The sequence below is a fragment of the Cetorhinus maximus genome, chromosome 17, assembly GCF_964194155.1.
Source record: "Cetorhinus maximus chromosome 17, sCetMax3.hap1.1, whole genome shotgun sequence".
In the NCBI taxonomy this organism is placed as follows: Eukaryota; Metazoa; Chordata; class Chondrichthyes; order Lamniformes; family Cetorhinidae; genus Cetorhinus; species Cetorhinus maximus.
This window is the reverse complement of record NC_135895.1, coordinates 77994025-78066113: the sequence shown is the minus strand read 5'-3', so window position 1 is coordinate 78066113 and position 72089 is coordinate 77994025. Positions and strand designations below refer to the sequence as shown.

The 72089-nt window shown below is 43.2% G+C and overlaps 1 protein-coding gene across 1 annotated transcript; it reads right to left on the bottom strand.

Moving 5' to 3' along the window:
* Window positions 1-23419: 23419 nt before the first annotated feature.
* On the bottom strand, window positions 23420-55210 carry LOC144692768 (gamma-interferon-inducible protein 16-like). The gene is made up of 6 exons (XM_078561846.1): window positions 55078-55210; window positions 43379-43626; window positions 32836-32927; window positions 29060-29476; window positions 26201-26404; window positions 23420-24317 (listed from the first exon to the last, which is right to left on the bottom strand). Exons 2-6 carry the CDS (start codon window positions 43623-43625, stop codon window positions 24309-24311), a joined length of 969 nt encoding a protein of 322 aa, XP_078417972.1. The 5' UTR covers window position 43626; window positions 55078-55210; the 3' UTR covers window positions 23420-24308.
* Window positions 55211-72089: the final 16879 nt, after the last annotated feature.

The window sequence follows — 72089 nt, the reverse complement described above, 5'->3', positions numbered from 1 at the left end:
GCATGTTCAGTGTGCAGACTGACAGGCAGCACAACACTGAACATCTTTTGCATTTGTCCAATATAAATCTCTCATACAGTGCACAGCACAATATTGGAGGATTTAATATAGAGTCATAGAGATTAACAGCACAGAAAGAGGCCCTTTGGCCCATCGTGTCCGTGCTGGTCATCAAGCCCCTATCTACTCCCATTTTCCATATGCCTTGCAGTAACTTCTACTTTCAATCTGAAGCAGCCATGGCCTACTTCAATTGCACCAGTCATTACACATCAGATTATTATTTTAGGTTTATCAGATTTTTAGCAAACCTCTACCAGAAAACAGCACTTCAATTTTAAACTTCTCAACATATCTCTCCATGGCCTCACCCTTACTTATATCTGTAATCTCCTCATGTTTTACAGCTCTCTGAGACATATGGTCTTTAGCACATCCTCCATTTCCCTGGTTGGGCCATTGGTGGCTGGGCCTTCAACTATCTTGGCCGGAAGTTCTGGAAATCCTCTCTAAACCTCACCATTTTTAAGATGATCCTTAAAGCCCACCTCTTTGACCAAGCTTTTGGTCACCTGTCCTAATATCTCCTTCTCTGGATCAACGTCAAATTTTGTCTGAAACCACTACTGTGAAGCACCTTGGAACATGTTATTATATTAAAGATGCTCTGTGAGTACAAGTCAAGTTTCTAGAATACTGCCTGATAATCTGTATAAACATGCATGCTTGAGAAAAAAATGAAGTTTCCCTCATGTCATGTAAATCATTCTTAGTGCATACTTTTATTTTAACTCTGTGCTGTTTACGGCGCTTGGAGAGTACTCACTGTTATTTTGTTGTTTTGAGTCTACATTAAACTCAATTAAGTTAGGCTCTATTGCTGTACTGTCAGTATCTGTAAGCCTCTGTATGCAGCATGTTATCACCGAGGGAAGACCTAAGATTAACCTGTCCCAATCTTGGTCTCTGGTGTCAGGAGGATATGGCTGGTGGAATCTAGGCATCTTCCTATTGGGATTAGAGGGTTGGATATTTGAGATCGAGTCCCTTGCAATTCCTAGCAAACAGCTTGAATGTTCCTGGGAAACGGCCATGGAAGTTGGAAAGAAGAATGAACTTGCATTTCTATAGAACCTTCCAGATCCTCAAGGCATGCTAAAGCTTCACAGCCAGTGCAGTCACTGTTGTGTATGAAGTGTGACAGCCAAATTGTGCACAGCAAGATCCCACAAACAGCATTGTGATAACGGCCAAATAATCCGTTGGTTGCGGGGTAAATGTTGACTGGGACACTGGAGAGAACTCTCCTGCTTTTTGTGGCCCATGCGCTTTAATGGTTGGCGGACGGGCCAATCGGCCAGGCAGCCTTTATATTTTTGCTCAAACCTTGATCTAGGGCGGGATGAAATCTCCGTGAGGAAATAAAATAAAGAGAGATCTCTGGGGACTGGTTTTTTTTATGAGGTTTGCTTTCAGGTGCTTGATTGTGCTGCACGGACATATTTTGCAGCATTTTTGTTGTTTTGTTTATTCTGTGGAGGTCTGTAGCTCCCCGATGCAGCTGTCTGCCTTCAGGGAGCTCAGTGGAAAGCGCTCAGCAGCACCCGCAGTGATGTCAGCGCCTGGCCCTCTTCACGCCCCCACCGGCAGTGCTGAGCCTCTCTCAGCACGTGGTTCACACTGACCGGCCATTAATTGGCCAGCAAGCATGAAATTGCGGTCAGGGGGCCGATCGCTGTTGGGGGTCCATTTCCCGTCCGTTCCCGGGCCCACCGATTGCGTACGCCCAACGAGCAAAAAAAATTAGTCTCTGGTTTTAACGTCTCCTTGGAAAGAGCCTTTTACTCACACCCAGCAGCCTCATGTGCTCCTGCCACTGGTGGGATATGAGATAGACTCACAAGATTAGGCGGCTGAACACATTAGTCCCTCAGTGTGACTAAGGGAAAGCACAATGGATCGAAACCCTCGATATGTTCTGCATGAGGTGAAGACACTGTAGACAAAGCCATGTTTATGAAGAGCTTTGAAGATGTAGGACAGTTGGTGCAATGGATTGAAGGGGTAAACAGGAGAAGAACAATAAGAACCTGCTGTAGGACACTAGCATCTGCTGCCACTGGTTTTGTAGCTGCACTTTTGGCCTACTCTGTTGTGCCAACATCCTCTCACGGCTGCAATTCACTGCTTTCCTCTCCTGGGTGCCCCCTGGTAATAATATCGGCCGCAGCTCAATGGTGTCATTGCTGCCTTTTCGTCAGCACATTGTCCGTTCCACTCCGGAGTACATGATCCAGATTGGCACTCCAGCGAGGGAGCTCTCTACAGTCAAAATCTGCCCTGTCAACTGAGCTTCCAATGTAAACATTGAATAAAACCTATCACATTTCAGGCAAGAACCTGAACAACTATTCCAGCCATCACACAGCAGCCAGAACACAATAGGGGCTGAAGTAGCCTCATTGTGAGAAAGCCGGGTTATTTGCAGAGGTAATAGAATCCTGGTTTTCCGATTCTTTGAGCCCCTGAAATGGATGTCGTCTGATAGATGGAATTTAAATTCAGTTAGAATAAAATCAGGAATTGAAAGCCAATCTCAGTAATGGTGACCATGAAACTATCAACGATTGTTGTAAAAACCCATCTGATTCACTAATGCCCTTTAGGGAAGAAAATCTGCTGTCCTTACCTGATCTGGTCTACGTGTGAACCCAGACCCACAGCAAATGTGGTTGCCTCTTACCTGCCCTCTGAAATGGCCTAGCAAGCCACTCAGTTCAAGGGCAATTAGGGATGGGCGACAAATGCTGGCCTTGCCACATCCCATGAAAGAATAAATTATTTTCCCGTGAAGTTCCTATCTCTTTCTGTTGTGAGTTTCCTGCACCAAATATTCAGCCCATTGGAAAAGCAGGTCATGGACAAGGAACAAGCACAAGTGATCTCTGCTATTATTTCATTCTATCAGTCAACACCTATTTCAGGGGCTCAGAGAATCCAGAAACCTATTATTTATACAAATAACCCAGCTTTCTCACAACGAGGCTACTTCAGACCCCATTGTGTTCTGGCTGCTGTGTGATGACTGGAATAGTCGTTCAGGTATTGCTTAAGTGAGCTTCACAATTGTAAATGATTGACTAACATGCCCTTATGGTTCAGGAGGCAAGATTTGCCATCATCAGAAAGCTTTTATCCAGCGATTTATTGCAAAGTACATCTAACAAAACTGTTCACAAATCATGCGAAACAAGCCTGTCAGAAAATCTTAATGTGCATAGCATTCAAAATTGGACAAATTTCACCCTGGCTTCAGCTTGCTTGGGAGCGTCAGAATCATTTGAAGCAATACGTTTTAGATCAAGAAATCTCTCAATAGCCCAATCTGCTTTGTTACAATTTATAGCGGATGCTGCAAGTTTGGAATAAAAACAGAAAATCTGGGAAATATGCAGCAACTCTAAGGGTTATCTATTTAAAACTCTTTCTCTCTCTATAGATGCTGTCTGATCTATTGAGTATTTCCCCTAATTTTGGTTTTAATCATTAAATTATCTGATACCTGTACCTCCCTCACAACGTAAATCTCTACCCTTTTTAGCTATAAATGCAATTTGCATAAGTGATTTTCTACCAACTTTTAGACAACGGTTGAAATTTGTGATCATATTTTGTTCACTGGCCAGTCCAATTTGGTCCCAAAAGCTGGTTTTCTTTGACCATAAGCGTTGGCAATGAGTTATCTAGAAATAACCATAATCGCGCTATGCTTTGAACGTACTCAGAATGGTACATTTTGAAAAATTAAAGAATTGCATCAATTCTGCAAATGGCATTTAGTTCACAGGGTGGGAAGTCATTTCAATTGCATTTGAGGTATTGGTGCATAAACATTGCCTACTTAACTACCAAATAGTTATCTGCATCTACAAAGTTCCTTTGGAGTACAATCTGTGCCCACATTACAACAGTGATGACACTTCAAAAGTGGTCATTTGGTAGTACAGAACTTGAGAATTGCTCAAAAAAGACACATTGTCAAAGCTTTTCGCCTTGTACTCATCAGGTCAATTCACAAGAATACCAAATGTAAAGAGAACAACAATTTATACTTCATGAGAAGAGAGTGCTGATTGGTTAGTAAGTGAACTCTGATTGGTAGAGGCATTGCCATGGAAAATGCACCAGTTAACTGATGACTGACAGCTAGTGGCCAAACTTTGTTTAAATTCAAACCAGGAAGGCTGACTGATTGGTCAAGGTATTGCCCTGGGTAATGAACCAGAGAATGGCTGTAGCCTATTTTATTTAGCTGAAACAGGCGCAATGTACAGAATCTGTACATGTGGGGACAGATAGAACATGTACATGCATTTAACTAAAAAAGTTAAAAGACAGTATCAAACTTAAAGAAAAAACATATAATTGCGCAAAGATGGGTGGCAGGTCAGAAAGTTGGACAGAATATTTTAGAAAAGCAAAAAATGACTAAGAGATTGATAAGGAGGGAAAAGACAGAGTACAAGACAAAGCTAGCTAAAAATATAAAAACTGATAATAAGAGTTTCTATAGATATCTAAAAATGAAAGTGAGTCTGGGGAATTAATAATGGAAAATAAGGGGATGGCAATGAATTGAACAAGTATTTTGCATCGGTTTTCACTATACACAATGCAAGTAACATTCCAGAAATAGCTGTAAATCAGGAAATGGAAGGGAAGGAGGAACTCGAGAAAATTACAGTCACCAGGCAAGGGGTACTTAGCAAATCATTTGAGCCGTGGGCTGAAAAGTCCCCGGGTCCTGATGGAGTCCATCCTAGGATCTCAAAAGCAGTGGCTGATGAGATAGTTGATGCGTTGGTTTTAATTTTCCAAAATTCCTTAGATTCAGGTAAGGTCCAACTGGATTGGAAAATAGCAAATGTAACTCCTTTATTCTAAAAGGGAGGGGGATAGAAAGCAGGAAACTACAGGCTAGTTAGCTTGACATCTGTCATAAGGAAAATGTTAGAAGCTCTTATTAAAGATGTTATAGCAGGGTACTTGGGTAAGCTCAAGATCATCAGGCAGAGTCAACATGGTTTTAAGGGAAGTCATATTTAACCAATTTATTGGAGTTCTTTGAAAAAGTAACATGTGCTGTGGATAAAGGGGAACCGGTGGATTTACTGTACTTAGATTTCCAGAAGGCATTTGATAAGGTGCCACATCAAAGGTTATTGCATAAAATAAAAGCTCATAGTATAGGAGGGTAACATATTGACATGGATAGAAGATTGGCTAGCTAACAGGAAGCAGGGAGTAAGCATAAGTGGGTCTTTTTCAGATTGGCAAGATGTAACGAGCAGTGTGCCACAGGTCAGTGCTGAGGTCTCAACTTTTTACAATTTATATAAATGACTTGGATGAAGAGACCAAGGTATTGTTGCTAAATTTGCTGATGACACAAAGATAGGTAGGAAAGTAAGTTGTGAAGAGGACATAAGGAGGCTACAAAGTGACATAGATAGGTTAGGTGAGTGGGCGAAGATCGGGAAATGGAGTATAATGTGGGAAAATGTGAAATTGTCAATTTTGGCAGGAAGAAGCTTACTATCTAAATGGTGAGAGATTGCAGAGCTCTGAGATATAGAGGGATTTGGGTGTCCTAGTGCATGAATTGCACTAGTATGCAGGTAGAGCAAGTGATTAGGAAAGCTGAAGAATGTTCTCATTTATTGCGAGGGAAATTTAATACAAAAGCAGGGAGGCTTCAGTTGTACAGGGCATTGGTGAGACCACATCTGGAGTACTGTGTACAGTATTGGTTTCCTTAATTAAGGAACGATGTAAATGCATTAGAAGTGGTTCAGAGAAGGTTTACCAGACTAATACCTGGAATGGGCAGATTGTCTTATGAGGAAAGGTTGGACAGGTTAGGCTTGTATCCACTGAAATTTAAAAGAGTAAGAGGTGACTTGATTGAAACCTTTAAGATCCTGAAGGTTCTTGACAGGGTGGATGTGGAGAGGATGTTTTCTCTTGTGGGAGAATCTAGAACTAGGAGTCACTGTTTAAAAATAAGGCAGAGATGAGGAGAAATTTTTTGCTCTCAGAGGGTCATGAGTCTTTGGAACTCTCTTCGTCAAAAGGCAGCTGAAGCAAAGTGTTTCAATGTTTTTAAGGCAGAGCTAGATAGATTCTTGATAAGTAAGGGGGTGAAAGGTTATCAGGGATAGGTGGGAATGTGGAGTTGAGGTTACAATCAGATCAACCATGACTTTATTAAATGGTGGAGCAGGCTCGAGAGGCCGAATGACCTACTTCTGCTCCTAATTCATATGTTCATATGTTCCATTGTGCAGAGTCAATTTAAGCTGTGTTTTTGTCAGTGGTTCTGTCATTATGAGTGTGGTGTCAAAAGTGTTTATTAATTATGTTAACCTTATCTTAGGGAACGATCTAGCTAAAAGTGATGTACTGCCTCCAGGCATTCCAAAAAATCCATTGAAGTTGGTTCATCAGCTAGATCAATGGGCTTGGTAAAACATAAACCAGCTTATATTTCACCCCTCTCCTAACTATACTTCAGTTCTGTTGAAGGGTCATGTGGACTCGAAACGTCGACTCTTTTCTTCTCCACCGATGCTGCCAGACCTGCTGAGTTTTTCCAGGTAATTCTGTTTTTGTTTTGGTAAAACATATGCCTGTCTCTGAATCTGCTATAAAGAACAATGGTTTGTCTCAAGAGGTGTCCAAAGAGTCAAAAGCTCAGACTTCTGGGTTTAAAAAGGCATTGAAACCTCAGACAGGCAATAAAGAGTTAAAAAGGATTGGAAATGAAATGAAGCTGTGTGATTTTAGCTTGCTGGCAGAACCTCAACTAGAGGTTTCAAAGCAGAATGCAACAATGGCACACCAGGCTGATGAGAAAGAAAGCAAGGCAGTGCTTTAAACAAATGACTTGTCTGTAACTAATGCTGATACTGTGGAACTGCGAGGAAGAATTAGAGTTCTAGGATGCAAATTAAAACTTCAGAATGATGAAGCCGTTTCTCTTGTGAGGGAAGATTTGCACAAAGTTCACGTGTAGTGGGGAAAAGAATTTAAAATAAGTTGTGAATGGAATAGAAAAGAGCATCAGGATTTTTTGACCAATCATCAACTTAGGTTATCCTTAAAGCAGCAAATGAAACCATAATCCTGCATTTAAACAGGAGGAGGATAATTAAGTTGTTTTCTCTAGCAGAGACTTTTTTCAACAACCTGGACAATGAAAAACCTACAGCCGTGAAAGAGAATGGAGATCCAGGGTTAAAACTGAACACACTGTCTTTATAAGTTAACACCCTGTTGATAAGGCAATGCCTGATTCTAAATAAGAATAAAAGGACATACTGACGCCACATGAGAAGAGAATTGGCATAGAGGATTTCATCTCAATTTACAGTTTGCGCCTCATGAAGTTAAAAACTCACAGGGATTGTTAGCAAGTAACAGTGTTGTTCTTGACAAAGTTCCAAAATTGAATGAATTGTGCATTCTTTTAATCAATGCCAGAATACCAGAAAACGTAGACACTGTACAAAGTAAGAAGGGTGATATTCTGTGACACATAACAGAAGGTTAAGTCACTGGCAGTAAAACAAATCCTTATTTATATGAGAGAAAGATCTTTAAAATCTCATAAGTTGAACTTTAAATCCTGACTGTTACATGCAATTGGTGATGACTTAATCCATGTAAGAGTGTTGATGTGGATTGTGTACTGGTGAAATGGGACAAAGGGGAAGAGATTGATAAATAAATATGTCATAAATTAATCATTAAAATGTGTAGAATGTTGTAATTTATTGTATCTTGAAAACTCACCACTTTGGTGATGACCTTTCATTTTTTAGAGGGGAGGTGTTACAGATATGAAGTTTGTAAGATGGTTATGTTTTGGGACTGTCTCTTTAATTTAGGGTAAAATGGAGGAATGGAGGGGGACATGTGACCTATTCTGAATTCTGCCGACAACAAGGCCCAATTTGTATTATTGGGAAGAAGGTCTAAGATATTCACAATTGTGGACAATGGTAAGAGCATCTGTGATGACTGTATGTAGTCTGCTAGCCTTCTAGTCTCACCAGTAGTGGTAGAAATGTCAGGCCATATAAGTGGTTATACTTTAAAATGTTGATTTAATTCCAAGATAGAATGGAATTGGGGGTCTAGAGCAGATCTGATTAGCATTTCTACCTGGATACCAGTCCCATGTGATTCAATTTGCTATTGAGATGGGCTTTGAGAGGGTAAGAATCCAGGGGAATCCATTGTAGGATCGGGTTGCAGGTTTTTCCTAAGATATCACTGAACCTGACAGTCTGCAAGAATCTGAGAGAAAGAGGGAGAGAGCGAAAGGGAGGGAGAGAGAGAGAGAAAGAGAGAGCAAACGAGAGACAGCAGTCTCTGTTGTTTAGCATGCAGAATGCTGGTGGGAGCTCATGCTTGGATTGAAGAAACTAAGTTTATGAGGATCTTTACGAGGCTGGAAGATTTGCCAAGCGTTGGCTAGAGGGCAGAATCCTTTAGCTTTGGCTAGAGGGAGGTAACCCTCACTGTGACAGTCAATTTGAGGATTAAAAATTACCCATCTTAAAAAGGTAAAAAGGAAGACAGCCCTCAGGAGCTAAGAATCACTTTGGACTGGTTTTTTAAAGATACAGTCTAAAGTATAAACGTAACATGGGATTTTTGGTTGTTTTAAAGGTTAAATGGGGGAAGTTCTTTTCTGTAGTTTAAATTACATGTTGCCAACAATGTTGCTTTTAATTAATTTGTTACAGTAAAAGTCTCATGACTTGAAATCTTGTCATGTGATAATTTCAGTCAGTCACTGGAAGTTCAAGTGTCTTTTTAGAAGTTATTGGTCTCTACTGGGATCATAACAATATACCAGATGGCACTTGTCTCCTGATTGCACTGAGGTCATCATCATCATCAATCCCTTGAGCTGAGGATGTCATCTGCCAGGCTTCATGATTTGTGTGTCCTCAGGTGACTCAGCAGGCTAATCCTGGAGCCACTGGTCTTTGGCAGAGGACAAGAGGTGCCCCAAGGTATGGGTTTCTTGGAGGAGAGTCATACGGGCTCGAAACATTAACTCTGTCTTTCTCTCCCCACATACTGTCAGACCTGCTGAGTTTTCCAGCACTTCTTGTGTTTTTGTTGTGGGTTTCTTGAGCCAGGGTTTTGATCTCTCTGCTTCCACTTTTGTTGCTTTCCCACAAGGTACAACAGTAGGCATTAATGGTGCGAGTAAAGAGAAGTGAAAGATGAGGTCAATGCTCTTACCCGGCCAATGACCCAGCACAGAAACTGCTTAGACCACAGGTGCACAACCATATCATTCTCAGAAATCACTCACTTTGAAGGTGAAAGCCACCTTAGACCTCAGGTGCAACTAAATTCTCAAAGCTCACTCATGCATTGGCGAGGTCACTTTAACCCAGGAAAACCTTACAGCCCGAGCCATTCATGGCATGCAGCAAATTAAGGCATCCCTCTACATTCTCCAAGGTTACGTCTGGCAGTAAGATAATGTAGGCACCAGAATAAAGAAAAACAGAGAGGGACATTTCACAGTAGATCAGTAAACTGTAACATTTGTTTGGTCACTTACCAGAAACACAGCTCTTGAACACCTCCTGATGGATGAAGAGCCAACACTTTGTCAACGGTTTAACAGAAGTTCAGGGAATCTCACATCCAGGGGAGAGTACGGTTCCTCCACTCTTATTACCCCCGCGTTGCTGGTCACATAAGGCTGCTTTGGGGTGGTGGAGGTGGGGTGCTTAGAATGACAATTAAACACCTAATAACTAGAGGCTTTCAACACCCTATCTGTTAATTTACACTCATTAATGGATCATGCAGCTCAGTATCTCTGCTACATAAAGTTAGTGTTTCTGCCGACTGTTTCTCGACTTCCACCTGACAATGTCCTCTCCTTGCTCCTTTCTATCAGCGAGTCCCAGAATACCTGGTTAGATCTTCTGTAAGCTTAATATTTTTGATTGCTTTACTAATCCCTTAAAATGTTGTAGGGGATTTGTGTGTTTTTTTTTTATTCCCAGCGTGCTGTTGCCTGAATTACTTTAATCTGCACTATCAGTGAGAGCCTGTCATTTCTCAAATACAATTTTAGTCATGAAAACTGATTTTCAAAAATGGTTTACAACTTCCAGATAAAGGCAGCCGTTCACTATCTGGAATTGTCCTCAAAGCGAGTGACTGAAATTGCCCAGATTAATTAATTAAGGAATGAATTTCCTGTCCTCTCTTGTTTTTATCTCCCTTCTCCTTTCAATCTTGGCGTCACATATCACGATATTGTTCTATGATGAAAAATCAATTTAAAAAATTGCAACAGGATATTGTTGATTTGTTTTCACTTATAGAAATTTTTAGTTCATGCCTGTGGCAGGAGGAAGATTAAATCTTTAGCCCTGCCTGCCATATATTAAAACAACAGACCATTCTGTCAGTGTTGAATTGGATAACAAGCAACAGACATTAAACAAAATGAATAAAGGGCTAAATCCATTTTACTTTCTACTGGCCTCATTTCTTTTTTCATCAAAGCTGTGCTATTTTTAGTGAGGGCACTGTTGACTATTAACCATCTCCAGTAAGAAAGAAACTCAGTTAGTGAGAATCCTATATCTAAATGGGTACATAAATGGGCCAAATCCTCTTGGAAAACCAACTGGAAGTTCATGATATACGTTGTGATTAATGTGCAAATTAGCCAACAAGTTCAGGGGTTTAAGAGGTACAATGCGAGCTGTAACTCTCCAGAACTTGCTGGTCAATTTACATCGCTCTGTTGTTTGCCTGAAAAAAATAGGGCATCTGGCTCTCAGTTGCCCCATTATTTTTAAGAGCTTGCTGAATTAATTCAGCATTAATTGCCTATTAAACTCACCAGAGAAAGTCAGGGCTTATACTTAACAGTGCAAGTATCTCTTTAATGATGTGATCATTGTTAATACAATGTATCATTCTGTCCTGCTAGGAATGGGAACAATTTAAACCATTAGACCTCATTCCAGCAGATAGAAAATTCTTCTTAAATATTTTTTTAAAAAGTAAAATTTTATATTTAAACATTTTTCCTTAGTTTTCCTTTTTTCCCTCGATCCTTTTTTCTCTCTATCTCTCGTTTATACTTGAATTCGCCCTCCTTTTCTGTTCTTCCTGTTGCTTACTTGATCCCGAAATCTCATTGGTTCAGGGGATACACTGTTGGCCCCATTGTTCACTGAGGTCCCCGATACCCCTGTTTCCCTCACCAGCATAAGCTTGCACTTCCAATAAGTTACAATGCAAATTGTATTTGAGCTAAAGGGTGCAGGAAATAGCTAATCAAACAGCACATGCACATGAAACATCCCACTCCATTTGACCCAATTATGGTTTGCGTGTGTGTGTTCCGCTGCCTTCCGTGTACATATCTCATTGCCTCTCTCAGTGTGCTGCACATTGCTCTCTCTCCGCCTGTCTGATTACATTGCATGATTTCCCCACGTGTGTCACACTCAACGTTTTCCAATCGATTATATCTGTCAATGTTTATTCTATCTTAGGGCCACTCTTTCTGTCCTGTCAAAATGAGGAGCAAATTCCTTCTCTCACCCCACAAACACATTAAAAATAAAGCCAAAGCAATGGGAAGACAGTGGCAAAGCGGTGTTGTTACTGAAGCTGTAATCCAGAGGCTCAGGCTAATGCTCTGGGGACATGGGTTCAAATCGGGCCATGGCAGCTGGTGGAATTTAAATTCGGTTAATAAATCTGTAATATAAAGCCAGTCTTATGACAACTCAATTGTTGTAAAACCCCAGCTGGTTCACTCAAATGCCCCTTTAGGGAAGGGGAAGGAAATCTGTTGTCCTTACCGACATGTAACTCCAGATTCACAATAATGTGGTTGACTTAACTGCCCTCTGAAATGGCCTAGAAAGCCACACAGTTCAAGGGTAATTAGGGATGGGCAACAAATACTGGCCTTGCAGGGGTGATGCCCACATCTCATGAAAGAATAAAGAAAATAAACTTGCTGCTGGTCATATCCTCTCCATCCACACCCTGGAAAATCATGAAACAGCCAGTCAACAGCCAGGCTGGGTTTCCATCACTTTCCTTGGAGTTTTACAGCCTCATCTTGGCGAGGGCAGGGCCCGGAAAATGTGGTGAGCCGTTCAAATGCTTATTGACTTCGGCGGGACCTGAAAATCCTGCCAGCAGGAGAGGCCATAAAATTCCGTCCCTGGTTGTATCCCAAACTCAAAGAAAATCACTTTGATTTGTGCATAGCCGCAGGTGACAGAAACTCTTGAGAAGAGCAGTGTCTGCTGAGCACATCTATCTCAAATACCTGGATGTCAATGAGTAACAATATCCTGTTGCAGTCCCTTTATAGCCTCTTCCCTCTCTATCCTGGCTCAGTGGTATGTTTTTCGCCTTAGAGCCAGAAGTTCACGGGTTCAAGCCCCACTCTAGAGGCTAGGCCACAAAATCTAGGCTGAAACCCCTGTGCAAAACTGAGAGAGTGAAGCACTGGCCAGAATTTTTCCATCGGCGAGCTGGGGTCGGGGCCCACTCGCCGACGTGAAAATGATGCGGGAACCCCCGGCATCACCCGCCCCATTTAAATATTCAGGAAGGCGGGGGGGGACAGCGCGATCAGCTGCCCACCCGCCGACCTGTCAATGGCCAATTGAGGCCATTGACAGGGTAGTTAACCCAATTAAAGGCCCTGCCCGTCCAGCCTTAAGGCTGGCGGGCAGGCCAGGAGCCCCAGCGGGCTTCTGAAAAAACATGAAACCTCATCCACTGGCGGGATGAGTTTTCATGTCTGTTTTAAAAAAGTTTAATAAAGTTTTAGTGATATTTATTAACATGTCCCATCTTGTGTGACATTGTCACATGAGGGGGACATGTTAATAATTCTTTTATTATTCTATTTTTGAAGTTTGAAACACTATCAGTGATTTCCCTGAGGCAGCACTTAGTCTCAGGGAGATGTGCGCTCTTCCGTGCTCATGCGTGAAGGAGAGCACTCAGACAGTTGGGAAATTCCACCCCACCCCCGCACAGGAAGCGCATAGCGCTTCCCATCGGGTAGCCCGCTGGGTGGGCCTTAATTGGCCTGCCCATTCAAAATGGTGGCGGAGCCCGGTTCGGCGGCTGCGATCGACTGCCCGCCCGCTGCTGAGCCGGTGGGGCCAGACCACCCATCAAGGGCAAAATTCCATTGTTGGAGATGCCATTTATCTGAAGAGATGTTAAACTGTAGCCTTGTCTAAGGTCTCATGGCTCGCTTATTTTTGTAGACTAGATCAGCAGTGAAGGCAGAAACCATGACAAGTTTTCAAAATGAGGGTGACATCGACAATGGCCTCCTCTTCCCAGAAACATTACTCAGATTTAATTTTTATTTAGTGGTGTTATGGGAATCATAAATAATGGCTATTTCCCACAGCAGTGTTATCATCTAAAGCACAAACAGGGCAGCAATTGAAGTGATTGCTAAAGGATTTATGAGTTTAGATCAAAGCCGTAGATCTCCTTCCATCATTCAAAAAGCCTGAAATCTTTAATAAATAGATCAATGTTTTCAAAGCATCAAAGGATAACCCATGAGAGAGAGACAGAGAGACAGGCAGCGAGACAGAGATAAAGAGGGAGAGGCAGAGACAGAAAGAGAAAGGCAGACAGGAGAGCAGTAACCAGAGGTCCCAGCTTTTATATAATAAAAGAAGCTGGAGAATCAGTTGGAGGAAGTACTTTTTGTGATCTTGAATGCAATGCTGGAAAGGGTGGTGGAAGTAGATGCAATAGTAATTTATAAAAGGGAATTGGATAAATTATTTAAAGAGGGAAAACTAAGAGGGCTATGGGGAAAGGGTAGGACATGTGATGGGTTTGTGAGTGTGTGAATTGAGATTGATGAGAAGAGTGACTTACCCTGGCGGAACGATGAGACCATTCACCCTCTTGCAACATAGAAGTGCTGAAAGAAAGGTTATACATTTATATAGTGCCTTTCACAACTTCCGGAGGTCCCAAAGTGTTTTACAGTCAATGAAGTACTTTTGACACAATGGTTGCAATGTAGGAAACATAGCAGCCGCTTTGCACACAGCAAGATCCCACAACGTGGTGATGACCAGATAATCTGTTTTAGTTACTTTGGTTGGGAATGTATATTGGCCAAGGTGCCAGCGAGATCTCCCTTGCTGTTTTTTGAAATGGTGGGCAAAATCATTCCAGATTTATACTAAATGCAGTAGCGGGCAGGCAAAAGAACGTCTTTCCCTCCGGCCACGATGGTGGCTTCTCACTCCGCACTGTCCCAAACCGCATTAATTATGCATTCCCGGGAAACACGCTGTTTCCAAGGCAGGCGGGTTCTGATTTGCCCGCCACACCATCGCCTCACTGCTTCCTCACACCAGCACCATGTTTAAAGTGGAGCCACGAGCACATCTCTCAGTGCTTCCAGCCCAGGGATGCTGCAAAGAAGCCCCGAAAGGCAAGACGGCTGCAGTCCCCAGTTTAATGACGCGACCTTCAAGCACCTTTTGGTCACCGTGGAGGCCCACCCTGAAGTCCACTAACCCTGCTCTGGGCGAAGGCCAGCAAGCAAGGTGCACCATGGGAGGCTGTGGCAGCACAGATCAGCGCCAACGCCCTGCAAAGGAGGACAGTCACACAGTGCAGAAAGAGGATGAATGATCTCCTCCGGTCCCCCAGGGTAAGTCACTCTTCTCATCACTCTCAACTCACACACTCACAAACCCATCACACATCCACAGGGATCTCACAGCTCAAGGGACAACACCACTAACTCTCACACACACCCTCACATCTCCATCAGACTCATACCCTCTCGAGCTCGTGTCCTCATCCCGTCCATGGCTCCACTCACCACACAAACATTCCACACAGTGCCATGTGTCCTGCTTACACTCTCTCCATCTGTTTTCATGCAGGAGAAGCTGGCTCACAACAGCAGGGAGAGGTCCCAGACCGGGGCTGGAGTGGCCCACATTAGGCTCCTCACTCACTTTGAGGAGTGCGCCATCGTGCTGACCAGTGAGGACATGGACCGTGCCTGCGGCAATGACGAGGTCAGCGGCGAATGCCCACATGAGGATCAGCACCACACCCTCCTTCTCTCAATGCAACTGTGAGTGCTCTCTCTCCTGCTTTTGACTCTGCTGCCATGCACTAATCACCTCTACTTTGGTTCACTGGGAGCTCTGCCAAGTGACCGATACCCTCAGCCAGCCAGTGTCTCAGCTCCATCCAGGTCCTCACCTCCAGCCAAATGACACCTCCTCTATTGAAGGAAATAAGCAGCCTGGAAGACCCGTCACAGCGCCTACCCACACCCTCCACCAGCGCAGAGCCACACACCTCATTGGGACCTAGATCTAGAGCCAGCTTGGGTTCACAATCTGGTGCACACCGCGCAGACACATGTCCGCAGCAGGAGGAGGCAGGTTCAGCTGAGCTCCCCAGCATTTGGAGGGCTGCTGGGGAGGAGGCATCTGTGAGGTGCGAGTCAGATGACAAGCCTCTGGATTTGGCCTTCCAATTCATCCTGGAGAGTCAGCAGAAGGCAGAGGAACATCATGCAGAGCGGTTGGAATCCCTCAACAGAGTGGCACGCGAGTTGGATGAGTGCGTCTGCCTGCTCTTTGATGAAGTGGTGCCCACATGTGTGAGTATGGAGGTCTTCATGTGGAGGATGGTGGACGCCATGGAGACCCTGGTTTAGCAGAACGCAAGGATGCATGCGACCTTGCACTCCAGTGTGATAGCCCTCCTGTAGAGTTCCTGTAGTGGCAACACGAGAGGGAAATGGGGCACCTCAACATCTCTCCAGGTAATCCTTCCCCTCAAGGAGTCAGTTTGAAGCCCTCGGGAACCCAAAAGGAGGAGGAGCAGCAACTGGACACCCCTGGGTCAACCACTCAGGAATCTCAGAGGCTGTCCTCTCCCTCCAAGTCCCCTTTGCCCGTGACCCGCTCAACCTCGTCCTCTGTCACCGCAGAGGGAGCAGCTGGCCCACAGGAGGACAGCCAAAGCAAGTCGAGACCCCTAAGGTCTCGGCTCTCCAGAGGACGCACACCAAAGGCATCATAGGTAACAGGGCTAACCTTTGCACAGGCTGTCTCCACCTCTGCTGTAGATGTCAGGGCAGCACCTAGAAGTCTAAGGCGTAGAAAAGTTAAGAAATTCTGATCACAGTTGGTTGCATGGGTGAACAGACTTTGTCATTTTACAACCTGAAAAAACATTCACTTTCACTGAATAATGTGTAATGGAGTGTTTCAGCTCCATTTACAGGCATCACGAGTCAGCCCCCTGCTTCTCTCCCTCCCCCACCACTAGCAGTCCAGCTGCACGCAGCCGGCCCACGGGTAATCCTGGAGAGGGGGATGTTGTGTGGCAGGGCCTTTTGGAGCCTCATGCAAGCACTCTCCCCTCCCACGCACACGGAGCCTTCATCTATCACACTCATCTCAATGTCCTGAGCATTTTCAATGTTGCCTGCTGGGTTTTGCTTTCAGTTGTCCATCTGAGCTGAGCTGCATCTCCGCCCACCAATTGATCACAATCCCATAAAGCACCTATTCCCACCCACCACGACTCTTGTTTCACTTTTGGATTTGCAAGCATGGTACATCTGACGTTTTTCTTGGTGAACGTGTATGTTCCCTACCTTCCCAAAAATCTACCCTCATCCACATTAGCCTCCCTGACCTCCTCCTTCCCACTCCCAGGGTCCTTGTCTGCCTCCAAGTCTCCAACAACAACCCTCGCCTACCCTTCTACCGATACATGCCCTCCATGTCCCCATGGCGCCAAATCCTGTAGCAAGTGGCAGATGCGACTGACTAGTTCCCTGGACATGCGCAGTCTTCGGCGACACTGGTTCTCAGTCATCTGCAGGAATGATAAGTGTCATCTGTAGACCCTGGGTCTAGCTCTTCAGCGGCGTGTGTGGGAGCCCCAGTCGCCCCTTCTTCCCGAGGGTGCACCTCCTCCCTCTGCCCAGCCAGGCACCTCCGTCACTCTCTTCTCCTTCGTCTCTGCTCTCTGTAAACCATAAGGCATACAGCTAGGTCACCAGGCTCCATGCTCCTGATGTACTCCTCCTGCAGGACGAAAGAGAGAGACACGTGGGCTAGCTTGGATGTTCCAAGAACCTCTCTTGGTTAAGTCTGAAGGCCCCTTAAAGCATCCTGGAGAGTGCTGGCCACCACTTGGATATCCAGAGTTTAGTGTGCTGTATGGCTGCCTGAAACCCCATCCACCTCTGCCCCACCCCACCTGACCGATTGGCAGCAGCTTTGCCCATTGGACTGCATGCTGTGCTCTCAGCTCAGGCACAGACATTCTCCCAACCCACACTGCAGGGCTGCTCTGTTAGCTTGGACCATGGGGGAGACTGGTCCAAACCAGGATGTTGACATTGCACAGGGGCTGTGAGCACCTCCAGCAGTGACTGCTCCATAGCCAACTTTAGCGAGGAGCTTGTACAATGTGCCCAGTCCTCAAACTGTTCCGCAAGCCACTAAAACACTCATTAGTTTGCAGTCTGTGCCCGAGCAGTGAAAAGCTCTGGAGCATTTGGTGGCATTTTCATGCCTCTGCATTGTTTGAGTGGGCAGATAAGCGAGAGGCCAGACTCCAAACATGTTAATGTGGCTGCGCCTGAACTGTCTCAGTTGCAGAGGAATGGTCACTTTATACAAGGGCCTGAATTTTACGCTCTGGGAACAGGAGCATTTCCCGCTTTGCGGAGCATAATATCGGGCGTGATGATGTTGGGCGGCATTCCCGACGTCATCATGCTCATTTTAGATAATACCATGTGCGGCGGGTCAAAAGGCCAGGAACTCGCCCGCCACTAGGGTCCGGTTGGTCCACCCTGTGAGGTTCCAGGAGCTGGGTAGGCGACCAAGCTCCCAGTTCCCCCGTCACCCCGGGCCTGAGCCCCTGAGCGCAGAGCCAGGGCGATGGTGTGCAGGTCAGAGCGCATCCTGACAATTGCATCTACAATGCGCTTGGTTTGCCTCTCCAGGACAGTTGCCAATCTGAAGAGTGGGTGATCGCAATGCACATGGCCTGGATGGACACCTCCACAGTCTGGGCCAGAGCATGCATCCCCTCTGGTATACCAGCCATATCTTCACAGACCTCGCACTGCACATCCAGCATCTGTTGCCTTATGGATGACTCCAGAGGCTCATCAACTGACTTGGATTCAGAATCTAGCTCACCCCAGGCACTCCAACGACTGCCCGAGGACTGCTCCACCCCACTCTTCGGGAGCCTGTGAAGTGCCCTCATCAGTGTATATAGTACCCCTGTCCAATGCGCTGATCCCTGCCGAAGTGCCAGTATCTGCGATGGTGCTGGATGCTGAGAGAGGGTGCGATGGTGCATCCTCTGAGGGTTGATCCTTAGAGGAGGGTGGAGGTTCTTCAATCTTATCCAGTGGATGCTGCACTGAAGAGGTTTCTGCTGTAAGGAACAGAATTAATTCAAGGGGGTGAAGAAGAAGTCATATGGACTCGAAACGTTAACTCAGTCTTTCTCTCCACAGATGCTGTCAGACCTGCTGAGCTTTTCCAGCACTAGCATCCGCAGTATTTTGCTTTTAATTCAAGGGGGTCATTGGCTATCACATAAAAGCGTCACAACTAAATCTTAACTCAGATACACTCTCACCTGGCCAAACATGCATTAATTAACTCCACAGAAACTCTGATCCCATGAATGAAGACTTGTACCCTCTGACGACGCTTGCCAACAGTCATGGGTGTGCAACCCCAGCACCAAACACCGTGCATTTCACCAATACACCTTCAAATCACAGGGATCATTTCATCCTATCATCCAGTATGATGCCTCAGGCATCTCACCAGAACCAGGTCAACCTCCAATCTCGCCAATGCCTATAAGGCTTGGCCCCTGTGTGTCTACGAGAGACAGCACTTGTACCTGAAATGCGGTGAGGATCTCGAGCCACGCGGCTCCGCCACCAATGCAGGACTTCTCACTGGCATTCTTAGCTCACCTCTCCTGAAAACATTAGACAGGGTTGGCGTTAACACTCTCAAGTACTCAAATGTCTCAACAACATTATGAGATGAGCACATGGCTGGCTGAAGACTGTTCTCAATCGGAGGAATGTCATCGTGCCAACCAACCACCATCCAAAATAGAAGAAAAAGATTTACACACGGGGAATGCTGGTAGATGTCATCAGGTCTGGCATCACCTGTGAAGGGAGAGAGGCTGAGTGAAAATTTCCAGTAAGCATGACTCCTCTTCAGAGCTCAGAGGAATTGATCATCACTGCAAACGGCTCCCTATGTTTCCCTCTTCACACATGATGCCAGACGTGCTGACTTCTACCAGCACACTTTGCTTTTTGTTCCAGCTTTGCTGCATCTGCAGTTCTTGAGCTGCCTGATTCATTGCTTGGAATGATCCATGGCATGATTAAAGAAAGCTGTGTGCCTGTGCAAACATGCAACCGTGGATGAGCTGGGTACGTGGCCCACCCGCTGGATTTGCTTTTTACTCGTGCTCCACATTGGAAAGGCCTTGTCCATACTGATATCATGCTCACCCTTGCCGACCTCACAAGGTCATTGAATCTTTTCTGGCACTGACTCCAGCTCCACCTCACCACGTCCACATTCAGGACATGCTCGGCCAGCCCACACAGCTCATGTCTGCCTGTGGTCCCTCCCCTTGCCCTCTCTCGGGATGAGGTGATCAGCTCGAGCTCTTCCACTGCGAGGTGGAGTGCACTGAGTGCCCTCTCTGTGAACCTGGGGGCAGCTTTGCTCCTTCTGGAGCTGCTCTCCCCTTGCTCCGATGGGGCAGACATCTACGAATGGAAAGATAACATAAATGCACAAATCTTCAATGTCTGCAGCTGGTAAACTTGCTGAAATATTCAGTTATAGCTCATTGTGAGGCTGCAGATGGACATAAGCAATCATTAACATGAATTTACCTTCATACAGTGCAGAGGAATGTGATGCTCTCTGGTCCACACTTTCTTTCCATTCAGGATTCCCTTAGGCTCCCCTGACCCTGCCCACCTTTAAAGTTCTGACCTGACTTGGTTCCGGGTCATGGCAAAGAATTTCAGGGCCTAATTCCTACCGTCCGGACAGCATTGGGCAGGATGGCTGTCTGTCACCCGCCCTTGCAGCTAATTGGTGGCAATTAGCGCATTATAGCATGCGCTCGCATGGCAAACCTGGAAGTCAGAACGCAGTGTGGGGGGATGATACCAGCTAGGTGGGCTTATAATGATGTGCAGATGTATTACAATGAAGTTCCTGCCATCCGAAAAATGCGACCCACCATTGATAGGCAGAGCATATAATTGCAAACTGGTTTCACAACATCATGAAACCAATTTTTGGCCTTCTCACCATATTGTTCACTCACGCCACCAAACACGCCCGATGCCAGCAGGCAAGGAAAATTCCGCCCAGTGTTACAGATTCCTTTAAACCCACCTGAGAGGGAAGGCAGAGCCTTAGTTTAACATCTCATCTGAAAGATGGTATCTCCAATAGTGCAGCACTCCCTCAGTAATGCACTGGACCATCAGCCTGGATTTTGTGCTCAAGGTTGGGTTGGGGGGCTGGGTGCTGGGGCCAAGTAGACTGGGGAGTGAGAGGCATCGGTTCATCTGGGGGAACTAAAGAAGTAAAGAAATGCCAACATATCAAGGACCCAACAGAAACCTGCCGACTTCTGCATTTCACTGGTGCTCTTTTTGGAAATGTATGGAAAATCCTTGTAGGGTTTAAATATGTTAAAAACCACAATTGACTGGCTCCCTAAAGCCTGTCCACCATCTACAAGGCACAAGTCAGGAGTGTGATGGAATACTCTCCACTTGCCTGGATGAGTGCAGCTCTACAATACTCAAGAAGCTCAACACTGTCCGGGACCACCCAGTGGCTCTCCAAACCCTTAGCTCCCTGCCTCACCTTAGCCTGCGAGGACTTTTTCAATACAAATCCACCTATGGTGACAAAACTGACTGCCCCATAACAGTTTCTTCAAAATAAACTCCAAACCCTCACCAAGCATCGAATTCCTTTTGTTTTGCCTCCCTTTTTAGTTAATGGTAAGCACCAAAGCTTCAAGGTCATGAAGAATTTTGCTTCTAGTTTTGTTCCGAGACTGCTCTGTAGCCTTTATTTATTGTCTAATCTATTCAAGCTACAGCCTCTAGTTGCACTTCTATGTCTGCTGGGATTACTACTCTAAGATCATCCTCTCACACCATCGGAGGCTCTTTCTCCAACGCGGGATGGCTTTCTGTGCTTTTCTACTCTCCACGCTTTCATTCCATTTTGCCAGTCCATGGGCCTCATTTCTTAACCATCATCCTGAACGTTCAACCAATATTTAAACTTGTCAGTAGTTTTTCCTGCATTTCCCATATTTGTTGTATCCCTCCATTCGTTAGACCTCTCTTGTGTATTCTACGGACCTGCATAATAAAGGATATAATGATTTGTGGTACAAATTACTGATTACTTCTATCAGCTGCTCCAATTCCAAGATTTTGTAATTAGTCACAATTAATCATGAGGACTACATCTTAACTGTTTCATTGGTATGTTTGATAAATGCTGTCTTACCATCATGATTTATTACTTTACCATGGCCTTTCCATTCCCTATGACACTCTGTTTTCTAAACACCAAATTTCCAGGATTAAATTCTGCCTTGGAGGGTCTTATACAGAGCTCCCGAGTTTTCTCCGAGATTTCAGCCTTTGTGAAAGCCCGTGTGATTCTGTGATCCTGTCTCCCTGCATGTTGTAAGGGGAGTCTGTGTTTTTAAAGTTAATTCGTACTTTTTGAGTTAGACCCTAACTAAAACAGAAACTGAGCTGAAAAGGGAAGCAGAAAGGGAAACAGAACAGGAAAACGTAGCAAAGAAATTGACCATCCCAGTTTCTAAGGAAACAAAAATGAACTGAGGATTGGAAATCAAACCTTCTGGGTAAACTTACCCCTGTTAAAAGATATATAAGGGCACAGATCAGTCTGAGATGGGTTTGCAGTTGATAAGTCCAGTGGTGCACAACTGGGCAAGACTGAAGAAGACAGAGTCCAAATCCAGAAGCTGAGAGCAAGTTGCTGCAGCTGGTTCTATTACTGGAAGATAACATTGGTGCATCTATCCTTTCCAGACTGAGTTGAGCAGGTTCTGCAGATGTATGCCATTTGTGGTGAAGACTACGTCTGTGGAACTCGGGTTAGTTATGCACTGACGTCGGCTGGGGATCAAACTAGCTCCTAGAAGGAGAGGAGCTGAAATTCATGATGAACAAGACAGAGTTTGAGGGACTTTGTGACTGAGAGTAATCACCAATATCTGAGTGGACTACTAAGACAATCCATAAATTTAATCTTAGTTGTTTCTGCAATTTAACGTGCAATTCATAGTTTATATGACACAATTTGCCTGTTAGTTCATGTTTAACTCATGTTAATTCTGGATGTTAAGAGTATAGGATAGATAGTATTTAATGTTTGCTTTGTTGACCCTTGTATAGTAAAATGTATTCTGTTTTAAACCATGGAATCTTGTGGCTTTATTCTTTGTGTAAATAATAGGGATTTTGAACTTTATAAACTTTTAAAAAACATTATTGTTCTCTATGAGATCAGAGCAATGTAAAGCATTCAAATGTGCGGAAAAAATAAACTAATTGTAGTGCCTTCTAAAGCAGGAGGATTATCGGGAGGAACAGAAGGCAAATGGGGAATTTGCCTAAGACTAATTGGTAGGGACTATATCCTCCAACTGTCTCGAATGAATTCTTGCATGAACCACTCATGTCAGGGTGGTTGTTAACTAACAGTCTGGCTGTTAACTTGCAGTCTGGTTGATCAGCTAAGATTTGATGCAGTATTTCATTTCTCACTGCAGGATTCCTTTCACCCTCTTTTTGCCCTCCAAGTTACTTGCCTTGTATTGCAGCCAGATGCTTCTTTGAATCTGAAAGGCCTCTGCTTGGCCTTCCAGGTTCAAAAGCCTGCCTGCCATCCTTAATTAGACAGGGAACCCATTTCCAAGACAAGTAAGGGCTCACCTTCACGTGAAAATCTTAAATTTAATCAATCATTTTCCCACATGAGGTGTGTTATGACCAGGTGAGAAGGGGTGAAGCAGCTCTCTTCTATTCAACAGCCTTGGTTGGTCACAACAAAGGTTTAAGTTTCTCTTTCATGGGGATATACCTTTTTAAATCAGATTCTATTTAACCATTTATGCAGTGAGCAATAGGGAGCCAATCAAACAAGGTTTCCTTGGGTTAAAGTAAGCAAGTTTATTAACCACCAAATGCAAGAAAAAAAATAATAAAAACGTGATGTCACTCACACAGGTATGAGAAATAAGAGAAGACAGAGTCCAGTAAAAAAAAGTTTAAAGAATACATAGTTAAGTGTCCTTTGGTTGTCCCTGAGGCATAGGTTGTTAAATGTTATGGCTGATTTGGATTAGCTGGTTTCATGAATGCGGTCAGATTTATAAGATGTGGCAATTATTTCGAGACCTAGGTTTGCTGGCTGGTTTCTGACAACTGACTTCTCAAACTGGGTGACACACACTTTTTCCAAAAGGGACAGAGGGAGAGAGCAGAGCTTTTCAGCTTGTTTCCTCTGCTGAAAACTTTCTGGACATTCCCTGTGTCACTTCCAATCTCTCTGCAGCAACTGTAGACAGGCCTGTTATACTTCATCCATTGCGTATTTCCAAGGGGTTTTGGGTGGATCTGACTGTGGCAGACATTGTTTCAATATCCAGCACTTTCCATTTTAATGTCTCTTCCTTAGATGGTGAGGAGTTGTGATGGATCTTTGAATGATAGGAAATGTCCCTCTCTTCACATTCCCCTGAGAGTACCTTGCTTGATTTGTCACCTTCACCTTGCATTGTTAAATGGTTTGTTTTCTCTCAGTTCAAATTGTAAAATTTCCAGTCAGTTGAAAGTTGGAAAATAATTTTTCAGAATTAAAGGATCATAGCCATAGGACAGGTGGGTTCCTGACTTGAAAACCCAAATCCTGTTTTCTGCCTGTAGCAAACTTCAGCTCAAAGAACACTGTTCAAAATAAGTTGACCTAAGATAGCTAGAAGCTCTTCAAGCGAAAGCTTGTGAAATGCAAAGCACGCTCTCTCAGATGTCCACCTGACATCTATCACAGCACCTAAGGAAAGAACAAATAAAATTAGAGAATATGCTGACTGTTTTAATTACATTAACATTGTCCATGTGAAAGTAAGTCTATGAGTATTTTATTAAAACAACTCCCCCTTCCCCCACCCCGCCCAACCACCCCGCAAATTGTAATGTGTGGTAGAACAGCTATGCAATAGCTGGATCTTGCAGGTTAATTTCATATTTTAATTATAAGCTCCACCTGGCAGGGGGAAGAAAATGGAGCCTTGAGCATGGAGGTTGTGGTGGGCATCTTATTATTTTTGCCAGTATCCTGATCCATTTATTTGCAAGATACCAAAAGAAAAATCATTCCCAAATGTTAACTGCATGTTTAACTCTCAATGTTCTGTATGGTTCACCACCATGTTTTCAGGACAGCTACAGAAGCACTATAAATTGTAAAGCCATAGATATTACAGTGTAGAAAGAGACCAGTCAGTCCACTGAGTCTGTGTGAGCTCTCTCAAAGTACAATCCACTAAGTCTGCTCCCTTGTCCTTTCAATTATCCAACTTCTCTTTTAAAAGTATTATGAATTCTGCTTCTACCATTGCATTTGCTAGATCATTTATTAATCAGTTCTTACTTTTATTTTTCCTTACTTGTGTAGCAAAGTTACTTCAAGTTGTCTAACAGACAAATGATCTTCGCATATAGGGTAACAAGACAGAGGCAAAGAAGGCAATGCAAATGCAGCCTATCCAAATTCATTCATCATTCACTCATTCATCAAACAACTCTAATTTCACATTTTACTAAGATTACCTATCTTGCCTTGTTATGGTATGACAGCTTAGTTTTAAGCAGTGTTCAGAGTTTCCTATATCATCTATTAATTTAAAAATTCTACGCCATCAATTCTCAGTCACCTCCTTTCAAAGCTGAAAGCCCTTATTCCCCCAAGTCTCACCTCATAACTCAAGCATTTACTGTTGAAGGTGAGCCTTGTCACTCTTTGTTTGCACCATCCCTGGGCTTGGCTTACTCTATTCTGAATGGCCAGCACTGGAAAGGGTGCTTAAGTTGTGCCAGACCAGAACACTCTGCAGTTGGAACCAGACTTTCTCTGACTTGTACACTTCTGTTTTGGTTATAATATCCAGTATTCTATTTTATTTGTAGAAGTGTCCAGCAGTATTCCAAACAATCCTAACTCATTAACCTTACTGGTTTTGATGGAAGTCATATTTGGATTTATAGTTTTGCGAGTTAATGGATTTATCAAATTAGAAATTAGTGCACAAACATTTAATATTCTTATGACACCACTCCGTCTGTTATTTTAAAGGGTGGCCTCTTGTATGGTAGATGGTGGAATATCATAAAAAGCAGTTAAGTTTCTTTTGGTAATATGGCTAGCAGTAATTTCTAGATTATATTGTTTCCACAGCTTATTAAAACATACTGAATTCAACAGCTTGCTACAGTAGCTTTTTTGACTTTCATGGGAAGGGGAATTATTCAGATTTGGATCTGAATTTGATGCCCTTTGAACAATTTTAACAAATATCTAGGCAGAGGTTCCCCACATGCCAAATTTTTTAATTGGCTTGTGAATCAAGAATTTGACTAACAGATACGGTACTTTTGATTCTCCTTCCCTTGCTAAGTCCAATGGAGTGGTAAGATCGAGTGGGAGTTTCAATTACTGAAAGCAATGAACAATTACAAGATGTAGCCCACTGAAAGATGAGAGGGAGATCGAGGCCATTGTCTCTGTGCAGCCCAAAGCCCAAAATCATAAGAAATAGGGCTGCTGCTTTCTTCTTTACATCTGGGAGTCCTAACCTATCATGTTGCATTCTTGAAATCCCAACTCACATGTTCCATTTCATGACAAATATGAGCAGGAAATGAAAAACATCTTACCTTGACATAGCTATCACACTGATACAGAAGCTGTTTCTCAGTATTGTACTCATTCACTTTAATGCCCAGCATCTTCAGTTTTTTTCCTATCTCACAGAACAATGTTTTTGGTGGTTTGAACATGATAACATCAATCTCATCGAAGTCATCTGTTACAGTGATACGAAGTGGGGATACATCATTGTCCTTGGCTGGGCGTAAAACCTATAACAAAACACACACAAATACAAGCTATTCAAATGTACAACAGTTTGCATGTGTATCTCTTATTTCAGAACCATTTTAACTTGACTTTGTCTTGTTCAGTAAACAATAATGAATCAAAATTACAATGCATAAATACAGCATCTTGTTTTTCACATCCTCAGCTCATACCAAAGCACTTCTCAGCAATGAATTGATTTTGAAGTAATCACTTGTTTTTTTGGCTACTTCCCAAGGAAGTCCCTCTGTCCCTCTGCTTTAACTATTTACACCTCCTCTGGACCTGTCTATTATTTCTTTACTTGTTTCATTACTTCCCAAACCCCATCCACACACCATTATTCCTTTTGTCATTTAGTCAAAGTTGGCAAACATAGACCTAACCCTTTGATCTTTCCTTGACCGCCCCATTTCCCTGGTTCTGTACTTGCTTAAAAACTGCTAAATATCAATGTCACAGTAAAAAGGAAGAAGCAGCAGAAAAAAAATGATAGAATAAAAAAATAGATAAAGAGGTACTTAATAGGTTGGTAGCAATCAAAATAGATTCATATGGAATTCATCCAAGATGGATGAGTGAACTAAGGGTGGAAATTGTGTAGGCTCATGATCCAATCCTGCTTAGATATAGGAGTGCTGCCAGAGGAGTGGAGGATTGTACACTTCTGTTCAGGAAAGAGGAGTGGAATAATCCCAGTAATTTGTAGGCCACTCAGTCTAACATAGTCGCTGGGAAAATTCTTAGAGACGAAACTAAATACTTGGAAACATATGGGTAAATAAACGAAAGCTAGCACAGATGTTTATAAAAAGCAAGTTCTATTTGGCTAACTTGATTGATTAAATAATGGAGAAAGTTGACTTTGTGTATATGGACTTTTCAAAATGATGAAGTGCCACATAACAGACTTGTTAGCAAAATTGAAGTTTATGGGATTAGAGGGGCAGTAGCTGTTTGGATACAGAATTAGCTAAGAGACAGGAAGCAGAAAGTACTGGTGAACAATTATTTTTCAGACTAGAGGGAAGTGTGTGCTGGTGCCCCTTAGGGAACATTCCTCTTTTTAATACATACTAATGACCTGGATTTGAGTACAGTATACCAAGGCACAATTTCAAAGTTTTCACATAAAATGAAACTTGGGAATGTAGCAAAGAGTGAGGATGATAGTAACAAACCTCAAGAAGACACAACAAGACTGGAGAAATGGGCAGATGCATGGTAGATGGCAAATGGTTCGATTTTAAGGGTTGCAGGAACATGTATACAAATCCTTGAAGGTGGCAGCGCAAATTGAAAGGTCTGTTAAAATGGGTACTTGGCTTTAGAAATGGAGTATAAAAGTAACAAGTTATGCTTTATAAAATACTGGTTCAGACTAAACTGGAGAATTGTGGCCAATTCTAGAAACCCTACTTTAGGGAGCACTGTCAACATCTTAGAGCGGATGCAGGAGGTCTACTAGAATGTTATTCAATTTATGTAGAGAGACAAGAGAAACTGGGGTTGTTTGCCTTAGAACAGAGTGGGTTAAGGGAGATTTAATAAAAGTGCTCAAAATATTGAAGGTTTTTAATAGAATAAATAGGGAGAAACTTTCTAGTGGCAATCGGGTCATGAACCAAAGGATACAGATTTAATGCAATTGCCAAACAACCAGAGGTGACATGACAGCAGGTTGTTATGATCTGGAATGCACTGCCTGAAAGGGTGGCAGAGGCAGATTTTCAATAGAAATTTTAAAAAAGGAATTGAATAAATACTTAAAGGGGAAAACCTTGCAATATTTTGAGGAAAGAGCAGGGGAGTGGGATTAATTGGATAGCTCTTTCAAAGCACCGGCACAGTCAGTCAAATATCCTACTTCAGTGATTTATCTTTCTATCATATGTCTCGAAATTGTTCCAGTTCTGAACAAGAACTCAGTTTTTCTCTCGAAGATGCCGTCTGATCTGAAGAGTGTTTCTAGCATTTTCTGTTTTCTTTCCAGGTTTCCAGCATCCTCGGAATTTTTCTCTTGTTACCTTTTGTCTTAATTAAAAATGGTTAAATGGGTTTAGATAGCATTTTAATTAAGCAACAACAAATTCATTGAATGTGTATGGCCACTCCTGCCCCTGTTCTATGCCCCTTGTCTCTATTCCAAGCCCCCTGTCCCTGTTCCACAGCCCCTGCCCCCAAACCCTGTATAGGTACTTCCCAACATTTCCCAAAAGGAAAAACCAGCAAAACTTGAAAATGAAGGGTACCAGTCAAACTTGTCTGAACTGGTTCTGAGGAGGAGTCATATTGGCTTCAAAACGTTAACCCTGTTTCTCTCTTCACAGATACTGCCAGACCTGTTGAGTTTTTCCAGAATTTTCTGTTTTTATTTCAGATTTCCAGCATATTTTGCTTTTATATAATTGTCCAAACTGGTCTTGTATATCTTAAAATGGAACTCCAGTATTACTGGTGACAGTATTACTGATTTTACAGGGGTTTGAACATTTTGAACTGGCTTTTCCTTATGGGTTACTAACTCAAACTAAATGATAGATCAAACTTGGGACCATTCTAACCGACATGCAGCTCACTGACACACTATGCAGTACACTTGTGCAATGTGCAATGTTCAGTCTTCATTTGGGAAAGGACAGCTTACTGAAACATACCTTTGTGATCTCAAAACATCCATTTACAAATGTTCCTTTGGGCATTTGTTTGATCTCTCTCAGACTGAGGACTGGCACTTCTTTGATTGCTTTGATCACATTATTTGGTAGTTTTGTGATCTGTGAGCCTTTGGTCACCTCCATGACCCCATTAGAAAACCTAAAATTGCTGATCAGAACGTTGGCACCTTTGTAAAATTCATTCTGTTCTCTGTTATACGCTTTCACTTGAATGGTATCATTTTCATCTGCTATTATTGCATGGAAAACCTTCATTTTCTTCTTTTGGTTGTTTATGTAATTATGGATCATCTTCTCAATAATCTTCCCTCTGACAACCAGGTCCTTCTGATATTCCATTTCATTTAATTCCATTGCTTTTAGTTCCCATAAAGTTGTGATGCGAGGTCCAAATGCCTGTGTGAAATACAATTCATTGACTGGTAAATTTATATTAAAAAACACCATTAATATCAATCAACACACCTTCAAAATGTTTCTCTTTTAAACTGTTAATATGATCTAAAACAGAACACACTCCTGTTATCGGTTTCTCTGTTAACCGTTAATATGTCTTAAAGCAAATTCTAGTTGCCTAGTGCATAAAATCACCACCAGGTATAACATTAAGCCATAGAGAACAGAAGGTTGTGTTTATATTGAGTTAACTGATCTCAGGCAAAGGTGCTGCAATTGACTATTCGCCTTCTGGGATGGGCAGGTAAAATAACTCAGCTGTTCCAGGGACAGTGGCAGGTGGCAAATTCGACTGGGGCGGTACACCTGTCACACTGTAACTCAGATGTCTTAAGGCGCACTCAAGGAGGACAGAAACCTCCCAGGGAGCAGAAGGGCAAAAGCTCACTTGATCTTGATTTTCAGTATTAAGAGATGCTCCTCATCACCTTAAGTGAAGAAAAGAATGGAATTGACTGTCAAGTTCAGCACAGTCTAAGTCTGTTGATGCTCACTGTTTCAGTTGATGGAATATTGATCAATAGGGTGAGATTCTGGAGAGCTTATTATCAAGGAGGTTGTATCCCAAAGTGTGGGGTGGGGGTTGTGTAGTTAATACAGAAGAGGACTGTGGCAAAATAAAGGAAGACATTAATAAACTTGTGTAATGAGCATGAAGTTGGTAAATTAACTTCAATACAAATAAATGTAAGATGGTACATTTTAGAAGGAAGATTAAGGAGGTCACATACTCTTTATAATAAGAGTCTAAATGGGGTAGACGGACAGAGGAGTCTAGACGTACAGATACACAACTGACTAAAATTAGTGTGCCGATTAATAAGGCCATTAAAAAAGCAACAAAGCACTGGGGCTCATTTCTAGACAGATAGAATTGAAAAACAAAGCAGTTATGTTAAACCTGTATAGAACTTTGGTAAGACCACACTTGGACTACTTACACATTTTTGGTCTCCATATTCGCAGATGACCCAAAAACCTGGGATATTGTGAACTGTGAGGAAGATAGTGATAGACTTCATGACGATATAGACAGGGTGGTGGGAATGGATATGGTATGTAGCAGATGAAATTTGATGCAGAGAAGTGTGCAGTATGAAGAACAAGGAGAGGCAATACAATATAAAGGATACAATTATAGAAGAGGATGCAGGAGCAGAAGAACCCTGGTGGTATATGTACACAAATCGTTGAAGGGGTCAGGGCAGATTGAGAGCACGGTCAAAAAAGAATATGGAATCCTGGGCTTTATAAATGGAGGTATCGAGAACAAAAACAAGGGCCAGGATTTTCCCCTCAGCGATTTGGGGGCGGGGCCCGCTCGCCGAGGGGAAAATGACGCGGGATGACGTCGGGAGGAACCCCCAACATCATCCCGGTCCATTTAAGTATTCAGGAAGGTGGGCGGACAGCAAAATCAGCTGTCCACCCGCCGACTTGTCAATGGCCAATTAAGGCCATTGACTGGCTAATTAGCCTTATTAAACACCATGCCCAGCCAACCTTAAGGCTGGCGGGCAGGCCAGGAGCCCCTGTGGGCTGCAGATTATTAATGAAACTTCATCCACTGGCGGGATGAAGTTTCATGTCCGTTTTTAAAAAATTTAATAAATTTTATGTGTTTATTATTAACATGTCCCATCTCGTGTGACATTGTCACATGAGGGGGACATGTTAATAATTTTAATATTTATCTATTTTTAGAGTTTACTTACCTCTCACGAATCTCCCTGAGACAGGACTTTGCCTCAGGAAGCAGTGTGCTCTTTCACACACCTGTGCGAAAGAGCGCACTTTGACAGCTGGGGATTCCCTCCCCCCCCCGCACAGGAAGCACATAGCGTTTCCTGTTGGGCAGGCCGCTGGGCGGCCCTTAATTGGCCCGCCCACGCAAAATGGCGGCGGGCCCCATTTCGGTGGCGGAGGTCAGCTGTCCACCCACTGCCGAGCCAGTGGGGCCCGCCCACCATCTGAGGGCAAAATTCTGCCCAAGGAAGTTATGGTGAACCTTTATAAAACACTAGTTCAGCCTAAACTGGAGTATAGTATCAAATTCTGGGCTCCGGACTTCGGAAAAGATGTGAAGACAGTGAGTTTGCAGACAAGGTTTACAAGGATGGTTCCAGCGATGAGGGACTTCAGTTACCTGGATAGATTGGAGAAGCTGGGCTGTTCTCCTTGGAGAAGGGAAGGTTGAGAGGAGATTTGATAGAGTTATTCAAAACCATGAGGGGTCTGGACAGAGTAGGCTGAAACTGTTCCCATTGGTGGAAGGATCGAGATCAAGAGGACATCAATTTAATGTGAAGGCAAAAGAGCCAACAGAAACATAAGGAAAAGATTTTTTTTTAACAGAGCAAGTCATTAGGATTTGGAGTGCACTGCCTGAGAGTGTGGAGGCAGATTCAATTGGGGCTTTCAAAAGAGAAGTGGATGATTAATGAAGAGAAAATAATTGCATGGCTACAGGGAAAGAGCAATGGAGTAGGACTAGCTGAGTGCTATTGCAGAAAGCAGCCTGGACACAATGGGCCAAATGGCCTCTTTCTGTGCAGTAACTATTCTATGATTATAAAAAGGGGCAGAGAGACACTGGAGAAGGTGCAAAAAAGATTTACTAGGATGATACAAGAACTGGAAGTAATGCCAATCAGGAAAGATTAAACAGCTTGGAACTCTTTTTCTCTAAGACTGGAAGGTGACCTGATAGAGGACTTTATTATGAGATTATGAAAGGTTTTGATATGGCTGACTTAGAAAAGATGTTTCCACTGTGGCCGATACCAAAACTAGGGGACTTAAATATAAGATAGCCAGTAATAAATTTAATTGGGAATTCAGGAGAGAAGTCCTTACTCACAGATTGGTTAGAACGTGGAACTCACTACAAAGGGGTAGTTGAAGTGAATAGTATAGATGTCTTTATGAGGAAGCTATGTAATGGAGAAAGGACTGAAAGGATGTGTTGATGGGATTAGGCAAAGAGCTTTGGGAAGAAACTTATTGGAGCAGAAACACTGGCATTAACCTATTGGGTCAAATGACCTGCTTTGTGCTATAAATACCATGCAATACGTACCATCTTAGTAAATCTTTTTTGCACCTTCTCCAGTGTCTCTCTGTTCATTTTTAATAATCATAGAATGGTTACAGCACAGAATGAGGCCATTTGGCCCATTGTGTCCAGGCTGCTCCCTGCAATAGCGTTCAGCTAGTCCTACTCTACTGCTCTTTGCCTGTAGCCATGCAATTATTTTGATCATTGGTCATTTCAATATTAAAATTGTAATGAATGGTACCTCTGGTGTTGAGTCAATTTTTCGTTCCTTTGCGCTTTGCTTTTTCTGTAGTTTGGCCGGTTTACCTTCTGATGCTTTGCGTTTTAGTGGACCTGTAATGCAAAAGCTGTTACCATTACCGGAACACAGAAACAGGAGTAGGTCATTCTGAAAATGATATTAGTGTCTATTGTTTTAATCCCAATGCCTTTTCCCACGCTCTCCTCCCCATCCTTAATCATACTAATTTGTCAACCAAGACATTTCAATTGATTTACATCTTTAGCGGTGTGCCCACATTCTCATAAACCTTCATGAGAAAAATTATTGCCTTGACTTGCTATTAAAATGCTTAACTCAAATGTGAAGTTTGTTCTGGATTCCCCTATTAGAAAGAAGGTTCATCACTGCTTTACCCAGTCAGCTTCTTTGATTATTTTAAAGGTGGGGATCAGAATCTTCCTCCACCTCCTCAAATAAGTTCACCCAGTCTCTCATCATAGCTTAGTCCTTTCATCTCAGGTATCAAGTAGATATATCATTGCTGGGCTTTCTTCAAGAGCAGCATATCCCTCAAAAAGATGCCACAAAACTGAATAGCATGCAATAATTTAAAAAGAATTAAAACTAAGCACAACTATAATTATGACCTGAAAAGAACCAAAATCTGGCTTTTGAGCTGAGACTGATCAATCTCAATGCTTACATAAACATACTGGGAAAAGTAAAGAGCTGCAAAGTTCAAGAGGACATGGTCTGGCAAGCAGCCAAGAAGGAGCATGAAGCAGTGTATAATCCAGATAGGGTACCAGACAGCACCATGTGTAGAGGTAAGGCTCTGTAAAGAGCCAACTTCTATTTTCTGGGGGGAAAGGTAGATGATCTCTGGAATCGTGTGATGATCTGATGGAATGTATAATCAATTTACAAACTGGTGATAATGATATAATGGATAGAAACCCATTTGTTTTCCAGGATTCCTGCAAAGACTTAGGGTTGTCCTCCAGCAAAAGGGTGCAAGGGTAGCAATCTTTGGACTATTACCAATCATGTCCAGTTCACTGGATAGGAACAGCCAAACCGTAGGATTCAACATCTGGCTTTTGGACCTTTGTAAAAAGAAGCTGTTCAATTTCAATGAAAGTGGGACATTTTGATTGGACAAGGCAAGCTGTTTGGGAAAGACAGTCTCCATCTAAACTCTGCGGGAGCACAATGGTTGGTAGAGGGTGTTGAGCTGGCGTTTAGAAAACCTTTAAACAAATTCAGCACAAATACTGTGCAAATATGTTTAAGGAAGGCTTTACTGATAGTTATTATTACCTAGATTCTAAACATGTAATTAAACCAGATAGTAAGCAAGCCTTAAAGACCTTTACAGTTTTTTAATGTAAAAGTGTGGACAGTTAGGAACAAATTGTTGGATGTGGATTGGCCAGAAGCCATCTCAGTGAAATGGAAGATCTTAATAAAAAGATTAATTTTTTCAGCTTTGTAGTTACAGAGCATCAATCAGGCAGGAAGAGCCTCAAACAACAGCCTCATAATTGAATGTTAATTCAGTTAAAATACTGGGATGGAGGTAAGCACCTTCTCAAGGGCAATTAGGGATGGACAATAAATGCTGGCCTAGCCAATGACACCCAGGTCCAGTGAAAGAATAAAAAAAGCGTCGTGTGCCCTCTTCACTTGTTAGTAATTGTTACTGAACCTGACACCTGAACAAGAATAATTACTATAAACATAGATTGCTAATTCAATGATTAACAGTTGTTCCTGTCAATTAAAATAGGTAATAAGTGCACCCACCCCCCCCACCCCAACCTTCTTTAAGTGGAAACACTAATAAATTACAGCTTAAATAAAAATTTAAAGGAAACTTAACAAGTCAAATTAAAATTCGGTTCCAGGTGTCAATAAAGCACTTCGGTCCATCTTGTGCCTACTGGTCGCAGAAGGCCTCAAATGTGTCCACACATATCATGTCCTCTCTCTCTCCAGGGACACTCAGGGTTGAATTGGGGGAATGTGTTAATGGTTAAAACAACAAGTGGGAGGAGTTCAAAAAATAATTTTAGTATGAATTTAATACAGAAACAGATTATACCCTTAAGAGGCAAGAGTTCTACTGGCCAAAAAGACTGCCATAGACAACTAAAGAGGTAAATACAACATTAAACTAAAAGGAAAATCACACAAAAATGAGAAAGAGGCAGGCGGTCAGGCCAAATGACCTCCCTGACTGCACACTGCCTAGACCTTTTAATGACCACTTTGACTAAGCCCAGGATCAGTGCCAGAGGAGGTCCTCTGATCTACTCACCCTCGCTCCCCACTGGATGGCCAAAGACCAAGAGTGTGGGACTGAGTTGCAACCAAAAATTAAGGAGCACCCCTTCAAAAACTGAAAGAGGAGCTGCAACCTCTCATGCTCTAGTATACATGAAACAGCAACTCCTCCAAGCCACAAAAAATTGTAGGTAGCTTGGGGCTCTGTGAATCTATTTAAAGTGTGAGGAACTAGGATCTAAATTAAAACACAGAACCTCACAGGTAATGACCTTTAGATTGTAATTTCAGCCATGCACAAATTGACAAAGGGATAAACAGATTAGAAAGTTAAATGTGTGACTGAAAGAATGATGGAAAGAGGAAAGGCAGAATTTGCAGTGCATGGGCCACTGGCATTAGTACTGGGGAAAGAAGAAGCTGTTCCATTGGGACAGCTCCACTTAAACCTGGCTGGGACCATTCTCCTGGTGAATAGAACAACAAGGGAGATAACAAGGCTTCAAACTAGACTCTTTAGTCGCATTCACCAGCAGCCATTTTCCATCCAAAGTCCCTAGACACAGTTACGTCTGACAAGGCGCTCATCCAAAAACTTATTGGTCTCTACAGGAATCGTAACACATTAGTGACTAAGGTGACATTAGGGCAAAAAAGAAGTTAAAGCCAAAGGCACAAGTTCAATGTAGTATTTGAAGGGGGAAATATGAAACAGCTGCCAAGATTATAGATTTAGGTAAGACTGACTTCAGTGGGATGAGACTGAGGCCTTCTACAGTAAACTGGATAAATCTGTTATTGGGTAAAATGACAGAAGGTTAGTGAGAACTGTTCAAAAAGAATTTAAGGGACTCAACAAAATTAACATGGAAAAAGTAGCAGAATGGCACTAAAGGTTGACAAGTCCCCAGGACCACATGGTTTCTATCCCAGGGTTTTAAAGGAAGAAGGTGAGAACATTGCAGATGCCCTAACTATTAATTTCCAAAGTTTTCTCCATTCACAAACCATTTCTTTAGACTGAAAAATTATGCATGACACTCTGCTAATTAGGAAAGTTGAAAAGGGAAAACCAGGGAATTGTAGACAATTTAGCCTAATATTGGTTGTTGGTGAATTGTTTGAGTTTATCCTTGAGAATAAATTGACTGAACACTGAAAATTTTCATCTGATCAGAGAGAGGCAGCACTTAGTCATGCCTGATGAATCTGATTGAATTTTGAAAAGTTAATGGGTAATGGATATTATGTATATGGACTTCCAGAAGACATTTGATAAAGTCCCCAAAGACAATCATTAACTAAAGTTGAAGCTCATGGAATTGAAGGCAATTTTTTGACCTGGTAGGGAAATTGATTGAGCAGCAAGGGACAGAGAGTAGGGATAGTGGACAGGTACTCTAAATGGCAGAATGTGACAAGTGGCGTCCTGCTAGGATCTGTGTTGAGGCCTCAACTATTCACCATATTTATTAATAACTTAGATGATGGACAGATGAAAGATGAAAGTGGACAAATCTCCAGGTCCGGATGATTTGTGTCCCAGACTGCTGAGGGAGGCAAGGCAGGAGATTGCAGGGGCTCTGACCCAAATTTTTAATTCCTCTCTGGCACGGGGGAGGACTGGAGAACAGCTAATGTGGTTCCGCTATTTAAGAAAGATTGTAGAGATAAGCCAGGGAACTACAGGCCAGTGAGTCTCACGTCAGTGGTAGGGAAACTATTGGAGAATGTTCTGAAGAAGAGTATCTATCTCCACTTAGAGTGGCAAGGTTTGATCAGGGATAGTCAGCATGGCTTTGTCAGAGGGAGGTCATGCCTAACAAATTTGATTGAATTTTTTGAGGAAGTGACCAGGTGTATAGATGAGGGTAGTGCAGTTGATGTAGTTTATATGGATTTCAGCAAAGCCTTTGACAAGGTGCCACATGGGACACTTATAAAGAAGGCAAAGGCACATGGGATACAGGGTAATTTGATAAGGTGGATTCAAAATTGGCTTAGTTGTAGGAGACAGAGGGCGATGACAGAAGGGTGCTTTAGTGACTGGAAGCCAGTGTCCAGTGGCGTACCACAAGGATCTGTGCTGGGTCCCCTATTATTTGTCATTTATATAAACGACATTGATGACTATGTGGGGGGTAGGATTAGTAAGTTTGCGGATGACACAAAGATTGGCCGGGTGGTTAACAGTGAGGTTGAGTGTCTTGGGCTACAGGAAGATATAGATGGGATGGTCAAATGGGCAGATAAGTGGCAGATGGAATTTAACCCTGAAAAGTGTGATGTGATACACTATGGGAGGAGTAATTTGACAAGGAAATATTCAATGAACGGCATGGCACTAGGAAGTTCTGAGGAACAAAGGGAACTTGGCGTGTGTGTCCATAGATCTCTGAAGGCAGAGGGGCATGTTAGTGGGGTGGTGAAAAAGGCATATGGGACACTTGCCTTTATCAATCGAGGCATAGATTACAAAAGTAGGAAGGTCATGTTGCAATTGTATAGAACCTTGGTGAGGCCACAGCTGGAGTACTGTGTGCAGTTCTGGTCACCACATTATAGGAAGGATGTGATTGCACTGGAGGAGATGCAGAGGAGATTCACCAGGATGTTGCCTGGAATTAAACATTTAAGTTATGAAGAGAGGTTGGATAGACTTGGGTTGTTTTCGTTGGAGCAGAGAAGACTGAGGGGCGACCTGATCGAGGTGTACAAGATTATGAAGGGCATGGACAGAGTGGATAGGGAGCAGCTGTTCCCCTTAGTTGAAGGGTCAGTCACGAGGGGACACAAGTTCAAGGTGAGGGGCAGGAGGTTTAGGGGGGATGGGAGGAAAAACCTTTTTACCCAGAGGGTGGGTGGTGACGGTCTGGAATGCGCTGCCTGGGAGGGTGATGGAGGCAATTTGCCTTACATCCTTTAAAAAGTGCCTGGATGATCACTTGGCAAGTCATAGCATTCAAGGCTGTGGGCCAAGTGCTGGTAAATGGGATTAGGTAGGTAAGTTAGATGTTTCTCATGTGTCAGTGCAGACTCGATGGGCCGGAGGGCCTCTTCTGCACTGTGTGATTCTCTGATTCTGTGATGATGGGATAGAAAGCCACACATCAAAATTTGCTGATGGCATTGTGAGCAGTGAAATATTGATTGATTAAGTGAACGGAAAAAACCAAGGCAAATGTAGGTCATCCACTTTGAATTTTAAAAAGATAGAACAGGGTTCTTTCTAAATGGTGAATGGCTAGAAACAGTGGAGATCCAAAAAGACTTGGAGGTCCAAGTACGTAAGTCATTAAAATGTCATGAATAGGTGTAGAAAATAATCAAAAAGGCTAATGAATGCTAACCTTTACATCCAGAGGAATAGAACACAAGTGGGGAGCTATACAAAGCTCAGCTTACAGCACACCTGGAGTAGTGAAATCAGCTCTGGGCAGCACACCTTGGAAGGACATAGTGTGTGGGATGGGGGGGTTGGGGGGTGGTGGTTTGTTTACCAGGTCGGTACCTGGAGTCAAAAGATTACATTATGAGGAGAGATTGCACAAATTAGTGTTGTATTCCCTGAAATGTAGAAACTTAAGGAATCATTTGATTGAAGTTTTCAAGAGGTGAAGGGGAGCAGATAAGGTAGATAGAGGGAAATTATTTCATTTGATTGAAGAGTCTAGGATCAGGGGCGTAGTCCAAAAATTAGAGCCAGACTTTTCAGGAGTGAAACTAGAAAGCACTTCTACACACAAAGAGTGGTAGAGATTTGGAACTCTAAGGTATTAAAGGATATGGGGCAAAGGTGGGTACGGAGTTAGTTTCCAAATCAGCCACGATCTCACTGAATGGTAGAACAGGCTGAAGGTGCTATGTTCCACTATACCTGAATGCATGGAGCATTCACAACAAAATAGCTGGAATAAAAGCACAGATAGAAATTAATGGGTTTGATCCAATAGCTATTACAAAGACATGGGCAGGATTTTGCCCTTGGCGGGGGTGCTCGGCGGGGGCGGTTAGCGCCCGCGATTGGCTCCGCACCACGATTTCACCTGAGCGGGTCAATTAAGGCCCGCTCTGTGTAGATCGCGAGCAGCAGCGCTGATCACTGCCTGTGCGGAGAGCAGGCTTAGCGCGCAGTTCGTGCTTGCGCGAGAAAGAGCGCTTCAATCTCCCTGAGGCACGCAGCTGCCTCAGGGAGATTAAAGCGCTTTTAAAAAAATTAATAAAGACAATAAAAATTTAATAAAACATGTCCCCTCATGTGACTTTGTCACATGAGCTGGGACATACTTTTAATTCAAAAATAAAGTTTTTACTTAATATTTATTTGCTTTAGGAAACCTCATCCCGCTCATGAATGAGGTTTCCTCAAAAAATGTAAGGGCCGCTTGGCTATTTCGCCTGCCGGACAACCGTTAGGTTGGACGGGCAGTGTAAATTTGAATTTAATTAGATTGTTAATGGCCTTAATAGGCCTTTTAATTATCGGCGGGTGCGCAGCCGACTCCGGCACACATCCACCAAACGAAATATCGCGACACTGCATGATGACGTCGGGACGCACAGCCGACATCATCGTGTGACATTTTACACTCGGTAGTGTCGGGCGCGCGCCAGCACGCCAAGCGTAATATTCTGCCCATGATTCCAGAGTGAACATGGTTGGAAATTAAATATTTAGGATTTTTAGATGATCCAGGCAAAATGGAAAAAAAGTTGGGTGGGGGGGAGAGGTGGTGTGAGGAAGGGTAGCCCTGATTATAAAGGATGGGATAAATACAGTAGGCAGAAAGAATCTTACCTTAGAAAATCATACAAACATACAAATTAGTAGCAGGAGTAGACCACTCGGCCCTTCGAGCCTGCTCTGCCATTCAATGAGATCATGGCTGATCTGAATGTAACCCCAACTCCACATTCCTGCCTACCCACAATAACCTTTCACCCCCTTGCTCATCAAGAATCTATCTAGCTCTGCCTTAAAAATGTTCAAAGACTGTCCTACCACTGCCTTTTAGGGAAGAGAGTTCCAAAGACACTCAATCCTTTGACAGAAAAAAAATTCTCCTCATCTGTCTTAAATGGGCGGTCCCACATTTTTAAACAGTGACCCCCCAGTTCTAGATTCTCCCACAAAGGGAAACAGCCTCTCCACATCCACCCTGTCAAGGCCCCTCAGGATGTTATATATTTCAATCACTGACATGATTGAAACATATAACTCTTACTCTTCTAAACTCCAGCAGATACAAGCCTAACCTGTCCAACCTTTCCTCAGAAGACAACCCACCCAATCCAGGTATTAGTTTAACACAGAATCAGTTTCAATGAACAGAGAAAACAATGTGGGCCAAAAAGCACTAGTGGGAGTTATTTATGACCCACTACCAGTAGTTGTAGAGTTTGGTAGTGTAGAAATCAGGAAATTAGAGGTGCATAAACAAGAGCAATAAAGTAATGGTGCGACTTTAAACTTTATGTAGACTGGGTAAACCAGAATTGTTTCAGTAGCGTGGTGTATGAGTTTATGGAATGTGTACAAAATAATTCTCTTGGTCATTATGTCAAGGAACCAACTAGGAAACAGACTGTCCTAGAATTATTATAGTGCAATGATAAAAAGTTAATAAGCTTGCAAAGGGGCTTTTAGAGAAGAGTGATCATAAAATAGTAACATTTTATATCTCCTAACTATACTCAGTTCTGTTGAAGGGTCATGAGGACTCAAAACGTCAACTCTTTTCTTCTCCGCCGATGCTGCCAGACCTGCTGAGTTTTTCCAGGTAATTTTGTTTTTGTTTTAGAAAGTGATTTAGTTGAGTCCAAAACTACTGCTTTAAATCTGAGTGAAGCAAACTAGGTAGGCATGAGTGGCAAACTGGTTAAGGTAGATGGGAAAACTGCATTAAAAGATATGATGGCAGATACGAGGCCGCTGGGGGGGGTGCGTGGGGAGTGAGCAAGCGAGGCTGCTGGGGTGGAGGGGAAGTGAGCGAGTGAGGCCGCTGGGGTGGGGAGGAAGTGAGCGAGTGAGGCCACTGGGGTGGGGGGGGAAGTGAGCGAGTGAGGCCGCTGGGGAGGGGGGGGGAAGCGAGCAAGCGAGGCCACTGGGGTGGGGGGGAAGTGAGCGAGCGAGGCCACTGGGGTGGGGGGGAAGTGAGCGAGCGAGGCCACTGGGGTGGGGGGGAAGTGAGCGAGCGAGGCCACTGGGGTGGGAGGGAAGTGAGCGAGGCCACTGGGGTGGGGGGGAAGTGAGCGAGTGAGGCCACTTGGGGGAGGGGTGGGGAAGCGAGCGAGCGAAGCCACTGGGGGGCCACAAGAAAGACCCAAACCTCCCTGTCGCTTGCCATTTTAACACACCACCCTGCTCTCTTGCCCACATGTCTGTCCTTGGCTTGCTGCATTGTTCCAGTGAAGCCCAAGGCAAACAGGAGGAACAGTACCTCATCTTCCGACTAGGTACTTTACAGCCTTCCGGACTGAATATTGAATTCAACAACTTTAGATCTTGAACTCCCTCCTCCATCCCCACCCCCTTTCCGTTTCTTCCCCCTCCCTTTTGTTTTTTCCAATAATTTATATAGATTTTTCTTTTCCCACCTATTTCCATTATTTTTAAATCTATACCTTTTATGCCCTGTCAGTCTTTCCACCACACCCCCACTAGAGCTGTACCTTGAGTGTCCTGCCATCCATTCTTAATTAGCACATTTTCTTAGATAATATCACCACCTTCAACACCTCTTTGTTCTTTCGTCTATGACATCTTTTGATTATCTGCTCCTATCACTGCTTGCTTGTCTCTACAACCACCACCACCCCCCAACTTCTCTCCCCCCACCCCCCCACCCCCCCAACCTTAAACCAGCTTATATTTCACCCCTCTCCTAATATTACTCAGTTCTGTTGAAGGGTCATGAGGACTCGAAACGTCAACTCTTTTCTTCTCCGCCGATGCTGCCAGACCTGCTGAGTTTTTCCAGGTAATTCTGTTTTTGTTTTGGATTTCCAGCATCCGCAGTTTTTTGTTTTTATGACCTTACTGAATGCCAGAGCAGGCTCAAGTGGCCGAATGGCCCTCTTCTGCTCCTAATTATATGTTCATATGTACTTCTTTGACCAACTTTTCAGTATTCAATCTAATATATCCGTATGTGGCTCAGTATCATACTGCATTTATAATGCTCCTGTGAAGGGCTTTATGTTTCATTAGGTCAAAGACAATATATAAATACAAGCTATGTTGTTGATCTAATTGAAACCTATAAAATTCTTAAAGGGGCTTAACAGGGTAGATGCTGGAGGATATTTCTCCTGGATGGGGAGCAAGGATAAAGGGTCAGCTATTTAGGGCTGAGATAAGGAGAAATTTCTTCACTCAAAGGGTTGTTGACTTTTAGATTCTCTACCTCAGAGAGCTGTAGATGTTCAGTCATTGTATATATTCAAAACAGACGTTTATAGATTTTTAAGTCCTAAGGAAATTAAGGGATATGGGGTTAGTGCAGGAAGGTGGCCTAGAGGTAGATCAGCCATGAGCTTATTGAATAACAGAGCTGGTGTGAAGTATCAAATGGCTCACTCCAGCTCCTGTTGCATGGAAGTGCCCTCTGTAAAACTCTACATGCCAAATTCCCAATGGAAAAGAGCAGGGTTCCCATGTAAAGAGCCCTCCTCTGGGGGTACCCACCTCCTTCAGATGACAAGATGGTGTGCAACAACATTTCTGGATGACAGAACAGTAGAAGGAACTGGAGTGCATGCAGGAGCAGCCTATGCAGCAATCCTCTCCGTGCAGAATCAAATGGCATGGAGGGGATTATTGAAAGATGGCTCAAGTTGAAGTGCCAGCTCTCAAGGGAGTGTTCTGGGCCTTGCACCAATGAGAAATTCTGTTCAAAGAGGGGTCAGTTCAGTTGGGAGTGGTCCATCCACTTTAGCCTCCTTGATGCCCCAATAGAACGAGAACCAAGTACCATTTTTGGTGTCCCTGTGATTTCGATTGTGAGCTGAATGTGCTGTGCCAGTTCCTGCAGTGACATATAGCCCATTTTTTCACCTTTCACTACATCCCAGACTCCCGTCACCTTGCACAGGCCATGACACTGATGTTCTCTAGCTTAAAGACCAGTGATTGGTCATTGCCACCAATTCCAAGAACTGATTATGGAATCCCTGCATTTTTCCAGTACATGGAAGGAAAAGCTGAGATACAGGTACTGAAGGAGCCTGATCCACAGCCTCACATGCCTCAGGGTCCAACAACAATAATACTCACCAATTTCGATTGGAAGGAGATCGTTGCGAGGTATTTTTGACAAAGCCTTTTCCAAGACCTCGACTGCCAATGGGAAAGGATAGTGATTAATTAATGTTTTAACAAGATACACTTTCGACTTGTTGTTTAGCTGTCCCCTGGGAATTTTCATTTCCTTAACATTTTCTTCCAGTAAGAATAGAAGTTTTTCATATTCCTCCACTGTCAGTTCTTCGACTGTGTCCAACAGTTTTGATCTAATATCCATTCTGAAACACAATGTTCTACTTTCAGGACACAGTGTAAACAGGCTACAAAGCAGACAATTTAAGCAATACAAGTATTACACGTTTATAATTTGATGAACATATAGGTATAAATGTATTGATTAGTAAGTTACTGTACAATTATTATTTATTTTTACTTCTATTTCCTCAATGATTACTGGTTTTGACCTGCAGAATTTGCTATATGGTGCCTTGATGCAGTGACAATTTTCAACAGAGTGCTAACCCATGGTTGTAACAGAGATAAGCTACAACTAATCTGGTACTTACTTGCAGTAAAGGGGAAAATTCTTCTTCAAATAACTTCATTTATTCATGAAATGAAGCCAAGATTCACAAAGTTCTGCAGGTAGCACTAATTATACAGGTCTTCATGTTGAGCTTTGAACCTTAACAAGTAAAGTTCAAAGTATATTTGAATCTGCAGCTGCATGTAAGAATTTCCTTACACATCTCAATATGCTCCATCATGTGCTCAAATTCACCTTTGAAATGGAGCAGTCTAACAAGCTCCCTTTCCTCAGTATGCTAGTTGAGAAATCCACTAATGGGTTCTCTACTACTGCCTACAAGCCTACCTGCATTGGTCAATATGCGCATTGGGATTCCTAGACCTCCACACACGATAAGATTGGCCTTATCGGTAATCTGGTAAATAGGGTCCGAACCATTTGCTTACCATGCAAGCTTAACACTGAAATACAACACATCAAAGCTATCCTGTGAGATAATGCCTACCCAATCAAGGCAGCATTTGACAAAGTGTGGCATCCAGGAGCCCTAGAAAAACTGAAGTCAATGGGAATCAGGGGGAAAACTCTCCACTGGCTGGAGTCATACCTAGAAAAAACAAAGATGTTTGTGTTTCTTGGAGGTCAATCATCTCAGTCCAAGGACATCACTGCAGGAGTCCCTCACGGTAGTGTCCTAGGCCCAACCATTCTCAGTTGCTTCATCAATGACCCTCCCCATATCATAAGGTCAGAAGTTGGGATATTTGTTGATGATTGCACATTGTTTGCAACTCCTCAGGTACTGAAGCAGTCTGAATCCATATGCAGCAAGACCTCAACAACACTCAGGCTTGGGCTGATAAGTAACATTCGTGTCACACAAGTGCCGGGCTATGACCATCTCCAACAAGAGAGAATCTAACCAACTTCACTTGACATTAAATGACATCACCATCGCTGAATCCCCCACTATCAACATCCTGAGGGGTTACCATTGACCGGAAACTGAGCTGGACTAGCAATATAAATACTCTGGCCACAAGAGCAGATCAGACTCTGGGAATTCTGTGGCAAGCAACTCACCTCCTGACTCCAAAAAGCCTGTCCACCATCTACAATGCACAAGTCAGGGGCATGATGGAATACTCTCCACTTGCCCAGGTGACTACTGCTCCAACAACACTCAAGAGGTTTTACACCATCCAGATCATACCAAACAGAAGTGCTATCAAGCAGCATTTAGCAATAACCTGCTTACTGACGCTCAGTTTGGGTTCCGCCAGGGTCACTCGGCTTCTGACTTCATTACAGCCATGGTTCAAACATGGACTAAAGAGCTGAACTCCAGAGGTGAGGTGAGAGCAACTACCCTTGATATCAAGGTAGCATTTGACTGAGTGTGGCATAAAGGGGCCTTAGCAAAATGGAGTTAATGGGAATCAGGGGGAAAACTATCCACTGGCTGGAGTCATACCTAGCACAAATGTTGTGGTTGTGGAGGTCAATCATCTCAGCTCCAGAACATCACTGCAGGGGTTCCTCAGGGTAGTATCCTCAACGCAACCATCTTCAGCTGCTTCATCAATGACCTTCCTTCCATCATGAAGTCAGAAGTGGGGATGTTCACTGATGATTGCACGAGATTCAGCACCATTCGCGACTCCTCAGGTACTTAAGCAGTTCATGTCCAAATGCAGTAAGGCCTGGACAATATCCAGGCTTGGGCTGACAAGTGGCAAGTAACATTCGTGCCTTACAAGTGCCAGGCAATGACTATCTCCAACAAGATAGAATCCAACCATCATCCCTTGACATTCAATGCCATTGCCATCGCTGAATCCCCCACTATCAACATCCTGGGGGTTACCATTGACCAGAAGCTGAATTGGACTAGCCATATAAATACTGTGGCTACAACAGCAAGTCAGAGGTTAGGAATCCTGTGGCAAGTAACTCACCTCCTGACTCCCCAAAGCTGTTCACCATCTACAAGGCACAAGTCAAGAGTGTGATGGAATACTCTCCACTTGCCTGGATGAATGCAGCTCCAACAACACTCAAGAAGCTTGATACCACCCAGGACACTCAAGAAGCTTGATACCACCCAGGATAAAGCAATCCACTTCATTGGCACCCCTTCCACAAACATTCACTCCCTTCACCACCGACGCACAGTAGCAGCAGTGTGTACCATCTACAAGATGTATTGTAGAAACTCACCAAAGTTCCTTAGACAGCACCTTCCAAACCCATGACTACTACCATATAGAAGGACAAGGGCAGCAAACAGATGGGAACACCAACACCTGGAAGTTCCCCTCCAAGCCACTCACCATCCTGACTTGGAAATATATTGCCGTTCCTTCACTGTCGCTGGGTCAAAATCCTGGCACTCCCTCCCTAACAGCACTGTGGGTGTGCCCACACCACAGGGACTGCAGCGTTTCAAGAAGGCAGCTCATCACCACCTTCTCAAGGGCAACTAGGGATAGGCAATAAATGCTGGCCTAGCCAGCATCTCGTAAATGAATTAAAAAATCCATCCGCCCTATGCTAGTGGGTCCAGGGCTGTTCAATCAGAGCTTCCGGACTGGGTCATCTCCTCTCCACAGTCGCCACTGCTGCTCGGAGGATGGCAGCTCACAACACCAAACGTGGCCTCTGCAACCCACAGTTTGGGAATCCCTGTTCTAGATGGTAGAGGTTGTGGATTTGGAAGCTGTCATCAGGGAAGCATTGGTGACGTAGCAGTGCTACGGTGCATTTTGGTAGATGCTTTACATGGGCAGCCACGGTGCACTGATGGAGGGAGCGAAGACTTAAGGGAGGTGGTGGGTGAGTTGCCAATCACGCAGACTATTATTCCTGGATGGTGTCAAGTTTCTTGGGTGCTGTTGGACTGCACTCACCCAGGCAAGTAAGGCCTATTCCACCACACTCCTGGCTTGTGCCTTTTAGATGGTGGAAAGGCTTTGATGAGTCAGAAAGTCAGTTTCTGCTGCAGAATACCCAGATGCTGACCTGTTCTCATAGCCACAGTACTTATGTGGCTGGTCTAGTTAAGCTTCTGGTCAACGGTGACCCCCAGGATGTTAATGATGGGGGATTCAATATCAGGAGTGCTGTTGAATGTCAAGGGAGGTATTTAGATGCTCCCATTGTTCCATATGTTAGTCGCTATCCTATCTTAGGTAACTCTGGTCTGACTCAGGTAGCTTACTTCAAACTTGTTTATTAACACTATATACAAGACAGGCTCTAGAGTAGGTATATCTCTCTTGAGTACAGACTATTCCCTCTGCTCTACTGAGTCTCGAGCACATGACTGCCGATGTCACTGTCAGATCATAAGACACATCACTAAATCGCTACCATAACTGTAACCCATTATACTGCACCTCCTCCCAAGTATACTGTCAACGTATTTAATGACAATGTTCAACTATTTCTTAAGCTATTTACATCACTTTTCAAACTTTTGTAGCCTCCTTTACTGTTACAGGTTCTATCCAAACCTACTCCAATTCCTCCCCCCTGTCCCCAAGTCACTGTTATGAGGGATTCAATCTCCCACAGTGTGCTTGGACTCGCTCGAAAGACGTTTTGGATACATGTGGGCATTCATCTTTTCCCGGGTAGGCTGTTATCAGCAATAAAATGGGCAGCAGCTTTCCAGGGCTGCTGGTAATTGGGATGTAATATTCAGGACAGCTGAACTGCAAGGACTGTGGAACCTTTTCATAGAAAGGCTGATACAAGAGAGAATGCTGAAAGATGTCAACACTTGCTCTCTCTTGAACCGGAAGAGGGTAGATTAGAATTCACTCAGGAATGTTCTACTCCCTTGAAATACACTGGGGAAAGACCTAGATGACAAAAGATCTTCAACTCCAATGAAGAATTGCACAGCTATATCATTCATTGTTGCATTAAGGACGATAAAGGTATTGAAAATCTGAGTTAAATGTTTCAGAAACTACTTTTGCTTTCTGTAGGCAGTAGTAACATTGTCGCACTTTCCTCAGTGTGATACTGCTCCACTGTGGGCAATGGGGAGACCATATCAGGATAAGAATATAAGACAGCAATGGAATGAATCTCCAGAACAACATCTAGACAAAATTCTTGTACAGGATTCCTACGCTGTAGGAGCTCTGAAGATTTCACCTCAGTTTCAGTGCTGAAGAACAGTTTTAGTGGGATGAAAATTTCCTGATGAGATTGAAATGTGGGCATCAACTTATTTTCACCCTAGCTAATAGGCTCTACCAATACTCTAGCTGTGTCATCCTCTATGGAATCAAGCATTTTGTTCTCCATGGACAACTCTTCAGGGTCAACCAGCATACACCTCTTTGGTGGGTTCAGTGGGGCAAACATATGAATGCTGCTCTTCCAAGCAAACACAGCTGACTCCTCAGAGTAAAAAACAGAGATTTCATACGCTTCAGCAGTATATTTGAACAGAGTACCAATCCCTAGGGCCTTAGCTTCCAATAGATCACTCGGTACTACAATGGCTTCTTTCTCATAACCTTCTTCAGGAAAGAGTCAATCCAGGTCCAAAAGGTCTTCTTGGATGACCCCTTGGATGGCCTGGCTTCGAAAGAACTGAGAGACCCACAATCTCAATATCTGCCCAGGATTGAGTGGATGGTGTCTATGTGATGGAGAGTGAAGCACTGCTCAATAAGTAAACCTCACCAGGTGTAGGGTGAAAATCTACCGGTTCATCACATGAATTTGGAAACTCCTCCATGAAAGTCAACCAGTTGTCTTGTTGTAGGTCCTCTCCTGCTTTTTCCAATATGTCCAGTTGTGTAGACACTTCCACTCATTAAAGATATGTGTTGATTGTGGACAACATAAAGAGTCTCAACAATCTGCCGCCCCTTGTAGCAAAGGGTGGTGATTAGCTGACCTTCAACTGGAAGATTCATGCCACCTGGATCTTGCAACTTAATGTCTGATGGATAGAGGGATATTGTTTGGAGCCAGTCCAGATGAGCAGCTAATATTGTAATGCCAGCTCTGGTGTCAATTTGAAATTCAGTTTTAAAGCTTTTAACTTCCACTGTGGCTGACCAATAGTCTTGATCATGACCCTTTGCTTCTCCTAGGAATTCTGTAATTCCGTGTCTGTCATTATTTCCAATTTCTTAAATAGTTTGCATTTCATGAATGTTCTCCTGTCTTCTTCCTCTATTGAAATGGTTAGACTTACAGAATTGCTTGAAGTGTCCTGGAAACACTCTGTGGGGCAATTTTGGCATCTGTGCTGCTTCTTTGCACTGTAATGTAAGCATCTCAAGATGTCTACTGTAGGGTTTACCACCCTTTCACCTGTTTAGACAGGCTTTTGAGTGGGTGGTGTTGCCGCTCTTAGGCCTACCCAGCTAATGGAGTCATCTAGAACCTCAGTGTCACAACGGATTATAGCCCAATTTACCTCTGAGTTCAGCCTGTCTCACGTACTGAACCACTTGATCAAGGGGGAGGTCATGTTTCATCCATAAAAAAATCAGAACTTTTCATCGCAGACTCTGACAACAACGCAGTCATGAGTAAATTCATTTTTCAATGCACCATGGCTGCAAGGACTAGCTAGGAGACTTTGGGATCTCTGAGCAAATCGCACTTGCTCAATCAAGAGGTTTTGTTTCGGACTAAAGTACATGTCAAACGCTTTTAAGACAGTCTCGAACTCTGCATAGGTCTCTTCTACCCCCATCTCAAGAGGACATCATTGCCAACAGGTCCTACGGCGTAAAAGAATGAACTAACCTGATGGTTCTGCTCTTTGGCATGCAAGCCCAGTACCCCTCAATACCTTAGGAAGTATTTCTTCATAACTCCCAGTGTTGGCCTCTCTGTGAGTCCTCGAGACCTTCGAGCGGGCAGGGTAGGGGCAGTGACTACTCACCTGGTGCCGACCTTGCTGCCGCATTCAAATGTGCATCCCTCAAAGGTAAGTTTTCAGATTCTTACTTCTAACAGGTTTTCTTCTATTTCCGCACCATGGATGTTTTGTTGATGGCACTAGCCCGTTGTTAGATTGGTGTCACCACCGCTGCTGCCATGTTTTGTATTTTAGTTACGTAACCTATCTTATCTCGAGTAACTCTGGTCTGACTCAGGTAGGTTACAGTGTAGGTACATCTCTCTTGAGTACAGACTATTCCCTCTGCTCTACCGAGTCTCTAGCACATGACTGCTGATGTCACTGTTACATAATGATACACATCACTAACTCATTGCCATAACTAATGTTAACCCATTATACTACACTCATGGAGATGGTCATTGTCTGACATTTTTCACTTATCAGATCAAGCCTGAATGTTATACAGGCCTTGATGCATGCAGGCACGGACTGCTTCATTATCTGCAAATCAAATTTTGTGTTGATGTTAAGGGAAGTCACTTTCACCCCAGCTTTGCAATTCAGCTCTTTTCATAGAATTACCAATTGATTACAGCACTGAAGGGAGCCATCCAGACTGACATATCTGTGGCCAGCTCTCCAGGCTAGTCCCATTCCCTTGTCACTTCCCTGTAGCCCTGCAAATGTTTTCTCCTCTGGTGCTTATTCAATTCTCTTTTGATAGCCATGATTGAATCTACCTCCATTCACCTGGACAGGGAGTCCTGCAGGAGTGGACACAGGAGGGAGTGGAGGCAGCTGGGAGAGGATCAATTGAAACCCAGGCCTGGGGCCCCATCTGGACTGGCAGCCAGCAGCAATTAAATTGAACTCAGGCTCAGGGCCATTCACTTACCTGGACATAGAGAGAGAGAGAGAGAGAGAGTCGGCAATGGGAGCAGACATGGGCATGCTCAGATTTGAAAGAGTGATCGATAACCATCAGTGTGACACCACAGGAAGGCCATGAGTTGATTGGTAGGTGAGTATTGCAACTTTGTTTTCCTTTCTCCAGAGTTAGGGGTTTGATCTGAATTACCTTCTAGTAGCATATACTCAAGATAAATAGCTTGAAGGTTATCAAATTGATTGAAGAATATAATTAGACATCTAAGCAGCCCAGCTGTAGCTGAGAGAAACAGGTGGTTCATTCATAAACAAAACCCTTTTTTTTCACAGCATCTCCTTAAATAGTAATCTATTGAGTGTCTACTGACACCAGTGCTTTTGTCCATGAGTGGAGGCTGGTCAGGACATGTTTATCACTATATGCAGCCCAAAATTTATGGCTAGTTCCAATTTTCAATGCCAAGTTCTATTGGAAGATCACTTGTTCTATTTCTTAGAGCGAAGTCGTTCCAGAGTTGCACAAAGTGAAAAAGGATGTTTTACCAGCTGGCCGCAATGGCAAGTTTTCGTGCCATATCATCCCATTCCTGGCGCATCCCGCCTCATTAATAATGTATTCCCAGGATACACGCTGGATTACAGGCGGTGGTGGGGGGCTCTGATTCGCCCACCCCACCATCACCTTAGGCCTTCAGTAATCCAGGCGCCATCTTTAAAAAGCGCTTCTACACAGAACTAGCTCTCTCTAGAGCATCGGAAGCTTTTGGAAAGTCATGGCTGACAAAGGGAGGAAGCATGCTGCTCCCAAATTTTGCCACACCTCCCTCAGGGGCCTACTGGACACATGTTGTTGTTTAAACATACCAACATCTCAGTAATCAGTCCGAAGCTAGACTAATGAACATACAATGTTATGGTAATGGTGATGAACCCCAAAACACTGAAATTTCAACTTTTCAAGAAGACAAAGGCCGGGATTTTCCGGCCCTGTCATGGACAGGACACGCCGCGGGGGAGGCGGTGCCCCAGCCAGAAGTCCATTGACTTGCAGCAGGACTGGAAGATAGCTGCGGCGGGCGGGTGCGGAAACTCCCAGCGTAACCTGTAAAAGTAGTGCTAAAACTGCAGAACTCTATAAGACACGGTTGAAGAACTCCAAACATGCTCCATAGATTAAATGGAGGCAGGAAAAGTCAGAAAATCAACTTTCAAAGTCATTCAGGGCTACACCACAGGTCTGTGAAGAAATGCCCGATCCAGCGATCATCGGCTTCAAGTCAGGTAACCAAGCAAAGATTGTGGAACTGGTGAGCAACCCTTAGAAAGGGTAAAAATTAATTTTAAATGGTGCACTGGGCAGGCAGCTGGGGAAAACCAGATCCCTAGCAAGGGCAGGTTACGGGAAACGCTGCAGTCTGGCTCCAAGATCCCGGACGACACAAACCTATTGTTAAGCCAGGTCTGCTGGACTTTAAGGGAAACCAAGACATTGATCAGGTGGGTTCCTCACAGCTTCCATTCCGACCCAAAGAATTACTTACTGGGCTGAAAGTCCAGGACTATCCGAGAGTTCAAAAATTAGGGAATGCTCCAGAAGTAAGGAAGGACAGAAAAAACAAAGGAAAAAGGGTAAACTCAAGAAGCGAGGATAGGGAGCATGTAAAACACCGAGAGAGGGATAAACCTGCAAAATCAAATTTAAAAAAAGGAAATGTGATGGAGAGAAATATAACAGTGAACTGAGGAAGAAACGGATCAAGTCCAGATCCAGAAGTTGGACCGGGGAAAGGAGTAATAGACCAGAGAGATGACAATCAACACAGATCTTATTTAGTACATACTTCAGAAGGTACAATAAGTAGAAACCAGGGGAATCTTATTTCTATTTTCAAAGGTGACAATCAGTCATACATTTGTAAGAAATTGTTCATTTCCAACTCAATGCCTAAGAACCAGATACTGCAACACCCAATGAAGATCATCCAAGTCAAGAAAAAGAAGTTCAGAGGGAGACTAGTGATCTTCCAAGTCTAACAAGAACACAGTCAGGGAGAGTTGTGAAGGCCCCTGACATATTGAACCTGTGATGTCAGATTTGGGGTATTATGTAAATATGAATGTAAAAATATGGATGAAGACTGGGAGGGGAAATGTAGTATTAGGGTATTAGAGTTTGTAAGGGTTAATGTGTGGGACTGTTAAAATAGCATCTCCCATATGGTGATGTAAGAGAACACTTGTAAGAGCACACAGAGAAGGGAGGGAATGCTCATGGCTTCAGCAGTGTAACAGCTAGACATGGAAAGCTGTAGATAGTTCAGTTGTGTAAAATAAACCAGTTGTCATTTGAACATACCAACGTCTCAGTAATTATTCTGAAGCTAAACTAACCAACATACAACAACTTCATTTGAAGTGGAAACAGGGCCAGGAAGAGAAATCATGGTGCTTCTCCTGTTTCTGGGCCCTGTATTGCCTCCCTACCCTTTAACTCTCCCACTTAATCATGCATGATGTTTTTTCCCCTTTCAAGATTCACCAATCAATTCACCAAACAATCACAGAAAGGTCCTAGTAAAATGATAACTCCCATTGTTGGCATCTGGTTACAAATATTGTCCAATATATCTGCAGCATGGGTCATTAATATTAAGAGAAGCAACAATATAATGCAGTGTTAGTTTGTGTGTGCCCTATAGGTGATCCCACCATAACTAACAAACAAACCAGAGAGCACAAATTTTAGTTTAACAGTATCATGCAATATTGTTAATGTGACAGGAAAATATCCCATTAGTTATTTATAACCCTGCGGGCAATAAAATTGATTTTGGTGGCTGCCTCATTAACATGTTCTGCACATTGCACCATATGTGCACCGTGACAGTAAATTCAAATTTGGGGGAAATATTCAATACTTGCAACCCAGATTGCAAGAAAACCTTTTGTTTCATATATTTTGACTACCTATTCTGTATAGAAAAGAAAGACAGTCTCCATGCTACAACTCCTATTGTTTCATTGTTGGAGAGTTGTAAAAGGGAAAGAGGGAAGGAAGGAGAGATGGGAGGAGGAGAGGAGACGGCCTCATTCACTTGCTGCTGCCTAAGCTCCCTCCTCCCTCCCCGGACACATTGACACAGCACTCACTCAACTCATTCAAGATAACTCAATATCACTAGAAGTGAAGTTCCAGCTCTCTGGGAGTGGCTCATACTGTGGAGTTGGATGGCTGCTGGGTCCAGCCTGGCACGAGCCTGAGCTCCCCTGGGCCTGCTCTGGCCTCATTACAGGCAGGGACTACCTGCTGTTCTTTCATTTTCTGCTTCATCTCCTTGGCCTCCCAGGAGGTGTCGTCACAAATCGTTCAGTGCAGCTGAAAGACTCCTGCATGATGACCTTAACCTTTTAGGCCCATGAATTTGATGTTGCTGAAAACCCTAATGACTTATAATGGATGCACAGATAATTTCTTACACTTACAGAAATGCTGTTCTGTGGATTTCCCCTGTGCTGGCCCCTCAAAAATATTGGTTTTGTTTTAAATGTATTTTTAAGTTCAAAAGTGTGATTATTCATCGGATTCCCTTGACGCCACAAACAGTCAGGTTTTCATTGAAATCTTAAACAAACTAGTTTTGATTCCAGCTGCTTTAATCACCTTCCTCCTAAGGGTACCTGCAAAATCTGAGTGCCCAAGAAATCTTTGCTGCTTGGCCTGCACATATTTCCATATTAACCAACTTTAGTTTGCCAGGGTCATTGTGATTATACATGGAGGTTTTATTTCCAACCCTCCCTCCGGCTCTCTCTCCCCTCTCACCCCCACCCCATCATCCTCTCCCCTTGTCCTTACCAAATCAAAATGCACATCCTCCTTTTCTGATCACCTTTGTTTTCTTTTTGGGTTAAATTCATAAATCCCAGAGTAATTGGCTTAAAAAAAACCCTATATTCATTGAAGGTTATTTTAAGAGATTTGGAGACCAATGCAGAAGTGGGAGAAGCAGGATCTGTCATTGGAGGTGCAGCTCTGTCTTTCCTGCATGCACTGTTGCTCCCATCACTGCTCTGCTGTCAGTCCGAACTTTGAGCAGCTTTGTGGTTGACTGGTTTTAAAAAAAAACTTGGAACCGCTAAGTTGCTCAAAAGGTAGAAGCAGCAGAGCAGCAAGTTAGTTAAACTGGCCTGAAAAACCAGCTTCAAAAAATATAATCAGAACTGTCAGGCAGACGGTTCCGATTTTTAAAGCTGGTCTTTTCCAGTCTGCAGCTCTGTCTCTGGCTGCTCAGACTGAATGGACTCTGTTTACAAAATGGAGCCCGAGCCCTCTAGCCTCCGGTGTTACATACAAGCTGTACCCCACCTCTCCTGGGCCCTGAGCTGGGAGAGCATAAATTGAACCCAGGCCCCAGGCCATTCACTTACCTGGAGATGGAGGGAGAGAGTCAGCAGTGGGAGCAGCAGAGAAAGGATAAATTGAACCCAGGATTAGGGTAACTCCCTGGAAAGAGCGAGTGGCAGTTGCAGCAGACTTGGGCACGCTCAAATTTGAAAAAGTGAAAGATAACCAAGATGACATCACAGGATGTGCATGAGCTGATTGGTAGGTGCGTAATGCAGTTTCGTTTCTCTTTCTTCAGAGCTAGGGGCTGGGTCTAAATTACCTTCCAGTGATGAAAGCTAAAATAAATAGGCTTGAAGGTTATCAAGTAGATTGAAGAATATAATTAGACAATTGAGCAGCCCAACTGTTGCTGAAGAACAAAGGTTATTCGTTAGTAAACAAACACTTTTTTCACAACATCTCCTCAACTACCATTTATTGGTGTCTAATGACACCAGTGTGTTAGTACATGAGGTGAAACAGGTCAGGCTATGTCAAACACTATATGCAGCCCAAAATCTATGGTCAATTTCAGTTTTCAATGCCAAGTTCTGTTAGAAGACCACTTCTAATTATTAGTTTTAACAATATCTATAATTTCTAGTAAAGTCCCGTTTTAAAGATATATTACATATTTTAAACAGATTCGTAACTGCTGAGATGGTAAAGCAGTCTGTGTCTCCATGCAGCAAAACCTGAACAACATTCAGGCTTGGGCTGATAAGTGGCAAGCACCACACAATTGCCCAGCCATGACCAACTCCAACAACAGTGAATCCAAACACCCCCCTTGACATTCAATGGTATTACCATTGCTGAATCTGCCATCATCATTAGCCTAAGGGTCACCATTGACCAGAAACATAACTGGACCAGCCACATAAAGATTGTGGATAGCTATTGTGGCTATAAGAGCAGGTCAGAGCTTGGGTGTTTCATTGGTATTCACCTCCTGACTCCCCAAAACTTTTCCACCATCTACAAGGCACAAGTTTATTTGATCCATTCCTGAAATGTGGGTGTCATTAGCAAGGTCAGCATTTATTGCCAAACACTAATTGCCTTGAGAAGATGGTGCTGAGCTGCCTTCTTGAACTGTTGCGGTCCATGTGGTGTAGGTACAGCCACAGTGCTGGTTGGGAGGGAGTTCCAGGATTTTGACCCAGCAACAGTGAAAACAGTGATATAATTCCAAGACAGGATAGGATGGTGCATGATTTGGAGGGGAACTTGCAGATCTTGATATTCTCATCCATTTGCTGCCCTGGTCTTTCTAGGTCAGTGCTTCCCAAACTATTTTCTAATGTGACACTATTTTAACACCTGAAAATTAACATGACGACAGAAGCCAGGAAAACAGCAATAAAGCAGCATAGTGACAGCAAGAAAGCAACATAGTAACAGCGATAAAGCAACATAGAAACAGCAAGAAAGCAGCATAGTAACAGCAATAAAGCAACATAGTAACAGCAATAGAGCAACATAGTAACAGTGATAAAGCAACATAGAAACAGCAAGAAAGCAACATAGTAACAGCAATAAAGCAACATAGTAACAGCGATAAAGCAACATAGTAACAGTGATAAAGCAACATAGTAACAGCGATAAAGCAACATAGAAACAGCAATAAAGCAACATAGAAACAGCGATAAAGCAACATAGTAACAGCAAGAAAGCAGCATAGTAACAGCAATAAAGCAACATAGAAACAGCGATAAAGCAACATAGTAACAGCGATAAAGCAACATAGTAACAGCAATAAAGCAGCATAGTAACAGCAATAAAGCAACATAGTAACAGCAATAAAGCAACATAGTAACAGTGATAAAGCAACATAGTAACAGCGATAAAGCAACATAGAAACAGCAATAAAGCAACATAGAAACAGCGATAAAGCAACATAGTAACAGCAAGAAAGCAGCATAGTAACAGCAATAAAGCAACATAGTAACAGCGATAAAGCAGCATAGTAACAGCAATAAAGCAACATAGTAACAGCAATAAAGCGGCATAGAAACAGCAATAAAGCAACATAGAAACAGCAATAAAACAGCATAGTAACAGCAATAAAGCGGCATAGAAACAGCAATAAAACAGCATAGTAACAGCAATAAAACAGCATAGTGACAGCAATAAGGGGAGGCGATGACATAGTGGTATTGTTGCTGGACTAGTAACCCAGAGACCCAGGGTAATGCTCTGGGGACCCAGGTTAAAATCCCACCACAGCAGATGGTGGAATTTTAATTCAATAAAAATCTGGAATTAAAAGTCTAATGATGACCATGAAGCCATTGTCGATTGTTGTAAAAACCCATCTGCTTCATTTATGCCCTTTAGGGAAGGAAATCTGTCATCCTTACCTGGTCTGGCCTACATGTGACTCTTAAACATCCTCTGAAATGTCCTAGTGAGCCACTCAGTTGTACCAAACTCCTACAAAAAAATCACAAAAAAGGGATGAAGCCAGACGGACCGCCCAGCATTGACCTAGACACCAGAAACGACAACAGCAATCATAGCCCTGTTAACCCTGCAAAGTCCTCCTTGTTAACATCTGGGGGCTAGTGCCAAAATTGGGAGACCTGTCTCACAGACTAGTCAAGCAACAGCCTGACATAGTCGTTCTCACAGAATCATACCTTACAGACAATGTCCCAGACACCACCATCACCATCCCTGGGTATGTCCTGGCCCACTGGCCAGACAGACCCAGCAGAAGTGGCGGCACAGTGGTATACAGTCAGGGAGGGAATTGCCCTGGGAGTCCTCAACATCGGCTCCGGGCCCTATGAAGTTTCATGGCATCAGGTCAAACATGGGCAAAGAAACCTCCTGCTGATTACCACGCACAACCCTCCCTCAGCAGATGAATCAATGCTCCTCCATGTTGAACATCACTTGGAGGAAGCACTGAGGGAGGCAAGGGTACAGAATGTACTATGGGTGGGGGACTTCAATGTAGCAGTAGCACCACTACTGACCGAGCTGGCTGAGTCCTAAAGGACATAGACTGGGTCTGAGAAAACCGACAAGAGGGAAAAATATGCTTGATCTCATCCTCACCAACCTGCCTGCCGCAGATGCACCTGTCCATGACAGTATCAGTAATCAGTATCACCACACAGTCGTTGTTTAGACGAAATCCCACCTTCACATTGAGGATACCCTCCATCGTGTTGTGTGGCACTACTGCCATGCTAAGTGGGATAGATTTTGAACAGATCGAGCAACGCATCCATGAGGCATTGTGGGCCATCAGCAGCAGCAGAATTGTACTCGAACACAATCTATAACCTCATGGCTCAGCATATGCCCCACTCTATCATTACCATCAACCCTGGCTCAATGAAGAGTGCAGGAGAGCATGCCAGGAGCAGCACCAGGCATACCTAAAAACGAGGTATCAACCTGATGAAGCAACAACACAAGACAACTTGCAAGCCAAAGAGCATAAGCAGCAAGTGATAGACAGAGTTAAGCGATCCCACAACCAACAGATCAGATCTAAGCTCTGCAGTCCTGTCACATCCAGTCGTGAATGGTGGTGGACAATTAAACAACTCACTGGAGGAGGAGGCTCCAAAAATATTCCAATATCCAATGATGGAGGAGCCCAGCACAGCAGTGCAAAAGATAAGGCTGAAGCATTCACAACAATCTTCAGCCAGAAGTGCCGAGTGGATGATCCATCTTGGCCTCCTCTGGAGGTACCCAGCATCATAGATGCCAGTCTTCAGCCAATTCGATTCACTCCATGTGATATCAAGAAACAGCTGAAGGCACTGGATACTGCAAAGGCTATGGGCCCTGACAATATTCCGGCAAAAGTACCGAAGACTTGTGCTCCAGAACTTGCCGGACCCTAGCCAAGCTGTTCCAGTACAGCTATGACACTGGCATCTACCTGGCTATGTGGAAAATTGCTCAGGAATGTCCTGCACACAAAAAGCAGGACAAATCCAACCGAACCAATTACCGCCCCATCAGTATACTCTCGATCATCAGTAAAGTAATGGAAGGGGTCATCAACAGTGCTATCAAGCGGCTCTTGCTTAGCAATAACCTGCTCACTGATGCCCAGTTTGGGTTCTGCCAGGGCCACTCAGCTCCTGACCTCACTACAGCCTTGGTTCAAACATGGACAAAAGAGCTGAACTCCCAAGATGAGGTGAGAGTGACTGCCCTTGACATCAAGGCCACATTTGATCAAGGAACCCTAGCAAAACTGGAGTCAATGGTAATCAGGGGGAAAACTCTCCACCGGTTGGGGTCATACATAGCACAAGGGAAGGTGGTTGTGGTTGTTGGAGGTCAGTTATCTCAACTCCATCTCATCAATGCAGGAGTTCTTCAGGGTAGTGTCCTCGACCCAACAATCTTCAGCTACTTCATCAATGACCTTCCTTCCATCATAAGGTCAGAAGTGGAGGTGTTCGCAGATGATTGCACAATGTTCAACACCATTTGCGACTCCTCAGATACTAAAGCACTCCATGTCCAAATGCAGCAAAATCTGGACAATATCCAGACTTGGGCTGATCATCTCCAAGCGAGAACCCAACCATTGCCCCTTGATGTTCAATGGCATTACCATCACTGAATCCCCCACTATCAACATCCTGGGGTTGCCATTGACCAGAAACTGAACTGGACTATCCACATAAATACTATGGCTACAAGAGCAGGTTAGAGGCTAGGAATCGTATGACAAGTAACTCACCTCCTGACTCCCCAAAGCCTGTCCACCATCTATAAGGCACAAGTTCAGAGTGTGATGGAATACTCCCCACTTGCCTGGATGATTGCAGTTACCACAACACTCAAGAAGCTTGACACCATCCAGGACAAAGCAGCCCACTTGATTGGCACCACATCCACAAACATTCACACCCTCCACCACCGACAGACATTAGCAGCAGTGTGTACCATCTACAGGATGTACTGCAGGAATTCGCCAAGGTTTCTTCAACAACATCTTCCAAACCCATGAACACTACCATCTAGAAGGACAAGGGCAGCAGATAGATGGAAACACCACCACCAGGAAATTCCCCTCCAAGTCACTTACCGTCCTGACTTGGAAATATATTGCCGTTCCTTCACTGTCTCGGAGTTAAAATCCTGGAACGCCCTTCCTTACAGCACTCTGGGGTGTATCTACACCACATGGACTGTAGCGGTTCAAAAATGCAGCTCACCACAACCTTCTCAAGGGCAACTATGGATGGGCAATAAATACTGGCCCAGCCAGCGATGCTCACATCCCATGAATGAAGAATAAATAAATAAAACAGTATAGTGACAGCAATAAAGCAGCATAGTGATAGCAATAAAACAGCATAGTAACAGCAATAAAACAGCATAGTGACAGCAAGAAGGCAGCATAGTGACAGCAAGAAAGCAGCATAGTGACAGCAAGAAAGCAGCATAGTGACAGCAATAAAACAGCATAGTAACAGCAATAAAACAGCATAGTAACAGCAAGAAAGCAGCATAGTGACAGCAATAAAACAGCATAGTAACAGCAATAAAACAGCATAGTAACAGCAATAAAACAGCATAGTAACAGCAATAAAACAGTGAAGAACAGCATAATTACAGCAAAGAAACAACTTATCTCATGAAGCTGCTAATGTATATAATGTTATTGGAAATTATTTTTTTAAATAGAGATTTAGTCTGTGGGTGTGTCTGTGTGTCTTAATTGGATTAAAGCCATCTAGCCTGGGTGCTTTGCTGTATAGTAGTTTTGAGATGTAAATAGAGGTAGAGGTACATTTGCATTTTGTTGAATAGAGCATTCAAGGGTGGGAGTGAAATCTTACACCTAGCTAGGAGAGACCAAGCAATGTTTATATTACTCATAAAATTGGTACTATGAAACGAGTTCAAAGGGCCTGGTGATATAGTGAGAATTTACATTCAAAGAGGAGTGCTGGGTATAACAGAAAGCAAGTTTATGTATGCAGAACAGAGGTATGTAATATCAAAGCAACTTTAAGCCTACAACTGTCTGCAAAGAAACCAAATTGAAAGAAACCTCATTTTGAATTTGTAAGGTGAAAAGGCTTTGTCTGGTGTCTGGTTAAGTCTATTGGTTATTGTTGTCTTAGTGGAGATTAATTTGGGAATTTGTTAAGGGTTATGATAGTAGTAATTTGTAGCCATGTGTATATATTTAATTTATTGTAAATTAATAAATGTCTCAAGCAGTTTGACATAAAAACCTCTCGAGAACTGGTGGTCTTATTCCTGGATTTAGAGCTGCAACTCAAAACATACCAATTGAAAATATAGGTTACAACAATTGTTTAAAGTTTCCCTCTGAGATTTTAAATTAAAAACTGCTGTGTCATAACAATTGGGGGCTCTTGGCGGTATAAGATTTTAATTCCTTAATTGGTTTGGAATTGGTGAACATTAAGGTTACAAGTACAAGAAGCATTTTGAATGCAGGAATTGGTGAGGTATTTTAGAAGTGGTGAGACTGCAAGATGGCTTTGGCAATTGCTAAGACTTGTCTGGGAGTAAACGATATAACTCTGATTGGATTGGAAAAAATAACTAAAAGTAAGTTAACAAATTTAAACATCTCCCCTCTGGTTCTACTCTGGAGATAAGTCCTTCCTCATCTCCTGGCGTCTCTTTTTTAACTGCCAACACTTTCAGTTGAAATTCTCTCTCTCTTTTTCTCTTTCCTCCTCTATCTTCACAATTTCTAATTCCCTTTCCTGTTTTGCTGGCAAATAAGTTAAATTTGGGGTTACCTGAGGGTGCTAGGAAATCAGATATAATTAAAAGTATAGCACAACATCTACAGGTGGAAGTGAAACCTGACACGATATAGTCACAGCTAGAGGTAGTGAGATTTCAGTTACAAATGAAGACGCTTGAATTTGAACAAGCAAAGGAACTGAAGAAGCTTGAATTAGAAGCAAAGGACAGAGAATTGGCTTTTAAAAGGGAACAGGTAGAAAGGTAGGAAAGAGAAAGAAAAACAGGAAAGGGAATTAGAAATTGTGAAGATAGAGGAGAAAAGAGAAAAATAGAGAGAGAATTTCAACTGAAAGTGTTGGCAGTTAAAAAAGAGACGCCAGGAGATGAGGAAGGACTTATCTCCAGAATAGAACCAGAGGGGAGATGTTTAAATTTGTACAAGCTCTTCTAAAGTTTGAGGAAAAAGATATTGAAGCATTCTTTATTTCATTTGAGAAGCTAGCTAAACAGATGAAATGGCTACAGAAAAACTAGACATTATTATTACAGTCTAATTTAGTGGGTAGAGTGCTTCGCTATCAGAAGAAGTGTCAGTGAAATATGATGAGGTGAAAAAGGCTATTTTGAGTGCATTTGAGTTGGTTCCTGAAGCATACAGGCAGAAATTTAGGAATATGCGAAAACAGCCTGGGCGAACTTACATTGAGTTTGAAAGAGTAAAACAAAGTAATTTTGACCAGTGGATACAGGCGTTAAAAATAGAGACAACCTATGCAGCTCTTAGGGAAGTCATTCTTTTGGAAGAATTTAAAGATTCAACCCCTTCAGTAGTGAGAACTCATGTGGAGGAACAGAGGGTTGATTCTGTAAGTCAATCAGCAGGGATGGCTAATGATTATGAGTTAGTTCATAGAACTAAACCTTTTTTTCGTCACCCTTTCAAATTGGAAAAGGATAATAAGTGGGAAGGTGAAAGGAAGGCAGGTAGTCAGGGAAGAGAAGGAGTAGCTGGAAGTTCCCAGGAAGTGATTTCTCAGAATAAAAAGGAAGGTACTGAAGGTAGAAGTGACATTTGAAAATTGAGGTATTTTCATTGTAATAAAGCAGGGCACACAAAGTAAGTGTGTTGGAAATCGCAGGAAAAATCTGTTTGAATTATTGGGGTACAGAAACACTCTGGAAATAAAAGGACTGTGGGTTCTGAGGTTCAGGCACAGGAGAAACCAGTACAGGTTTGTGTACAGGTGAAACAGGGAGAATCAGTGATAGGTGAAGAAGTGAGAAGTTCACAGTTTACTCAAGAGAATTCTGAGAGCAGGTTGCAGAAATGTTTAAAGACTTTGTGTGTGAAGGGAAAGTCTTTCCATGCGTACAGGGTGGAGTAGGTAAAGTTGTTAAAATTTTAAGAGACACAGGGGCGAGTCAATCTTTAATGTTGTGGGATAGTGATATTTGTTGTTCAAAGGGAGTATTGCAGAAGCAGGTAATAATAAGTGGGGTTCATGGAGATGCTAAATCTATTCCGTTGTGGAAGGTAAATTTAAAGAGCAAATAGAAGACAGGTGAAGTTATAATTGGAGTGGTGGAAAAATTGCCCATTGTAGGGGTTCAATTTATTCTGGGTAATGATATAATGGATCGCAAATATGGGTGATGCCTATGGTAGTTCAGCAGCCTGTGGAAGTGTTTTCAACAGAGGTGTTACAGAAGGAATATCCTGGATTCTTTCCTGATTGTGTTGTAACAAGATCAAAAGCTCATAGGGAAGAACGAGAAAAACAAGACAGGCAGGCAGATCAAAGGCAAGAAGAAGGTGTCGAAATTCAATTAGCTGGCACTGTGTTTGATAACATTGTTCAGGAGGAAAGAATATAGGTCAATTCAGCTGAAGTGTTTAACTCAAGGAGGTTATTGGAGTTACAGAAAAATGATTTGCAATTAAAGCAGTTATATCAGAAAGCTTATTCAGAAACAGAAGCAAAACGTATTCCAGTATGTTATTACCTTTGGGGAGATATTTTAATGAGAAAGTGGAGGTTGGATCATGTCTGAGCAAATGAAAGCTGGAGGGAGGTGCATCAGATTGTTATCCCATTAGGGTATAGAAATGAGATTCTGAGGATTGCTCATGAAATTCCAATGGGGGGACATTTAAGAATTAGGAAAACACAGGAAAAGATAAAGAGGTTTTTTTTTTGGCCAGGATTGCATAGGGATGTAGTCAAATTCTGTAGAACCTGTCATACATGTCAAATAACAGTGATTAAGCTGGCGCCTTTAATCCCAATACCAGCATTTGAAGAACCTTTTACCAGGGTAATGATTAATTGTGTAGGACCCCTCCCTAAGATTAAAAATGGAAATCAGCATTTACTGACAATAATGGATTTGTCTACCAGGTTTCCTGAAGCAATATCTTTAAGAAATATTACAACTAAGATGATTGTGGAGGGGTTAATTAATTTTTTTTACAAGATATGGTTTACCTAAAGAAATACAATCAGGTCAGGGATCAAATTTCATGTCACAGCTGTTTAAGGAAGTAATGCACAGTTTGGGGATAAAATGGTTTAAGCCAACAGCTTATCATCCGGAGTCACAAGGAGCTTTGGAAAGATGGCATCAAACTTTAAAAACTATAATGACAGCGTACTGTCAAGGATCATCCTCAGGATTGGGATACATGAATTCCATTTTTGTTATTTGTTATTAGAGACGCTTCTAATTCATCAACTGGTTTTAGCCCTTTTGAACTAATTTATGGTCATGAGGTAAGGGGAACACTGAAATTGATTCATGAGAAATCGGTGGGTCAAAATTCAGAAACTATTCTCCTGGATTACATTTCAAATTTCAGGGAAAGATTGAACAGGGCATGTGAGTTTGCTTGGGAACAATTAAAGACATCACAGAAAGCGATGAAAGTGAAGGCAGATAAGAAAGCTAAAACTCACAGTTTTGTTTCTGGAGAGAAAGTACTAGTTTTGTTACCAATACCAGGTGATTCGTTAAATGCAAGATTTAGTGCGCCTTACAGGATTGAAAAGAAATTGAGTGAAGTAAATTATTTAAGAAATATTCCAGAGAGAAAAAAGCAGAGGGTGTGTCATGTAAATATACTTAAAAGTACTTTGATAGGGAAGAGGAACAGAAGTGATGGTGGATGATGAGAAAAAGTGCAGGGCTCTGAAATTGATTTTCCTTTAATCAGACTGGATAATGAGGGGGTGCTTGAAAATGTAAATGCAATATTGAGTTACCTTCCAAGCAAGTGTCAAAGTGATTTGGAAAAGCTATTGCAGTCACACAAACCTATTTATGGAAATAACTTGGGAAAGATATTGTGTGTATAGAAATATTATCTTTACTAAGGCAACATCCTTATAGATTAAATTTGGCAAAGTTATCACAAGTACAAAAAGAAATTGATTTCATGCTTCAAAATGATATCATTGAGTCTAGTTGCAGTAATTGGAGTTCACCTGTTGTACTGGTATCGAAACTGGATGCAACTGAAAGACTGTGTGGACTATCGAAAGGTGAATGCGGTGACAAAAGCAGATTCATATCCTATACCACGATTGGAGGATTGCATTGAGAAAGTGGGACAATCCAAATTTATCACAAAGATTGACTTGCTAAAAGGATATTGGCAGGTACCGTTGTCGGAGAGGACAAAGGAGATATCAGATTTTGTAATGCCAAGTGGACTATATCAGTTTAAAATCATGCCATTTGGTATGAAGAATGCATCTGCGACATTTCAAAGACTGACAAACAAAATAATTGCAGGTCTAAGCAATTGTGCTGTTTACACTGATGATTTAATCGTTTTCAGTCAGATGTGAGAGGAGCATTTACAGCATCTGGAAGAATTATTTACTTGACTACAAGAAGCTAATTTGGTGATGAACTTGGCTAAAAGTTAATTTGCAAAAGTGTTAGTTACATATCTAGGCCATACCATTGGACATGATAAGGTGGCTCCAAGAGATGTGAAAGTCAAGGCAATCGTGGATTTCCCAGTGCCTACAACAAAACAAGAAGTTTTGAGGTTTCTGGGCATGAGTGGGTTTTAGCAGAAATTTATACCAAAGTTTAGCCAAATGGTTGCTCCACTGACTGAACTATTAAAAAAGAACAAGAAGTTTCAATGGACACTGGAGTGTCAGAAGTCATTTGATAGTTTGAAAACTGTATTAACTACAGCACCAGTTTTGGCAGTACCCAATTATGCCAAACAATTCAAGTTGGCCATTGACGCAAGCGATATAGGCGTTGGGGCTGTACTGTTACAAGAAGGTGACACTGGAATTGAAAAACCGATCGGGTATTTTTCACGGAAGCTGAATGTACAACAGAGAAGATATTCAACGATCGAAAAAATGACTTTGGGTTTGGTGTTAGCATTGCAGCATTTTGAAATTTATGTTGCAAACAATTCATCACAATCAATTGTTTATACAGACCATAATCCTTTGAAGTTTTTGGACAAATTTCAAGACTAAAGTGCAAGACATTTTAGGTGGATTTTATTATTGCAACCATTTAATCTACAGATTATACATATTGCTGGAAGAGAACAGCTGTTTGCAGATGCCTTATCAAGAATTTGAAACTTAAAGGAGAATTGGACTTTTTAAAAAAAAACTTGGACGCTGAACATATATATATATATAATATATAGTTAAAAACAAAAAGCTAAAAGCTACTGCGGATGCTGGAAATCCAAAACAAAAACAGAATTACCTGGAAAAACTCAGCAGGTCTGGCAGCATCGGCGGAGAAGAAATCAGTTAACGTTTCGAGCCTTCATGGCCCTTCGGCAGAACTGAAGCATAGTTAGGAGAAGGGAGAAATATAAACTGGTTTAAGGTGGGGGTATATAAATATAAACCAGTTTATATTTCTCCCTTCTCCTAACTATGCTTCAGTTCTGCCGAAGGGCCATGAAGGCTCGAAACGTTAACTGATTTCTTCTCCGCCGATGCTGCCAGACCTGCTGAGTTTTTCCAGGTAATTCTGTTTTTGTTTTATATATATATAGTTATGTTAATTCATGCATCTGGTAATGTAATAGTGTAATAAGTGTAGGAGATAGTGTTAGATGGGTTATTAAAAATGAAGCCATCTTTTAGAATTATGACAGTTCATTTTTCGATAGGAAGGGGGATGTCATGAAGCTATTAAGCGGGTGGGGCCCGTTCCCTGACGCATAAAATGACACGCGGTGATGTCGGGCGGGTGTCCCAACGTCACCGCATACCATTTAGATTTTCAGTTCGGCGCACCCGCCAAACCGTCAAAGGCCTATTTAATGCCATTTAAAACCTAATTAACTCAATTAAATGAGCTGCCTGTCCAACCTTAAGCCCAGACGACCTTCGCATTTTTCATGAAACCTCATCCACAGTCAGGATGAGGAATCATGAAGTGTTTTAAAACCTAATAAAAATGTTTACATTAATTCTTTGACATGTCCCAGCTCATGAGACGGTGTCACATGAGGGGACATGTTTTAAAAGTTTTTTTCTCCTTCATTTAAATGTACGCATGTCAAACTAACCTCCCTGAGGCACCTCCATGCCTCAGGGAAATTTTTGCGTGCGGAAGTGCGCACGCCCCGACTCAGGGAAACCGCCCCCTCCAAATGCACAGCACTTCCGGGCGAGCGTCTTGATGGGCAGGCCTTAATTGGCCTGCCCACGTAAAATGGCAGCGCGGCCCCAATTGGGGGCGCGGATTGGGTTTGTGTCCGCCCCCGCACAACCCCCCCCGACAGGGGAAAATTTTTCCCAGGTAGATTGAAGCGCTTTTAAAAAAATAAATGCATTAAAAATTTAATGAAACATGTCCCCTCATGTTTTTATTTTTCAAAGAATGTTTTCATTTAATTTGTAAAAGCTTTAGGAAACCTCATCCTGCTGGTGGATGAAATTTCCTAAAAAACTTAAAGGCCGCTTGGCCTTTTCGCCTGCCCACCGACTGTAAGGTTGGACGGGCAGCGTAAAATTCAGGCTAATTACCCGGTTAATGGCCTTAATAGGTCTATCAATTATCGGTGGGCACCCAGCCGACTCCGACACATGCCCGCCAAACGAAATATCGTGCGACTTCACGATGACGTTTGGACGCACGCCCGATGTCATTGCTCATCATTTAATGTTCCAGCATGTAGGGCGCGCGCCTGCATGCCAAATGGAAAATTCTGTCCATGCAGGTTTCAGTCAAGCTCTCCATATTACTTGGTGACAGGAAGACTCAGTGAAGCCACTTTCCCACCACTGCTGCAGACACATTGTAATCAGCCCCTCTCCTCACAGCGTGCACACACACACAGACACACACACACACACCCCCTTTCCCAACTCGCAAACTGCCTACTCACTCAGCAGCCCCTCTTCCCAAACCCACAGCCCCATTCACTCAGCAGCACCTTGTCCAGAACCCCCTAACCCCCACTCACTCAACAGCCTCCTTCACAGTCCTCTTCTCCCCACTAACTCAACAGCCTCCTTCACAGCCCTCTTACCCCCACTCACTCAGCAGCCCCATTCCCAAATCTCCTCCCTTAGCTCACTCAGCACACCCTCTTCCCAACAGCCCCCAACCCCCCCCACCCAACACACACACAATACATCAGCCCCTCTCCCCTTCCCGCCTTTTGGTCTAGTTATTAGTGCCTGTGAAGCACAATCACTATCCTAGTGAGGGGTGGGGGATAAGGAGTCTGTAAACAGGTACACAGGAGCAGGAATCCAGTAAAGTTTGAAGCCGCCACTCACCATTTCGGTTCAGTCCCACGACCTCCAGATTTTTCCTGTACTCAGGCAGTGACTGTGTTACACCTGCAGGCCGCCAGCTGTGCCAAGTCAGCGCATAAACATCCCAGGCCCACTCAAACCCATGTTTTCTGAAATTAAAGAACACTTTAGGCTCACCGTCCACCCTGTGCTGTTTTGCGGAACTGATCCAGTGGATCCAGGGCTGTCCTATCAGAACTTCCAGACGGGGTCATCTCCTCTCCAGAGTCGTCATTGCTGCTCGGAGGATGGCAGCTCATAACACCAAACATGACCTCTGTGATCGCATTGGGGGTCACAACCCAGAGTTTGGGAATCCCAGTTCTAAGTGGTAGAGGTTGTGAAGGTCAAGCTGCCATCAAAGAAGCATTGGTAACCTGACCAAATATTGTGCTGTTGTCAAGGCACAAGTACCTGGATCTGCACCTTAAGTGCTGTAAACTGCAGGGCTATGGGCTGGGTGAAGGAAGGTGGGATTAGAAAGGGCACCTGGGTGTCCTCGGGCTGGCATGGACAAGATGGGCCGAATGGCCTCCTTCTGTGCTGTAACTTTTCTGTGGTTCTAACTTGCTGCAGTGCATTTTGGTAGATGCTATACATGGCAGCCATGGTGCACTGATGATGGAAGGAATGAATGTTAAAGGTAGGTGGTGGGTAAGTTGCCAATCGCACCGACTGCTATGTCCTGGATAGTGTCAAGTTCGTTGGGTGTTGTTGGAGCTGCACTCACCCAGTTAAGTAGGGCCTATTCCATCACGCTCCTGATTTGTGCCTTGTAAATGGTGGACAGGTTTTGAGAAGTCAGGGGGTGAGTTACTTGCTGCAGATTCTGACCTGCTCTTATAGCCACAGTGCTTATGTGGCTGGTCCAGTTAAGTTTCTGGTCAAAGGTGACCCCCAGAGTGTTAATGGTGGGGGAGTCAACCACATTAGTGCTGTTGAATGTCAAGGGAGGTGTTTCGACGCTCTCATGTTGGAGACGGTCATTGTCTGTCATTTGTCACTTGTCAGCTCAAGCCTGACTATGGTCCAGACCTTGCTGCATGCAGGCACGGACTGCTTCATTATCTGCAAGATTATAAATGGAAGCGAAAATTTTGCAAAAATCAGTGAGCTTCCCGCTTCTGACCTTAGAAGGAGGGAAGGTTATTGATAAAGCAGCTGATATGTTTGGACCTAGGATGTTCCCCTGAAGAAATCCTGTAGTGATGTCCTAGGGCTGAGATGATTGCCTCCAGCAACCACAAACATCTTCTTCTGTGGTGGGCATGACCCCAGCTAGTGGAGAGTTTTCCACCTTATTCCTATTGACTTGAATTTTACCAAATCTCCTTGATGCCACACTGGACCAAATATTGTGCTGTTGAAAAGGGCAGTCACTCTCACCTCAGCTCTGCAATTCAGCTCTTTCATAGATGGATAACAGAATGATTAATGAATAACTGAAGAAAGACATTCAACCCAACCTACCTGTGCCGGCTCTCTAGTCTAGTCCCATTCCCTTGCCCTTTCCCTGTAACCCTGCAAATTTTTCCTCTTCAGTTGCGTGGATTATTCCCTTTTGTACGCCACAATTGATTCTACCTCCACCACACACACCTGGAGAGAGAATCGGCAGCAGAAGCAGACCCGAGAGGAAGTGGAAGCAGCTGGGAGAGGATAAACTGAAACCCAGGTATAGGGACATCAACTGTCTGGACCATGTGCAGCCAGGAGCGGTTAAATTGAACCCAGGCTCAGGGCTATTCGCTTACCTGGAGAGATAGTGGATAAATTGAAATCTCGGCTTGGGGCTACTTCTTAGAGAGAGAGAGAGAGTTGGCAGTTGCAGCAGACTTGGACACGCACAAATTTGAAAAAGTGAAAGATAACCATCAATGCGACATCACAGGAAGGCCAACAGTTGATTGGTAGGTGAGTATTGCAGCTTTGTTTCTCTTTCTGCAGAGCTAGGGGTTTGGTCTAAATTACCTTCCAGTAATAAAAGTGTACACCTAAAATAAATAAGCTTGAAGGTTATCAAATAGATTGAAGAATATAATTAGACAACTGAGCAGCCCAACTGTAGCTGAGGAACACAGGTGATTCATTAGTAAACAACACACGTTTTTTTTCACGGCATCCTTCCTTCTAGGAAAGATGATGGACGCACAGCAAACAAATTAATTTCAGGTGGGGCGACTTCATATGGCACACCTTTGCTGATGGCTGAAGAGGGGAGGGAGGTTCTTCCACAAGTGCTGCACATCAAGCTACCAACTATCATTGTGGGTTCAAAACAAAAACAGAATTACCTGGAAAAACTCAGCAGGTCTGGCAGCATCGGCGGAGAAGAAAAGAGTTGACGTTTCGAGTCCTCGTGACCCTTCAACAGAACGATGAATGATGCTGCCGGACCTGCTGAGTTTTTCCAGGTAATTCTGTTTTTGTTTTGGATTTCCAGCATCCGCAGTTTTTTGTTTTTATATCATTGTGGGTTGTTGTGTTTGACGTTGGTGTCAGTTGCCAAGCAGCTGCAGGCACTGGTCATCGTGGTGGTGCACAGCAGCCCATAGGAGGTGCTGCCATTTTCCTCTGTCATCAGCTAATGACTCTCAGGTGCGATAACTGATGTCTGGGCCTTCATGTCATGCTTGCAAGCATCCTTGAGGTGAAGCTTTCGGTGTCCTACTGGTCATCTGGCTCCGGCTACTTCACCATAAAGCAAGTCCTTGGTTACGCAACCATCTTTCATTCTGTGGAAGTGCACGAGCAATGAAACCACCTCTGTTTGATTAATGCGTACAGACTTCGGAGCTCTGCCTTTGGGAGGACTGCCGCATTTGTTTTCTGTCCTGCCGGAACGCGCCTCAGATAGCAAAGACGGAAAGGATGGAATCCCAGCCAAACTGCTTAAGTACAGGAAGTTCCATCTATTTTGACCTTCTCCTTCTCTGCTGGAGTGTAGGCTCCATTGCACAGGAGATGCGTGATGCAAAAATGGTCACCCTATACCAAAAACAAAGGTGAGACTGCAACAACTACAAGGGCATCTCACACTTCAGTGTCACGAGGAAAACCTTTGCTAGAACCAAACTTAACAGACCTTGTAGTACTTGTAGGCCAAGACCTGGAAGTGGAATGTGGTTTCCATGTCGGCAGATCTGTTGTGGACATGATCTTTTCCAATGCCAGCAACAAGTGTAAGAGTATACCTCTTTAACTTACTTTTGTAGATCTCACTAAAGCATTTGACACTATCAGCAGAATAGGACTCTATAAGATTTTGGGGAAAATTGGCTGTCCACCAAAGCTCCTCAGTCTCATCCACTCCTTCCATGACAACATGCACTGCACTGTACAGTGTGATGGGTCCGCTTCCAACAGTTTCAGAGTGAAAAATGGAGTGAAACAGGGTTGTGTCCTAGCCCCCACTCTGCTTGGCATCTTCTTCTCCCCCTTCCTGACATTTGCCTTCACTGCAAACAAAATAGTGAGTATATTAATAATGAGTAGTTTGATTATACCTGTTAAGTGAGTTAAAATAATAA

Bases quoted from the DNA above. Each gene is read 5' to 3' on its own strand.
- LOC144692768 (XM_078561846.1), bottom strand. From the start codon at position 43,625: ATGGATATTAGATCAAAACTGTTGGACACAGTCGAAGAACTGACAGTG. The intron at 32,928-43,378 runs GTGAGTATTATT...TTTGCATTACAG, and splicing joins TCTCCTTCCAATCGAAATTG to GTCCACTAAAACGCAAAGCA. The intron at 29,477-32,835 runs GTACCATTCATT...TATTTCACACAG, and splicing joins AAATTGACTCAACACCAGAG to GCATTTGGACCTCGCATCAC.